Source organism: Populus alba, chromosome 12 (genome assembly GCF_005239225.2).
Source record: "Populus alba chromosome 12, ASM523922v2, whole genome shotgun sequence".
Taxonomy (NCBI): Eukaryota; Viridiplantae; Streptophyta; class Magnoliopsida; order Malpighiales; family Salicaceae; genus Populus; species Populus alba.
Genome location: NC_133295.1, coordinates 7,484,459 through 7,556,547, shown reverse-complemented (window position 1 = coordinate 7,556,547; position 72,089 = coordinate 7,484,459). Strand labels below are relative to the sequence as shown.

General features: G+C 34.0%; 2 protein-coding genes and 1 non-coding gene across 3 annotated transcripts; 2 read left to right on the top strand and 1 right to left on the bottom strand.

Moving 5' to 3' along the window:
- Positions 1–20,647: 20,647 nt before the first annotated feature.
- Positions 20,648–32,754, top strand: LOC118049038 (uncharacterized). The gene is made up of 13 exons (XM_035058892.2): positions 20,648–20,806; positions 20,952–21,376; positions 21,451–21,697; positions 22,367–22,479; positions 22,670–22,749; positions 23,104–23,245; positions 23,380–23,460; positions 24,249–24,353; positions 30,950–31,132; positions 31,534–31,626; positions 31,886–32,025; positions 32,107–32,173; positions 32,451–32,754. Exons 2-13 carry the CDS (start codon positions 20,984–20,986, stop codon positions 32,568–32,570), a joined length of 1,764 nt encoding a protein of 587 aa, XP_034914783.1. The 5' UTR covers positions 20,648–20,806; positions 20,952–20,983; the 3' UTR covers positions 32,571–32,754.
- Positions 32,755–55,897: 23,143 nt separating this feature from the next.
- LOC118049084 (small nucleolar RNA R71) lies at positions 55,898–56,006 on the bottom strand. The gene has a single exon (XR_004687610.1). It is a non-coding gene; the product is annotated as a small nucleolar RNA R71 (small nucleolar RNA).
- Positions 56,007–64,098: 8,092 nt separating this feature from the next.
- On the top strand, positions 64,099–67,661 carry LOC140956229 (uncharacterized). The gene is made up of 2 exons (XM_073412919.1): positions 64,099–64,977; positions 65,090–67,661. Exons 1-2 carry the CDS (start codon positions 64,117–64,119, stop codon positions 65,105–65,107), a joined length of 879 nt encoding a protein of 292 aa, XP_073269020.1. The 5' UTR covers positions 64,099–64,116; the 3' UTR covers positions 65,108–67,661.
- Positions 67,662–72,089: the final 4,428 nt, after the last annotated feature.

The window sequence follows — 72,089 nt, the reverse complement described above, 5'->3', positions numbered from 1 at the left end:
GAACATGAGTGATGTCATTCAAGCTCATTTTAGACATATTCAAAGGAACAGAGTCAAGGCCTAATTTTGTTTTACTAACTATATAGGCCTAACGCTTATTTTAGAAACAATCAATTTTACTTGTCTCATAATTTTAAGGATTTAACATGCTTTTTTAAAACAATATTATAACAAGATAATGTATTTTGTTGTGATATCGTCAAAATTAAATTAAAGCTTATTTTGTCGACAAGTTTCATTTTCTAAGGGATTTATATGAAAGTTTTTTAGAATGACTTAAATCAATATGTCTTATTTTTTACGAATTATATTGAATTAAAATTAAAATATATATAACATATAAATTGTAAACAAATATATATATATATATATATATATATATATATATATAAACATTTATAAATCACTTAATGGCTATTAAAGGAAAAAATTATGAGAAGGTATATAACAATGGTAACCTTGTACTTGAAAGGATACGATAAGAATGACATTGTTCTTTTTTTAAACATATATAAACCCTTTATCTGGAATTTCTAAAACAAATGCAATAATAGGATTTCAAGTATCCTTTAATACTATGTGACAACTTTATTTTTAATTCTTCTCTCAAATTTGATGAGTTCTAGTCGATAAGGTGTGACGAAGTTTATTGGATCTCAATATCCTATGACTCATCTAAGGCTTTATTATACCAAAATGATCAAGCTATTTCATGGTAATAAATTGTTGACGCATTACTTCTTTGAAAGCTTGGAAAAACTTACTCTTAATTGATGCATGAATCTTGATATAACCAAGAAGTAATTTGGTTGAAACTTTTATCAAACACTACGAGCTAGATCTAGAAATAGCAATAACCTTACAAAGTAGGGAGAAAAGAACAATGAAACTATATATAAAAAAATGTGCTCAAAGATGACAAGGATCTACCTTTCAAGTTAATCCCCCTTTATTTGAACTCTTAATTAATGCATGGATCTTGATATAACCAGGAAGTAATTTGGTTGAAACTTTTATCAAACTACAAGCTAGATTGATGCAAACCTTGTAATCACGTGGTCACGCAACCCACAATCAAGATTGAGATCTGATCCTAGAAAGCCGAAATAGGTTTGATAGGAGTGTGACACAATGGAAACCTGTCCCAAGGCACCAACACTATTGGAATGAGTAGAATGACGCCACGAAGCCAGTTAATCTTCGATAAGTCAGATTCAGTTCGTTCAAGAACTGAAGAATGCAAGAATCACTCTCACACGTTAAAACTGAAAAATTCAGAATAATAATCATCAAAGCTCCGAAATTTTGGCTTACATGAGTTTAAATAGTTCTTGAAAAATTAACCCTAATGGACCCCTTATGTGGACTTATATGAGGTTCGCTCAAAATTGGCCCAAAACCCTAAACTGAAAAGCCCATAACCTGATCCAAACAAGCCTTGGACCCTAGCTTAAAACAAAGTTTATAAGCCCAAACGTTAAAGAAAATAATAAAAATAACTAATATGTCATTAAATACCACCAGCCCTTCTTTCCTTGTGTAGCTAGGATGAATAAGGAATCCTTATAAGAAAAGGATTCTAAAACATTAATGAATCACTGCCACACTTGTAGATTATATTGCAGCTCATTAAAGATCCTTGTGGAACTAGGAAATTTCCAAAACCAGCTACCACATCTTTGTAGGAAAAGAATCATAACTAAATAGGAAGTCCACAAGCCAAATGGAAGTAAATAATAAAATTCGTACAGCCTCCGTTGACCAGTATTGTGGTTCCTTCCTGAACTCCGATTGACCTGAATGTTTAACCCAAGGTAGTAGAACATGTTTGGAGAGTCCACATAAAATATTAGCCCGATCCAACGGTCGCATTGAGAATTATGATTGTTGCCGTGAACCTGGACTGTTGCGCTTTTTACGCCAAAATTTGAATCTGACCTTACTTGGGTTGTATCATAGGGCTGAACCGTATCATTCCCTCCCTCTTCAAGAAGATTCGCCCTCGAATCTTGAATAGGATTAATAGCGACTTTATTAGCCTCTTGTTTAAGCCTTCGGAATCCCCTTATTGCTAACACCTTTCTCCAATAACACTGTATATAAATAGTGACTGAAAAAAATTTCAAATAAGCACGCCGTACTAACCACTTGCGTACATACTTTTGAATGATAACCACAACGAATCTCCTTCATCTTTCATCCTTTTGGCGTTGTACCTCTTTTTCCCATGAAGCTTGAAGATCATAGAATAATCTTCTACACTTATCAACTTCTCATTCTAAAACCCCCAAACCATGACTTAGTTTTTCGCATCGTTGATCTACAATCCTCCTTGGTTCCCTCATCTTACAATTATCAACCTCTCATCTTAGTTCTTCTTATTAACAATTATCAACCACTTGTGGATGTTCATCATATAGTACCTTAACCACTTAGACTCATCCACATACCTTTCCGTAAATGGTATAAGAAAAATGTTAGATGTGAGTATCACGTTGGAGTCATAGGACTATCTATAAATCATTCTCAAAGGTTTAAGAAACAAATAAACAATTTGATTAAACATAGGTGACACGACCAAAAGATTGATGTCTTCTTCCAAATACAAGAGTGTCGAGGTTGAGTTTTACTTGGTGCCTCATAAGTACCTGTGGTGTCCTAATTTTGAGCATTTTTTGGCTAGTAAGTCTAGGTACTCCATTGCTTCATTAGGGTCTTTATCTTTAAAAGTTCCATTGCACATCAATTCAATTATTTGCATATCTTTTAGTGTTAACCCTTCATAAAAATGTGAAACCAATCTCCATGTTTCAAAACTATGATGAGGGCAAGTATTAAACAAGTCTCGATACCTATCCTAACATTGGCAAAATGTTTCTCCTGGCTTTTGAGTGAAAATAATGATTTGTCTATTGAAAGAGTTTGTTCGGTGAGAAAAAAAAAACTTCTTTAAAAATTGTTGTTGCTTTTAATCCCATGCACGAATAGATCCTAGTCTCAAATTTTATAGCCATATTTTAGCTTTATCTTTTAATGAAAAAGGAAAAAACTTTAATCTAATGGTGTTTATGCTACAATTTGAGTCATTATAGGTGTTACAGACCTCCTCAAATTCCTTTAAAAGCAAGTATGGATTTTCTAGGTCTAAGCCATGAAAAGAAGGTGAAAGTTGAATAATGCCTAGCTTAAAATTAAAATGAGATGCATCAGGAGGGAAAACTATGCATGAGGGTGCACTTGTTCTTGTGGGATCTATATGGTCTTTAAGTGTTCTCATACGGTTATTCTCATTATTCTCATTATGAAGCGATTGATTATCTTTTTCGGCCATATTTTCTGAAAATGATGAGAATACCTTACAAAGTCTACCACTTAATGTACGTGACCAAACTCTCATACACGTGTAAGAGGAGAGTAAAGGAAGAAAAGAAAAAAGAAGAACAAGAAACAAAACAAAACAAAAGAAATAAAAGTTAGATAAAATGAAAAGTGAAAAGAGAAAATAAAATAAATATTATAATTTATACAAGAATTTACCTCTTGGCAACGGCGCCAAAAACTTGACATGACCAAAAGATTGATGTCTTCTCCCAAGTGCAGGAGTGTCAAAGTAATAAATAACTCGGTAAGACCAGGGTCGAACCATAGGGAGGTTAACCATATAAATTATATATAACAATAACACAACAACAATAATAACAACAAAACAACAACAACAATAATAGTAGTAATAGTAATACTAGTAATAATAATAGTAGTAGTGATAATAATAATAATAATAGTAATAATAGTAATAGTAATAATAAAGAGGACTTTGAGATATAAGATTAATTTGATGATTAAACAATAATAAAAACAAATGTCAAGGTTATAGGATCCACTAATGGTACTTTAAATAAGTATAGTATAAACTCTTATTACTCAACTAGAAACTACACACAAAGGAGGTTCCAATCGGATTATAAATTGTTAACATGATTACATTAATTATCTTATTTAAGTAATACCAATACTTGTAAATATTATTAGGTATTCATGGTGATAGCTTATGTTAACAACAAATCAAGTTCCTTTCATAGCACAGGTGTTGGTTATACCATACGATTGAGCTATGAAAGTGCCAAGCATATATTGTACAAAGGGTTGTTCAACACAAATCTAGATTAACCATTTAACAAGCAAGGTATTAAGAGTGAGCAAGATAATAAATATAAAACATGTTAGTATCAAGCATTAAAGTCCATGTTGAGTTTATACTATACTTATTCTTACAGCATTAGTGTAACCTTTTCACCTTGACATAATAGATTTAGCTAAACATAATGAAAGAAAGAAACATAAAAAAACAAGATAAGAATATAATTATATAAGTAAAGGAAAGGAAATGAAAAGCATAAGCAAGAGTTTAATATAACATAAAATAAAACTTAAACATTACAAAATACAAAGAAAGAGAGCAAGAGCATGATCTTAATCTAAACACCAAGATACCTAAATGCACGGCAAATGCCTCCTTTAATAGGCCAAAATTTGGAACATTAATTTGATGACTGATTATTGAGTAGGTGGCCAACTCTTGACTTGGTGAAAATCCTTATCTTCTTGTCTGAATAAAACGTCATTGCTAACATCAGAACTGGAACCACCTATACTCATAAAAGTTATAGTAAATTGTCTTATCTTTCTAGGAAAAAAATTGAGGTCATTTGGACTTATAGAACTCGAGATATGGGCTGAACACTAAACAGTGTCTAGGCTGCACGACAGATTCAGACTTCTTCGTTGTTGCTATAATTTGGACTTGAAAACGGCATTTTAAAATCTTGGACTCCACATGAAAGTTATAAGCCTATGTGTTACCAAATCTGTCCAAAAAATTGAGATCATTTTGACATCTAGAACTCAAGATATGACCCAATTACCGAACAATGTTCCAGTTTGGACTGCACCAACATCTCTTTTCTAAGTTTGGCCCTCTCTTTGTCCTTTCAATTTCAATACTTAAACTCATCAATCAATCCTTTTATTTATGTGATAGGCCTGCATTTAAGATGAACATTTACCATAAATTAAAGGTATCTTATATTATTGGGTATGTTATTATAAAGCATGCTTTAGTTAAGGAGTTATTGATACTTCAAGTGCAAAATGATGATATAAAACCTTGATAAAAATGCATTTTTAAGTATTAATCATCATACAGTCTTATTCTAATGAGGGAGGTAAAAAAAGCAAATTACATTTTGTTTGTAAAACATGGCCAGCTTTCACGCCTAAGCTTGCATCACCTCTAATAGCATTTAAAAAGTTTAACTTGCAATAGTTGGATTGCTTAGTGTTAAGGTCCTTACTACTGGCACAATGGTTATTAGGATGTAGAGGACTAACAGATGCAGAAGACACACTTTGCAAGGTTGATTTGTCCTATAAAATACAAAATCTAAATATGACAATACTGGCTATAATAAGGCAGCTGGTATTTTTCCTACTTTGACTTTAAAGGAATGGACTGCTTACTTACCAAGTTGTTGTTCTGAATATTTATTTTATTGGACATTAACCATACAACTAGTATTAATTGCTTGCCCTTGACTTGCCCCATCTTACCTAAAAGGCACCTTAGTTCCTCTATCTTCATCTAGCTCAACAATACTTCCAAAACTCATCAACTAAACAAGAACTTCAATAGCATTGTTGGCCATGCAACATCTTTTATAGTTGTATTCTCAGGTTGTGTCCAGTCTAAAGCTGACCATCCTTCTTTATGTGAATTGCTTGTTTGTGAAGAATATGAGGGTGGATTGATGGGTCACTTTGGGGTTGTGAAAATTTTGGATGTATTGCATGAGTATTTTTATTGGCCAAAGATAAAAAAAAAAAAAGGGATGTGCAACAAATATGTGAACTATGCATTGCTTGTAGAAAGTCAAAATCTAAAGTATAATCGCATGGACTGTATACACTGTTATTTGTGCCTACTAAACCTTAGGTAGATATCTCTTTGGATAATAATTCTGAATTTTTTTGTTTTAACATATGAGAAAGATTCATGTGTTCTTTAGTTCTTGAATGAATTGAATCTAACTTATCGAAGATTAACTAGCTTTGTGGCGTCATTCGACTTCATTCTAATAGTGTTAGTACCTTGGGACATGTTTTCATTATGTCACACTCCTATCAGACCTCTTTCGAGTTTTCAGGATAAAAAAACTCTCAATCTTGATTGAGGGTTATATGACCACTTGATCATGAGGTCCGCATCAGTTGGTATCAGAGCTAGACTCCAATAATAAGTCATATCTTTCTAAAATTTTTGTTTTCCTAGTGTTTCATTAAGATTTTGGTGTTTGGGTCAATCTTCTTCTTCTTCTTCTTTATGTCTGCAGCATACTAGTTAAAAATATTAATGTTTTGTTTTGTTATTGTCTCTAACATATCAGTAGCATAAAAATCAAAAATAAGAAGAAGAAAGAGACATTGTTCAAAACTTGTTGCAATTATTCTGTAAAAACATAACTCATAAAGAACCCTAAGCAAGATACCCCATAATTAATTGACATTTCATATATTAACTATTGGAGGTGAGATCGTACTATATATGAAATTTTGGCTTATTTCGATATAGTTTTCTTGAGGTTTCACTTTAGGGTGTAATTTTGTCGTAAACTGATAATATACGGGTTTTGATACCTTGACATAAGGTAACGACCTATAAACTGAGAGCTGTAGTTTGTTGGATATCAGGATAATACTACATATTTAATTTAAGGTTATTCTGATATCTTTAGGTCTTGTTTCAATTCTGGTGCTTTAAAATTATGTAACAAGTCATATTTGCGTTAAGTTCCAAAATGTGTTTGTCTACTGATTGTTTTGACCAAATTAGTTTGTTTTTTGTTATATTGGGGTTATTTAGGAGTCAAATAAGTGTCTTTATTAGTTTTCATTTTTGTTTTATTTCGCGTCTTTGTTTCGTCCACAATTTGTTCGAATTTGCATTGATACTCACAAAATCATAGTTGTAGTTTCATTTTGCTTGTTTTCAGTATATTTATTAATTCTTGAGTTTATATTCATAATTTGAATATGTTGCAAAGACCTCTGACTTTGATTAGTTGGATTTTTAGTTTCGAAAAAACCAAAAGAAAATAAGTTGTAAGGTTAAAAGCATAATGAGTTTATTGGAGTGAAAAACCTAATTTTGAGTGAAACACGAGCGACATGATGAATTATACACACACACACACACACCACTAACCAATTTTCTAGGTATAATCATGTTAGAACAAAATAAAATACCACCCCTTCCCGAGAGTGATGTAAAGTTCCAAATTCAAGCCACAATGAAGATGATAGAGAAGGTGAATTTTGTGATGGGGAATGTGTGTGATAGGCTTGAGAAGGTGGAAAAACATGATAGTAAGCTAATACAGGTACCCAAGACATGAGGAAGGTTGGGGTTGATCTGAAATCAAACAATGGTAGTAGGGCTAAAAAGCAAAGATAGGTTGATTAGAGGAGATTCAATAAGTAAGGAAAAGAAGCAGAGGTTACGAGTTTTAAATATTTATGATCATAATGCTTATATGAGATTAGATAAAAAGCACGAGGCTAAACGAATTGCAAAGATTTATAAAGAAACAAATAAAGAACTTAAATAACGGAGAGCTTCAGTTTTGTGCCAAAAGGATGGAAAACAAAATAGGGCAGCAATGGTAATCATTCAAAAATATATACGCAAATGGATGGTAAAACGTATTTTTTTGAAATTATTAGCGACTACTACTTTCATACAATGTTGTTGGACGCAAGTGCGTGCAAGAAAAGAATTCCAAAGGCTTTAACAATAAGCTAAGAAATTTTCCATTAAACTTGTTGGTGATTTAAGGATGAATTATTTTTAAGAGAAAGGAAATGATACGATCTAGGCAAGGTCAGATTCAAATTGTGGCGTAAAATTTCTTATTGTTCAATTTTAAGCTATTGAGCATAACTCCAAATCAAACTATTGGATCGAGCTGAACTTTAGTAGAAGATTCCAAAGGTATTTGTTTATGTTGGGGTAAACTTTCATGTAACGACCCGGCTTTTTCAAGGCCAAAATCAATGGAATTTTTTTTATTGTTTAGTTTCTGGATTTTTTCACCATATCCTTCTTCATGTTTATCATTATGTTCTGTTCATTAACAAGGCACAATCTTTGTAGGATAACATAAATTATCCATAACATTATATTTCCATATTCATAAGTTTACATTACATCATATTGACATACTCATAAATTCAAATTCCTGTTCTAGTCTAGTTATCATCACGAGTTCATACAAGAGTGCTAAACAACAAGTTACACAACCAGAACTTTCATTATCTCGACATCATGTAATTTCACAACATAACATCCTCATAAGATGAATACCTCATATGTATATACATACACATCATATCCACATGTTCGCACATTCACATTTGTGTTCCATTTCAATTTCTTCATTACTAGTCTTTACAAAAGGGGTCGAATGACTAATTGAGTGATTAACATGTTTGTTCATACATAACTCACATTACCCATCACACACAAATATATAGTTCTTTTCAAAATATATGAGCTGCGAAGTAGATTTCCTTACACACCATGTTTGTATGTTGTCTCTGTTACAACATAAGATAATTTCAAGCATTATAGACAATTTAAAAACATAATATAGCAATATTAATGTTACATTTCATTCAAGGACCAAAATAGCGTAATTCTTTCATTTCTCCTTACTTATGTAAATACCACCGTTAATAATTCATCAATTATTGAGGCTAATTACAATACTCAAACCCAATCAATTATCTCGAATATCGTTAGTAGAACTATCGGTATTCTTTATTTAAAGCATAACAATTGTAGTTCTTTCATATACTTAGTATATACAAAACATAGTATACATGAACGCATCATTTCTTAAAACTAACTATAACTCTTAAATCTGACTATCCTCTTAGGATGCCATTAGTCGAACCAATCGTTTATTCATCCCGATCATTCACTTAGGATGTTATTAGCCGAAGCTAGTCATTTAGTCATCCCGGTCATCCATTTAGGATGCCATTAGCCGAAGCTACTCATTTATTCATCCTAGTAATCCATTACATTCGGATGCCATTAGCTGAATTTAATCAATCATTTGTCCCGGTCATCCCATCGAATGCCATTAGTCGAAGCTAATCAGTTATTTATCCCGGTCATCCATTCAGATGCCATTAGCCGAAGCTATTCAACAATTTATATCAGTCATCCATTCGGATGCCATCAGTCAAAGCTAATCATTTGTTCATCTCGGTCATCCACTCTATTTGAATGTCATTAGCCGAAGCTAATCAATCATTTATCTCGATCATCCCTTCGGATGCCCTTAGTCAAAGCTAATCAATGATTTATCTCGGTTATCCATTTGGATGCTATTAGTCGAAGCTAATCATTCATTTGTCCCAGTCATCTCATTAGATGCAATTAGCCGAAGCTAATCAATGATTTATCTCGGTCATCCATTTGGATGCCACTAGCCGAAGCTAATCAATCATTTGTTCATGTCATCTATTCGGATGCCATTAGCCAAAGCTAATCATTTTTTCATCTCGATCATCCGCTTTGGATGCCATTAGTCGTAGCTAATCATTTGCTCATCCCGGTCATCCGCTTAGGGTGCCATTAGCTGAAGCTAATCATTAACCAAACAAACATTCTAGAGGTGGTTTATGAAATCACTTTAACATGGCAATATCCTTAAAATTTCCCATTCAAACAATTTATAACAATTCGACATTTCTTGTAACGTAATAACAGACCCTTCGTGATACTCATACATGCATTCCGTAATAACTTAACATTCAGTAAACACGATAATAGATCCTTTGTAAAACACAAACAAACATTCCATAACAATTTAACATTCAGTATAACACAACAATACACCCTTCATATTACTCGTCCAACCATTCATGACAATTAATGTTCAATATAATACAACAATAAATCTCTTGTAATACTCATACAACCATTCATCACAATTACATTCAATGTAATAAAACAGTAGATCCTTTGGAATTCTCATACAACCATTTGTCACAATTACATTCAATAAAATACAATAGTAAATTCTTCGTAATACTTATACAACCATTCATTAGCAGCCCAAATTCATAATAGCCCAATCAACATCTCATAGTCGGTTTATCATTCATCACAACACAATAATATATCCACCTCAAATAGGACATTTTAGAATATTAACATTTTCATCATTATTTCAACATTCATCAAGAACCTGATCGACATTGCATAGTTGTCTCGACAATCATCAAGAATTCAATCACACACTTCATCGTTGTTTCATCATTCAATAAGGATTTAATAAAATATCATCATAAGTAAATCATTTTAAAACATAAACTTCATATGAGAAAAAGGTGGAAACCACCTACATGTTCCAGGGTTGTCCTTGTCCTGATGATGGTCTGATCCTGGCCGCATCACCTAAGACATCAATGGCCACAAATCATTATATTTGCATCCTTAAATCACATTCATCACTATACTTACTTCAAGAATGCATATGCTCATGTTCAAGTGCTCCACATTTTACACCATCATACAATGAAATTGCTACAAGAATCTAAATCATTTCTGATTAGGGAATCTATTGTAGAAAATCAATAGCGAAAACTAGTTCACTATTAGCCGCACAATTCGGCAGCAAAAACTGGTTTGTTGCAGGCCGCACAATTCGGCAACGAATGCAACTTCACTGTAGCCAACACACTTTTGACAGTGAATGCTAATTCGCTACAAACAACTCAATTTCATCAGTGAATCACAAATTCACTGCAGACAACTCAGTTTCAACATCAAAACACAAATTCGTTGTAGACAACACACTTTGGGCAGCGAATGCTGATTCGCTACAAACAACACAATTTCGGCAACGAACACGAATTCACAACAGCAACGAACGTGAATTCACAATAGACAACACACTTTCGACAGCGAACATCAATTTGCTGCAGACAATACAATTTCAGCAGCAAACATGAATTTGTTACAGCACAATTTCAGCAATGAATGTTGACTGCGACCAATATAATTTTGGCAGCGAATGCTGATCCTCTACAAACAACAAAAAATTTCAGTAACGAATGTTGATTCGCTACAAACAACACAATTTTGGCAAGGAATACAGATTCGCTGCAAACAACACAATTTCAGCAGTAAATGTTGATTTTCTACAAACTACATAAATTTGGCTGAGAATGCCGATTCGCTGTAGACAATACAAAATTTTGGTAGAGAATGCTGATTCGCTGTGAATAACATAATTTCAGCAGCGAATGCGGATTCGCTGCAGATAACACACTTTCGGCAGTGAACATCAGTTCGCTGCGAACAACACACTTTTGACAATGAATATTGATTCGTTGTGGAGAACATAAATTTAGTAATGAACACCTGATGCGCTATAGACAACACAAATTCGGTAGCGAACACCTATTTCATTGCGGACAACACAAAATCAGCAGCAAAAACCTCGTTGCAGACAACACAGTTTGCGGCAGCGAACACTAATTTATTGCAGACAACACAAGTTCATTTAACAAGGTTTTATGAATTCATTTATTCCATGTTTTCACTTACGTTATGGTAATACATCAACACCGCCACTAGAAATTTCATAATTCACAAGTATTCATTTTTTGTCATGGACTTAATTCCCTTAAGGTGTTCGTCACAATGAATTCTCTCATTGTTCCCTCAATCCTTATGGCCGAACATTGCTGCCTAGTACACTTAGTTACACATGCAAATCATCATATTTCTCGCAAGTATAATCACAATCACAATTCACAATTCATTCTCTTAATTCACAATTACACATGTTCATTCATCAAACAATCAAAACCGAAGCATTATATGGTATGGTTCATGTTTCAACTGCATCATGCTTTCAAGGTTCATTAATAATATAATTTGCACTTAACACCATTCTATCACCTTTCCATATAATTTCATCAATCAAATATGTAGAATTTGCATCATCAACACAAGTATGATTCTATTTTTGATTCAAAAATGTTCCTAGAAGTCTCACAAGATCATCATCCATGCATTTTGTCACTCTAATTCACATTTTGTCCAACCCTCACATGTTCGGCCCTCCCCTAGGTTCATGCATTCAAAATCGTTCATGTTTCTTGAGTAAGGGTCTATGTATGTGTTCATTCATCTTTTGTTCTACTTAAGTTTGTCCATTTAGTCAAGATTCCTAGAGTTAAGGTGCAAGAGCACCACCCCTTCTATTTTTTAGTTTTCTTCCTTTTCCCTTTTGTCTGAAATCTAGGGTAACAACAAGCTAAGAGAAGGATATTGGTATTACCTCATGTTTTTAGACAGTTTTTGAGGAGGTCTTAGTGGTATGGTTCTTCCCTCAAGTCTCAGTTTTCTGCTTGGAAGAGGGATGTGTGTGTTGTAGTCATGACTGCTGCCGATTCTAGAGGAAGGTCCAAGCTTCAGCTTCCACCATGTTTTTTGTCACTTCTCCTCCCCTCTAGCTCTCTTGTCACACAGCACCCTAGGAGATCTAAATGCAACTGGTCAATTTTAGTCTTATTGATTAGTACTTAAAAGTGCATGTTTATCAAGGTTTTATATCATCATTTTGCACTTGAAGTATCAATAACTCCTTAACTAAAGCATGTTTTATAATAACAAGTTTGATACTATAAGATACCTTAATTTATGGTAAATGCTCATTTTAAATGCAGGCCTATCACATAAATAAAAGGAGTGATTGATGAGTTTAAGTATTGAAAGTGAAAGGACAAAGAGATGGCCAAACTTAGAAAAGAGATGCCGGTGCAGTCCAAACCAGAAGATTTCTCGGTAATTGGATCATATCTGAAGCTCTAGATCTCGGATTTAGGTCCATTTTATATGGATGGAAAGGTAAGACAAAGGCCTACAACTTTCATAAGGAGCCCAAGATTTAAAAAGGCCGTTTTGAAGTCCAAACTGAAGGAACAACGAAGAAGTCCGAAGCTGTCCTGCAGCCCAGACACTATTTAGTGTTCGGCCCATATCTTGAGTTCTAGAAGTCCAAATAACCTCATCTTTTTTTTGTTGGAAAGCTGAGATAATTTCCTAAAACATTCCTGAGGATTCTGGGCAAATTATGATGTTAGCAATGACGTCTTGTTCAGACAAGAAGATAAGGATTGTCACCAAGTCAAGATGTGGCCACCCACTCATCAATTAATTAACAAATCAATAGTTCCAAATTTTGGCCTATAAAAGGAGGCACGTACCATGTATTGATGCATCTTGGTTTCCAGATCAAGATCATGCTCTTGCTTTCTCTCTTTGTATTGCTTATGTTTTGCTTTCATTAATATCAAGTTTATGCACTTCATTTCCTTTCCTTTACGTAATTAACTTCTTTCTCATTTATGTTCTTATCTTGTTCATTTATGTTTCTTTCTTTCATTATGTTTAGCTAAGTTAATTATGTCAAGGTGAAAAGGGTACGCTAATGGTGTAAGAATAAGTATAATATAAACTTAACATGGACCTTAACGTTGGATACTAACATGTTTTATATTTGTTATCTTGTTCACTTTTATTACTTTGCTTGTTAAATGGTTAATCTAGATTTATGTTGTATAACACTTGGTACAACAAATACTTGGTACTTTCATAGCCCATACTGTATGGTATAACCGACACCTGAGCTATGAAAGGAACTTGATTTGTTGTTAACATAAGTTATAATCATGAATGCCTGCCAACATTTACAAGTATTAGCTTTACTTGAATAAGATAACTAATGTAATCATGTTAACAATTTATAATCTGATTGGAACCTCCTTTATGTGTGGTTTCTAATTGAGTAATAAGAGTTTATACTATACTTGTTTGAAGTACCATTAGTGGATCCTCTAACCTTGACATTTATTTTTATCGTTGTTTAATCCTTACACTAATCTTCCATCTCAAAGTTCTCATTAATTTCTTCATCTTCTTCTATTATTATTATTATTATTATTATTATTTACGTTCTGTTATATATATCTTTGATCTTTTCATAAACTCAGTATATAGGCTGGAAACCTGTGACCCGATCTTTTAGATCATTCTCAGGTATAACAACGCCACGTACTGAGTATTATTGTTATTGTTATTGTTGTTGTTGTTGTTGTTGTTGTTGTTGTTGTTGTTGTTGTTGTTGTCTTGTTATTTATAATTTATACAATTAACCTCTCTGTGGTTCAACCCCGGTCTTGCCGGGTTATTTATTAGTTCGACACTCCTACACTTGGGAGAAGACATCAATCTTTTGGTCGTGTCACTTCTCTTTGGGGGAGAGGGTTGTTCCTAATAGAGTTACAACTAGATCTTGGGGAGAGGAAGAAGGCAAGAGCATGCAACCTGTTTTGGAAAAAGTGCCCCCTTCTCTCTTCTTACTACATTTATACCCCTCTTAAATGCAAAGGGGTGTCTAGAGAGTTGGATAAGGTTGTTCCCATCCCTCTTTTAGGTTATCTTGGGCTGATTTCTATTCCCATTCTTTCCTAGAATAGGCTAGTCCAACTCTATTTTTTGTTAGGTTTTACATTGTCGTTGTCGATTCATAAATTGATAATAAAAACTATCATTGCCGATTAAAAAATCAGCATCAAAACCTCTTCGCTATCAATTCAGAAATTGACAGCCAAAAACTGAGTCACTATGAATCAAAAATCAGCAGCAAAAAACTTTGTCACTGCCGATTCATAAATTGACAAAAAGACTATGGCGTTGTCGAATCAAAAATCGACAACCAAAAACTTTGCCAATGTCAATTCATAAATCGACAGAAAGACTGTGGCGGTGTTGATTCAGAATAGGCAGCTAATTATATCGCTGTCGATTCAAAATTCGGCAGCTAAAAACTTTGCAACTGCCAATTCAGAAATCGACAAACAAATTATGGCGTTACTGGTTCAGAAATCTGTAGCTACTTGTGCCACTTCCGAATTAGAAATCGACAGCCAAAAACTATGTTACTGCCAATTCAAAAATCGACAACGATGGTGGAGTCATTTCGGCTTTACTTCTTTTTTTATGTTTACATTTCAGGTACATCAAAGTTCAAAAAGGACTTGCGATATAAATAAGAACAAGCTGTATGAATTTTGTTATTTACTTTATTTTGACTTGTGAACTTTCTATTTGGCAATGATCATTTTTCTACAAGGATGTGACAGCTTGTTTTTGGAATTTTCTAGTTCTAAAATGATATTTAATGGGTTGCAACATAATTTCCAAGTGGCAAGGATTTATTAATGTTTAAAAATCCTTTTCTTATAAGGATTTCTTATCCATCCTAGATACACAAAGAAAGAAGGGTTGGTGCCTGGTGGTGTTTAATGACATTGGTTTCCATGATCATTAGGTATATAAAGACTTAGGACTTGTGGGTTTTATTTTTAATTTTTTGTTAGTTATAGCCAAAGGCTTGTTTGGGCTTAATTAATTCTTTGTTTTCAGTTAGGATCCATGTATTATTTGTATCAAGGTTTGGGTTTAGTAGTAAAGGCTTTTGGTTAATTTTATAAGTGGGTCAATTCAAGCCACAAGGGTAGATCCATTAGGGTTAGTTTTTCAGAACTATTTAAACACATGTAAAGCTAAATTTCGACAACCATTGAGGAATAATACTTCTGAATTTTTCAATTTTAACATGTGAGAGAGATTCTTGCATTCTTTGGTTCTTACATGAACTGAATTTGACTTATCAAACATTAACTGGCTTTATGGTGTCATTTGACTTCATTCCAATAATGCTGGTGCCTTGGGACATGTTTTCATTATGTCACACTTCGATCAATTTTTTTTTTGCTTTTCGAGATCAAATCTCAATCTTGATTGTGGGTTGCATGACCATGTGATCACAAGGTTTGCATCAGTTGGTATCAGAGCTAGGCTTCGATAATAAGTCATATCTTTTTGAATTTTTTGTTTTCCTAGTGTTTCGTTAAGATTTTAGTGTTTGGGTCAATCTTCTTCTTCTTCTTCTTCTTTGTGTCTACGACATACTAGTTAAAAAAATTTAATAATAAGCAAGACACCTCAGAATTTATTGAAATTTCATATATTTACTACTGGTGTGACATCGCACTATATATGAAATTTGGGCTTACTTCGATATTGTTTTCTTGAGGTTTCAATTTGAGGTTTAATTCTGCCGCAAACTGAAAATATATGGGTTTCCATACCTACACATAAGATAACGATCTAGTGCTAATCCCTTGAGACAAGTTTTCATTGTATCACACTCCTATCAAACCTATTTCAACTTTTTAGGATCAGATCTCAATCTTGATTTTGAGTTGCGTGACTGCGTGGTTACTAGAAGGTTTGCATCATGATAAATTTGGTTTTTTGCTTCATGTAATCATTGGGTTGTGATACGGTTCAGCCCTGTGATACGACCCAAGTAAGGTCATATTCGGATTTTGGCGTAAAAAGCGCAACAGTCCAGGTTTACGGCAACAATCATAATTCTCAATCCGACCATTGGATCGGGCTAATATTTTATGTGGACTCTCCAAACATATCTTACTACCTTGGGTTAAACATTCAGGTCAATCGGAGTTCAAAAAGGAACCGCAATGCTGGTCAACGGAGGCTATACGGATTTTGTTATTTACTTCCACTTGACTTGTGGACTTTCTATTTGGTTAGGATTCTTTTCCTACAAGAATGTGGCAGCTGGTTTTCCTGTAATGAGCTGCAATATAATCTACAAGTGTGGCGGTGATTCATTAATGTTTCAGAATCCTTTTCTTATAAGGATTCCTTATTCATCCTAGCTACACAAGGAAAGAAGGGCGGGTGGTATTTAATGACATAGTAGTTATTTTTATTATTTTCTTTCACGTTTGGGCTTAATTAAAACTTTGTTTTGAGCTAGGATCCAAGGTTTGTTTGGATCAGGTTATGGGCTTTTCAGTTTAGGGTTTTGGGCCAATTTTGAGTGGACCTCATATAAGTCCACATAAGGGGTCCATTAGGGTTAACTTTTCAAGAACTATTTAAACTCATGTAGGCCAAAATTTTGGCAGCTTTGATGAATATTGTTATGAATTTTTCAGTTTTTACGTGTGAGAGTGATTCTTGCATTCTTCAGTTCTTGAACGAACTGAATCTGACTTATCGAAGATTAACTGGCTTCGTGGCGCCATTCTGCTCATTCCAATAGTGTTGGTGCCTTGGGGCAGGTTTCCATTGTGTCACACTCATATCAGACCTATTTCGGCTTTCCAGGATCAGATCTCAATCTTGATTATGGGTTGCGTGACCACGTGATCACGAGGTTCGTATTAGGTTGGGTACTTTGCAATTTGATTTTAGCTTTCTTAAGTTGTTTCTATGCTATTTGTGGGTTCAAAAATTTTTATCCTTCGAATTTAGTTTTCATTAAAAGTCATGTTATTTATATATATAAAAAATACTCGTTTTCTAAAATAAAAAATGTTTTGATAAAAATAAAATTTTAATCTAAAGAAATATATTTATTTCTATAATTTAAAATATTATAATTCTTAAAAGTACTTATTCTAAAATTTATATAATTAAATAAAAATAGGTTTGATAAATCACTTAGCCATAAGGTACGGGTACAAGCTATTAATTATTATTCGCAAAACAATAAAATAGATGGTGCTTTTATTAGTTATCCTCAAAATGCATTATCCACTTTAATTGTGCTATTTTTTTTAAAAAAAACAATCTTTGTTTATTTATTTCTATAATTTAAAATATTATAATTCTTAAAAATACTTATTCTAAAATTTATATAATTAAATAAAACAGGTTTGATAAATCACTTAGCCATAAAACACGAGTACAAGCTATTAATTATTATTAGAAAAACAATAAAATAGATGGTGCTTTTATTGGTTATCCTCACAATGCATTATCCACTTTAATTGTGCTATTTTTTTTTTTAAAAAAAAAAACAATATTTGTTTTTCTTTAATTTCAACTTTATCTCTTAATAACATTTGATTTTTGGGAGATTGTACTTCATGATTTGCTTTAATTAATTGAAATTATTCTAGTTTCATGACCCAAGTCGCGGATTTGGTGGGTTAACCTAGTTGACTTGAGTTTTTTTTTCTTTTTTTTATTAATTTTTTTTTAAAATTTTATCCTCCAACATTTTATAATTGAGAATTACACTTTATGAATATTTTTTTTGGTTTAGTTTTTTTCTATAAGGTATCCCAGTCCCTTGACTTGAGTTATGAGTTTGGTGGGTTAACCCTAGTTTACTCAGGTGATTTTTTTAGTCTTTTTGTAAATTGTTTGTTTTTTTTATTTTATTTCAACATTGGGTTGATTAGAAATTGTGCTTTTATAATTTGTTTGAATCTGCTTTCAATAAGGTTATCTTGGTCTTATGACCTAGGTCGTGAGTTTGTTGGTTAACCTGAGTTGACTCAAGTTATTTTTTAGTTTGTTTTTTATGAGGTTATTCTGATTTCATGACTCGCATCACAAAGTTGACATGTTAACCCAAATTGAAGTAGTTTATTTATTGTGTCATTTTTTAATTGTTTTTTTTTTTTCAATTTCATCCTTCAACACTAGGTTTGATTAAGAATTAAGTTTTATAATTTTTTTATTTGCTTTTCATGGTGTTATCCCATCTCATGATATGGGTTGTTGGTTTGACAAGTTAACTTAAGTTGACTCGGGTCGTTTTTTTGGGTCCCTTTTTTAAATGATTTTTTTTTTAATTTTATCTTTTAATATTGGGGTGATTAAAAATTAGATCTTATAATTTATTTTAATTTGTTTTATGTGGGATTATCATGGTCTCATGACCATGGTTATAGATTTGGCAAGTTGACTTGGGTTGATCTAAGTTGATCAAATTTATTATTGTCTCAATATTTTCAAAAAATATTGTTTTAAAATATTTTTTATTGAGTCAAACTATGCTTTTACTGATCGTTTAGGTTGTCTTTGGACTCGCCAAGCTGACCAGGTCATATTGAGTCAACCTCCATATAGTTATAAAAGATTTTTGCAAAAAACTATTAGTAATGCTTGAACAATTTTTTTACATTTTAAAAAATTTGTTCCGACCTGCAACGTAGTGCAACCAATAGCAAAAATATAAAAAGGTGTGAGGGATTCATTATGCAAATTGAATTATGGATCTCCTCACAAAACACTATAGACTCAATGTTTGTAGTGTTTTTTTTTATCCTTTTATTTATTTATTTATTTTGCCCTTATGAAACCAAACTATAGGCTAATTTAGGTTAATTTGTTAGGAAAAAGCGGAGGAAATATATGACTTTTCGAGCTTTGGATGAATTGTTCATTATAGTCATTATACTTTCCAAATTATAAATATTGTGTTCCTCCAATTTTCAAAATCTCAAAAACAAAATCAATTTTAATCTAAAACTTCATTTTCCTTATTTTAAATCCTTAGTTTAAGAGAGGAGAGAGATAAAATCAATATTGATATCTATTCATGCCTTCAAAATGGTCAATCTTGGTATCAACGAGTTTTGTATGATAAAGGAAGTTCCACTTAGGGATTTTTCTCACCTTTAAATTGCCTAAAAAACACGTATAAAGCTCGATTTGATTTTTATATGGCTTTTTAGGTTTTTAAGGTTATTGATGAGTTTATCAATGTGTCTAAAATGTTTTTTTTAGATGTTTTGGGTCAAAAACAGGTTGAAAAATAGGTTTCTAAGTAAAAAAACCATCAACCTTGATCTTTTAGACACCACAATGGCCAAAATCTAAGGAAAGTCAAACGACATGTTGTTGAACTTTTTTTTTAAAAAAAACATTTAGGTTCGATGACATATTAATAGTTAAAAAATAAAGGCCCATTCGTGCGAGCATACCCTTGCAAGCTTGTGTGCATGCTCTTTCCAAATGGGTTATGTGCGCTGAACCCTTTTTTTTAATTGATACTTTTTTAAACATGTATGTTTTTTAAAATAATTTTTTAATTTATATTTAAATTAATCCTCTTTGATTTTTTATTTTGTTTATTTTTTTTAAATAACATTTTTTTAATTATTTTCTATATATTTGATTTTTAAAGAAATTATTATAATTATTTTTTTTAAGTTTTATATAAATGAACTATATTTTTAAAAATAAAAAAAATATTTTTTTTTGATAATATTTCTAATAAGTGTAACCTTGTGTAATATTTTTTCTGTTTAATTTTATTTAAACAATTTCAAGTGTTTGTATATTAAACACAACTAGATAAATAACTTGTGTTACAAGGTCAAATATTATATACACATGCCTCTTGATTTTTTGAATTTTATCTTTAGTTATTATTAGTAATTTTATTTATTTATTAACATAAATATTTTTAAATTTATTTAATTACAAATATGTATAAAATTTTGTAATTTATACTTGAAAACTTTTTATAAAAAAAACACATAAAAAAATCTATATATTTTTTTTTTTGTTAGAAAAAAAATATGCGGTAGAATAGGAATCAAATAGATAGATAAAATCTAAATAAACAAACAGTAGTAATTACTGCTTGGAAAAAAAGAAGAAGAAACTAATACTACTAAAAAAACTACCTCAAACGAATTGCTTTGTATCTCTCTCTGCCATAAGCATAAACACTAACAAAAAAAATTAAGTCTATCCATTTAACAGATCCACCATCCCATCCCATCCCATCCCATCGAAGAAGAAACCTTCGTCTCTCCATTTCTAACGGTACCACCACCAAAACCATTATATTCATTTCTTTTCTTTAATTAGATTCAGATCCTTTATATTCTTTTCTTTTCTTTTCTTTAATTAGATTCAGATCTTTCATTAATTATTATTCATTAATAACTAGCTCTAATTGTAATTTTAGAATTTTGCAATTGCAACAAGATCTCTAGCAAGATGGCGACGATCGACGAGCCTCTATACCCGATCGCCGTTCTAATCGACGAGTTAAAAAACGAGGACATTCAGCTCCGATTGAACTCAATTCGTCGCCTTTCTACCATCGCTCGTGCCCTCGGCGAGGAGCGAACTCGCAAGGAATTAATTCCTTTCCTAAGCGAGAATAACGACGACGACGACGAAGTGCTTCTCGCTATGGCTGATGAATTAGGAGTTTTTATTCCCTATGTTGGCGGTGTTGAGTATGCCAATGTGCTGCTTCCTCCTCTCGAGACGCTTTGCACCGTCGAGGAAACTTGTGTTAGAGATAAATCAGTCGAGTCTTTGTGTAGAATCGGAACACAGATGATAGAGCAAGACTTAGTCGACCATTTTATTCCGCTCGTCAAGGTTTGGATTTTGCTGATAATTTTGTTTGTTTTTTTACTGATACGTATTGACGGGATGTGATCTTTGCTGTTCAGAGATTGGCAGCGGGTGAATGGTTTACTGCACGGGTTTCGTCATGTGGTTTGTTTCATATTGCTTATCCCAGTGCTCCAGAGACTTTAAAGACTGAATTACGAGCCCTATACAGTCAGCTTTGTCAAGATGATATGCCCATGGTTCGTAGATCTGCTGCCACTAATCTAGGAAAGTTTGCTGCTACTGTTGAGCCTGTTCATTTGAAGACTGATATCATGTCTATATTTGAGGATTTGACTCAGGATGGTATGAACATACTTCCATTTTTTACTCTAATCAAGTTCTATGTTTGTGTTAACTAGTTGATTTTGCTTTCATTATTGTGTTGGCTGATTTTGATTCTGACTAGGGAATATGCATTTAAGCATTTAAAACTAAGTAATGCATTTCAGGTTTTGGAATAAAACTATTCCAGGAAATGAATTCTTTTGCTTTTGATTCCATTTTGTGCCTCTTGATGTGTGTTTTGTAGAACATTAAAGTGCAATAACGAAATTGAATTCCAGCTTTTATCTTTATCAATTTTGTTTTCTACATTCTGTCTTCTATATATTTATGAACATTTGCTTTTTCTAAATGGTCTAGGATAAAGTGCCTCCCAATTGTGTTTTTGTTAGCTTGAAAATCCATAAAATCTTGGTTAACCTATCCGATAGGCCATGTCATTAATTGTTGTTATTCTTTGTAAATTTTGTACTTCTCTAAGTCCTTTCTCTCTTCATCTTTTTAAAAATACAGCAAAACCTAGGAAACTTTAATTGATTAGAAATCATAAACTGGTTCTGACCTGTACTCTTTTCTTCTGAATAGAAATGAAACCTTTTATGTTTATCCAATTTCATAATTGGCATCAGTATTCTCTTTCTTTGTTATGGAGTGCAAATATAACCATGTCTCCGTTTGTCTTTGTTTCAGATCAAGATTCTGTTCGATTATTGGCTGTTGAGGGTTGTGCAGCTCTTGGAAAATTGCTGGAACCCCAAGATTGTGTGGCGCATATCCTTCCAGTCATAGTTAATTTCTCACAGGTATAACATAGTTCAGCTTTTCTAATTGTTAGTTTCTTTGTATTGTGGCTATCCATGATCCAAGCTTTTAACAATGCGTGGACAAAAATGTATCTTCTGTTTTATATTGTCATCTCATGACTAAATGGAAAACTTGGTTCATGGTTTTTGTTTTGACCATTATGCATGATCCAAATATTTTCTCAAGTAGGATAAGTCTTGGCGTGTTCGCTACATGGTTGCAAATCAATTGTATGAGCTCTGTGAAGCTGTTGGTCCTGAGCCTACCAGGTAATCACTTTAAAACCTTGGATTAGCTGTTACTTGTTTGAAATGGATTAATCAATTGTATGAGCTTTGTGAAGCTGTTGTCCTGAGCCTACCAGGCAATCACTTTAAAACCTTAGATTAGCTGTTACTTGTTTGAAATGGATTGCATGTCCTGCAATCTAGTTGCTTCTTTTTTCTCCTTCATCCAAAATCAATGTCAAAGGTTAAGTTGTTATGATTCAATAATGTAGGAAAATGCTCTTAAATGCTTATTACTATATATATATATATATATATATATATATATAGATCCTTTAATAGTTAATGGACCTGTTCCTTGGATTTAAGTTCATATATTTGACTTTGATATTTCAGGTCTGACCTGGTTCCTGCATATGTTCGGCTACTTCGTGATAATGAAGCTGAAGTACGTATAGCTGCAGCAGGAAAAGTAACTAAGTTTTGCAGGATTTTGAATCCAGAACTTGCAATTCAGCATATTCTTCCTTGTGTAAAAGTATACACACGCGAAATAATTCAATTTTATTATTGCAAAATTATTTTTTTAATCATATAGCTTTCTTCTGGTATTTTTACAGTTTAAATAGCACTTGCTTTTGGTAGCTATAATTTGTTCTCTGTCTTCTGTAGGATTTATCCACAGATTCATCCCAACATGTTCGTTCTGCTTTGGCTTCTGTTATAATGGGAATGGCTCCTGTTTTGGGGAAGGTAAGTGTCATGTCGTTCATTATTACATAAGCAGCAAGAAGGAAAGTGGAGTTCATTTATTTGTTCATACATTTCTATTGAAGTAGAGTTTGGTGCAGCGCATAAACTTATGTGATGTTTATCAGAAACAGTTGCAGATAAAATGTGAAGATCTTTTCCTGGAAACTGCTTAATTTTAGTATTCTGTCAAAATGGGAATGTCATGTTTTGTTGCTGATGATTTTGCTAACATACATGAGTTGTTTTTTCCTTATCACCTTATCTGTCGATCTAGTTAAAATTTGAACTTGAGTATGAGCTGCTAGTATGGCTTTTTGCAAGTGGATAATGCAAGAGCATTGATTGTATCATTATTACAGTATCTTTGTAGCTTGTAGATTTCTGTCATTCTTATAGTACCATTGGTTATGTCATTTTATTTGTACTCTTACCACCTTACTGATGATTTTGCTAACGTACATGAGTTGTTTTTTTCATACAACTTTATCTGCTGATCTAGTTAAAATTTGAACTAGAGCATGAGCTAGCATGGCTTTTTGCAAGTGGATAATGCAAGAACATTGATTATGTCATTATTATAGTAGCCTTTTTAGCTTTTAGATTTCTTTGTTATTTGTATTCTTGGTTTTCTATTTATCCTGGATGACATTGATCCTTGAGTTTTTGCTGCTTTGCCATTGGCTTTCAGAAGTTTTTTCACTATTACTGCAATCTATGGTATTTGTTCCTCAAAGAAGCATGCTTGTATCTTTCACTGTACTTAACACGGTTTCTGCTGATGGTGCTAGGATGCAACAATTGAGCAGCTGCTTCCAATTTTCCTCTCTCTCTTGAAAGATGAATTTCCTGATGTTAGATTGAATATTATCAGCAAACTTGATCAAGTCAATCAGGTTTGTTGAAGCTGTTAAAATTGATTCCATAACTTCATTTGCTTAGACAATTCTTCATGCATGCTATTGTTCTGTGAGAGATCTTGAAACAATTTATTGCATCACATAATGAGAATTAGTAGTGTGATTTTATTACCACTCATTCGTAAAAATGAACTACAAAATGCTTCTAAACTTTACCATATTGAACCTAGAATTAGGAGATTATTATGAGGACTAATCTAACTGAAATAGTTTCGTTTATGATTAGTACTTCCTTGAAGCATTAAATGACACATAATTAGGGTTGAGTTACCCCACTAGTAATGCAGGGTAGCCTGGACAATGTGGGGGCCTTTTAAGAGAGTTTTCATTAGGACTATATAATGTGTGCAAAACATACAACCATGAAGGAGCATCCAGGCTCAAATAATAAATAACACATTGCTTGATAATTTAATCAAATGAGGCAAATAATACAGATGAATGATTGATTCCCCGTGCAAGAAACCTATAGCAACCACCTTGTAGGATGCCTTTGGGTTATGTTTATCTTCCTAGTTAGCATAATCAGTTCCCTTACTTTTAGAATCTCATAGACTAGTTTATAGATGTAGTTTCCTTCAAAACTAGGTGGTGATTGCCATATTCTTATTGACCGCCTAAATGTCCTGATGCAAACCTCTTGATCGTGTGGTCAAGTAACCTTCAATGAAGATGATACTTTCCCAAGAAAACTGAAAATCAGGTTTGAGAAGTGTGATGCAATGGAAACCTGTTTCAAGGCACCAACACTATTGGAATTGAATCAAATGACGTCACAAGGTTAGTTATACCTTGCCAAGTCAGATTTATAACTCTAATGGATCCTCATATGTGGGGCTGATTTGAGCCCATTTACAAAATTGACCCAAATACGTAATAATAAACCAAAGACTAAAAAGAAAATAATCAAAATAATAAAAATCCAAAATTAATATTCTAAATATGCTAGAATCATATTTGATCTAAATGTGGACTTAATTCTGAAGTCTTCTTGCTTTGTCGTGCTTGGTTTCCTTGTTTTACATGAACAATTAATGAAGAAAATCTCCCTCTTATATACCTACCAATTTAGTTTCCTTTCTAGACTAGGTGAATCATTAATTAATCCTTCATAACTTAGGAAATCAGATCTGACAGCCTCCCTAGCATCCTTTGTTGATTAGGAAACTTCCTCCTTTGTTGATAAATATTCTCCAAATAATAGGGAAAATAATGAATGAAATTTCTTTGAATTTTAGGAGAATATTTTTCTGATTTATGGGCCTTGTAGAATTAGGAAATCAACCCTAAACAAATCTGATTCGACCCCAACATCTTAATTAACCTAAGCCAACTTTGGATCCCATGTGGCCCAAACCCATTTTCATTAATAGGGACCAAATCAGACCCAAAATACACTCCAAATAAACTTCCTTTGCAGCCCAAAAACATCCCATGCATAGCTTGTCTTGATCTGGTCGAATTACCCACCAAAAGAATTAGGCTGAACCCATCATCTATAAGAACCTCAATCTGACCGAATGCATCCCTAGGTAAAGACCCATCATGAAAAACCCAAGGCGGAACCATATACTGAACTATATCAACAACCAATCTTAAATACATAACTAAATGCTGGCTATAAGGAATCCAAGGCTGAACCTGAATTGTTTCATGTCCCCTATGACAAAATGAATGCAGTTGCTTTCTTATTACTAGATTGATGATTTGTTCATTATTGGACACTGGGCAAATCATTAAAAATGTCTACTGCAAAGCATTTGCATATATTTTTTGAGAACTTGCTAATTGTTAAGAGGACTGAAATTGGTTTTGGTTTGAATGCCTCTCAATGGAGGTTTGCCTCCCTATTTATAACCTAATTATTATAATTACATGCATGATTTTCTCTATCAAATCATTCAAAATCCCTAACATTGCTCCACCAACCACATAAATCCCTAACATTGCTCAACCAACCATAAAGATCCTGTAAATATAAACTATTGCTATATATAAAATATTGGCTAATCTGGTAACCCCCCCTCTCAAATTGATGCTGGTCGATCAAGAAGCATCAATTTGTCAATCATGAATTTATGGCGGTGATGAGAGAAAGCCTTGGTAAAGATGTCAGCATTTTGATGTTTGGTGGAAATGTGAGGAAGAGTAATTTCTTGACAAACAAGTGATTCACGAATGGAATGACAATCCACCTCAATATGGCAACAATTTGAATAACATTGGTGTTATCAGCATAAAGAGGAGTGAGAGTAAGCTGTGGAACACCAAGTTCACCTAATAGCCCTCGAAGCCATGTAATTTCAGAACAAGCAGATGACATGGCTCTATATTCAGACTCGGTAGATGACTTTGAGAAACATGCTTGCTTTTTACTCTTCTAAGAAATAATAGTACTACCAAGAAACATGCACCAACCCGAAACAAAACGAGGAGTATTTGGAAAACTAGCAAAATCAGCATCACTTTAGGCCTCCAATTGTAAAAAAAGTCCCTAAAGAAAAGAACAAACCACAACTAGGCATTCCTTTAAGATATCAAAGGAGATGACGAACATCGGCTAAGCGGGTTTGGCAAGGAGCTTGCATAAACTGACTGACCTGCTATACAACAAATGAGATATCAGGCTGGGTAATAGTCAAATAATTCAAACTTCCTACCAGCTTCCGATACATGGAGGGATCAAGCAAGAGATCACCATTCTCATGATGTAGCTTCAAGTTGACCCCCATAGGTGTAAGAACTTAGTTAGTGTCTGAAAGACCAACTAAGGAAAGAAGCTCCTGGGTATAATTATGGTGATGCAAAAGTATGGCAGTCGGACAATGTTGGGCCTCAAGACCAAGAAAATACTGTAGTGAACCTAGATCTTTCATATGAAAGGAAGATTTGAGTTGCTGCTGAAGCTGCTCAATTGACTGGGAATCAGATCCTGTAATCATAATATCATTGACATATATAAGAAGTAGAATGATCCCAATATCAGTCTTGCGAAAGAAGAGAGTAGTTACACTGGCTATGCGTGGAGGTGAAATCCAAAAGAGTAGCAAGAAATTTCTCAAACCATGCTCGCGGGGCTTGCTTCAAACCATATAAAGGTCGCTTTAAGTGACAAACCTTAGTAGAAGAGGAAGAAAACAAGCCAGGAGGATTCATGCAAATCTCTTCTTCCAGATCACAATGTTGAAAAGCATTCTTCACATTCATCTGACGAAGCGACCATCCTTTCAAGACAGCAAATGTTTCCTCATAATCTAGGCCATATTGTTGTTGATTTCCTAGTGCCGCCAGACGAGCTTTATATTGGCCAAGAGATCCATCAGCACCCATCTTAATGGTGTTTACCCATTTGCATCCAATAGGTTTCACCTTAGAGGGACAAGGAATGATGTCCCAAGTATGATTATCCTGAAGAGCTCGAAATTCATCTTGCATAACTTGTTGCCAACACTCTTGAGTAAAGGCCTCATAATAAGATTTAGACACATAAATAGTATCAATAGTGGCCTGAAGAGTAGAATGTGAGAAGCCATACCTATCTGGAGGTTGTGAAACCGAAGTTGACTGTCGAGGCTCTTGTAAAACAGGATCAGATGTTGGTTTAGGAGTAGAAAGAAGTGGTGGGCGACTTCGTTGATAAACAATTCCTGGCTTAAAACGATCAACATTAGTAGACACATCAAAAGAAGGAAGCAAAGCCGAAGAAGAAACATAATCTACATGAGACGGAAAGAAATACTGATTTTCAAAGAAAACCACATTTCATGAAATGCAAATCTTGTTATTATTCGCGTCATTACATACAAATCCTTTATGAGAATTACTATAGCCAAGAAAAGCACATTGAACAGCCTGAGCAACAAGCTTGTGATGTTCGATGGGAGGTAAGTGAACAAAGCAAATACAACAAAAAACATTAAGAGAATAATAGTCAGGAGGGACTCTAAACAAACAAAAATATGGAGAATCAAGAATCAAGGTTTGAGAAGGCTGACGATTAATCAAATAAACATCTGTAGATAAAGCTTCTACCCAAAATCAAGGATGTACAAAAGATTCAAGCAATAAGGTACGAACAACCTCTAAAAAGATGTTGATTCTTACGCTTGGTGATTCCATTCTGTTGAGGAGTGCAAGGACACGAACGTTGTGAGATAATACCCTTTTGTTGTAGGAAGGATTGAAAGTCACGAGACATGTATTCTCCTCCAAAAACAGAACGTATGATCTTAATTTTGGTAGAAAATTGTATCTCTACAAGAGCAACAAATGTTTGGAAAATAGGAAACACATCAGCTTTAGAATGAAGGAAATAGACCTAGGTGAAGTGACTAGTCATCAATAAATGTTACAAAATATCTATACTGTGCATGAGAAAGAACATGACTCACACCCCAAACATCAGTATGAATAATTTCAAAATAGACAGAAGCCTGACTTCCTTGCATTGGAAATGATAAGGATTTGCTTTTACCAACTTTACAAGAAGCACAATCAAAAGACAAATGGGAGGAAAATTCATGTATATTATTCAAATAGCCACTTTTAACAAGATGCTTCAAAATAACAGAATTAGGATGTCCTAATTTCTTATGCCAAAGATGACTAGTATTGGTAATAGAAGAACAACCCAAAGATACTAAACGAGGTATAGAAAAAGACAGAAGAGGAAAAAGACGTCCCACTTTAGGTCCCGTTGCTACTACTTGTCCTGATACTTGATCCTGCACACGACAACCATGATGGTCAAAATGAAGGGAATAATCATTTTCTACCAATTGGCCAACAGAGATTAAATTGGCAGATAAGTCAGGAGACACAAAAACAATGGTAAAGGCAGATCCTATATTGCCAATGGCAGTAAGAGGAATAATATGACCACCAACTATTTGAATATTTTGCTCACCATCATACTTACGAACACCCCGTAGTGCTTTGGAATTGCCAGTCGTGATTGGAAGCTGCAAAGTCAATTAACCAAGGAGAGGGGAGTAGCTTTGTCTTACCTTGAAGTCCAATAGCAGAAACTATAATTTGTTGGACATGCTTTGGTGTAAGAGTAGAATAAGACCTCGGGATAGCTGGTTGATTTAGAGGCGTGGTGACAAGGTTGGATTGGTCAGCAGTATACAAGGCATAGGCAGATCGATTCTGAGGTCGTATGCGACAGTCCTTAATAATGTGACCTTCCTTTTTGCAGTAATTGCAGAACTTCTTACTGCAGTTCTTTGCTATTTGCCCAAACTCCTTGCAACTATAGCATTGTGGCAGGGATTTGAATCTTCCTTTTCCTTGAGCTGCATAGGCCATGTTGAATATCTCTTGACCGTGTCTGGGGCAATGCCATGTTGTGAGGCAAGACATTGTTCCTCATGCAGAAGCTCTCCTAGGCACACATCCAAGGTTGGAACAGGTTTGCGGTTAATCAACCCAACGCGTACACTCAAATTCTGGGTGAAGCTTCATTAAGAATTGGTCTCGTTGGCTCTCGGAATGGACCACTTGTATTGTCCCCGACGCTTCCTTTGGAACCTTAGATTGCACCAACCCAGAATAATCACTCCATAAGTGTAGGAAACCTGAATAATACTGCTCAATTGACTGATTCCCTTGGCAGTATTTTCCAATGTCCAACTTTGAAACTTTTGAGTAGAGTTATCTTGATGATATATTCGCTGAAGTGAATCCCACATTTCCTTGGCAGTATTGAAGGAACGAAGATTGTTGATCATATGAGGTTCAATAGAACTCAACAACCATGAAACAACCTTGGCATCCTTGCTTTCCCAATAACCCAGTTTTACGGGATCAGTTGGAACCGTATAGGATCCATCCAAATGATTCCATAATTCTTTTCCTTTAATAAACATCCAAAGCTGAAATTCCCAAAAAGAGTAATCCTTGCCATTCATGCGAACAATGGAAGTTCTTTCTTCTGACATGACTAAGAAAACACAACAGGCTAAAAAAAAAATAATAGACAAGATTAATGAAAACACTAATGCCACAAAGCAAGATGCCGATACAATTCAGCCCAAGCCAAAGAATATCCCAAACTGAAAAAATGAACTGAATCAGCCTACAAACCAAGATGAGAATTTCTCACAACTCTAGAAATTTAAGCTAGGTGCTCTGATACCATGTTAAGAAGACTGAGATTGGTTTTGTTTTGAATGCCTCTCTTTAAATAGTTAGAATTCTCCCTATTTACCTAATTATTATAATTACATGCATGATTTTTTCTATCAAATCATTCAAAATCCCTAACATTGCTCCACCAATCACATAAATCCCTAACATTGCTCTATCAACCACAAAGATCTGTAAATATAAACTATTGCTATATATAAAATATTGCCTAATCTGGTAACACTAATTAGCATAACTGAACTGGAAACCAAAATTGTGTCCCAAATATGTGGATTAAGAAAGCAGCTTTAAAGTCTATTCCTATCAATTCTGATTTGACCTAGTCGTAAACCTCACATAGACCTGCAATTCATACCTGCATTTTTTTTCTCCTTTTCAAGGTACTTTAGCCTGATTTTTTTATTGTTTGAATTCCTTTTCAGGTGATTGGAATTGATTTGCTTTCCCAATCTCTATTGCCAGCAATTGTGGAGCTTGCAGAGGATAGACATTGGAGAGTTCGGCTTGCAATTATAGAATACATACCATTGCTGGCAAGTCAGTTGGGAGTAGGGTTTTTCGATGATAAGCTTGGTGCTCTGTGCATGCAATGGTTGAAAGATAAGGTTTGTCGAGCTCCGTGATTTTGAATTGAGGCCTATCCTGGTCTTTGCTTGTATATGAAGTAATGCTGGAGACCACCTCACTTTTCATTATCAGCAAATGGTTCCCAGATGCTTGGTTACCTCGTTTAAGTATTTGATGCTGAGATTACAAAATCATCAAACCCTTGAAGTTTATCTCATAATGAAATATGATCAAGAATGTGATTCCTTCTACTTCTATCTTTTTTTTAGCCCATTTTCCTCACTCCCTCTATTTAATCATATGCATAATGCGTGGTCTGTTTAGTGGAAGAAGGTATCTTATCATTTGATTTATGGCTTTTCTTTATAATTTTCAAGCATAGTGTTCTTATTTATTATTGCAATATGCTTTTAACTAACTATACTGGCTATCTTTATAGGTTTACTCAATTCGTGATGCAGCTGCTAACAATGTGAAGCGCCTTGCTGAAGAATTTGGCCCAGATTGGGCAATGCAGCACATAGTTCCTCAGGTTTGCCAGTTGTCATACTATTTATCACCACGCCTTCATTTCTCTTTCTTGAGTAAAAATGTTATATGATATGAGCAAAGCGTATCTATGGAGAAATATGAGGCTAATACTTTGGACTTTTTGGTAGTGGAAACAGCATAGGGAAAGAACAAGAAAAGCACATTGGCCAGCATATATAGATTGGGACTTCTATCCCCCCCCACCCCCAACCCGAACTCTCCCAAGTCAGTTGACCTACTGTTTTGACTTTGGCTGACAGGTTTTGGACCTGATTAACAACCCACACTATCTGTATCGGATGACCATTTTACATGCAGTTTCTCTACTCTCTCCTGTAATGGGGTCGGAAATTACCTGTTCCCAGCTTCTTCCGATTGTCATCAATGCATCAAAAGACAGGTGAATTAGTTGCTTGCATAAGCTTAATTTGTTTGATTTGTTTGCTATAACTTGGATTGAGCAGAGAGTTGCATGTCACAGGGTACCCAACATCAAATTTAATGTGGCTAAGGTGTTGCAATCACTTATTCCTATAGTTGATCAGTCTGTAAGTACAATAGTTGACATTTCTACTTTGTTTCTGAAAACATTATTGCTCATCATTTCAAAAGATTTAATTATTACATTTCACTTCGTGATATTTATGGAAGTACTAAATTCTCTAATAAAATACATACATAATTTACCTTAAACCAGATTAGTATGTTCAAGGTAAGGTAAAGAGAAATCATTCTATTATTCTAGTCAGGCTCCCTGTTCAACTCTTTTATTTTTACTCTGCTTGCCGTATCAGAAGGTATTAACAATGTTCTCTAACAATGCAGGTGGTGGAGAAGACAATTCGTCCATGTTTGGTTGAGCTAAGTGAGGACCCAGATGTTGATGTAAGATTCTTTGCTACTCAAGCACTACAGTCAAGTGATCATGTCATGATGTCTACCTAGATCGATGTTTTAATTAGGCCTTTTTTTTAACATTCTTGTTTCCCTTCCCCCTTTTGATTCAGTTCAATTAACTAACAGATTTGTGTAATGTGTTAGCTAAGGTGCTATAGTTTGTTCCTGTGAAATGATTCGTTCTTTTGAACGATTGCATGTCTATTTATCAGAAATGTCTTGAAACGGATAAGCATCTTGTATAATTATGTTCCAAGGCTTTTTCTGTTGTTGTAGTTTTACAAAATCATGCAATGGTTCGACTATTTAACTTCTCCATAAATATTGTACATCAAATTTACTCAATTGCAATGGAGTTAGATTGGATATATGGATCTCGCATGGCCGTAGGTATGAGAAATTCTTGTCATTACTATTTTTAACGAACTTGGACACGAGAAGTTTGTGGGAACTTGAAGCTCTTTTAAAAACTCTGAAGCAAAGCTAACCTAGCTAAATAATTCCTTGACTTAAATGAATTCATAAATAATAAGCAAGAGGTTATTGTAAACAAGCAATGTTTGAGCCTAATTTGGGCATCCCAAAACTTTCAGTTGCAAGAGAGAAACTAGGGTTTTAATTATGAATGTCGAAAAGCTGTATAAAACATACAAGTGTTAAAATAAAAAGCTAAATTAACCTAGCTAATTAATCTCATATTAAATAAAACTCTTAAATCTAATTAGAAAATAAATTTTTAAACAACAAGGAATACAATTAATACTTAAAAAAAAAAACAATTTATATGTAAAATTTGGACATAAAATGATCGCGGTTGCAAAAGAAAAACAAGTTGCAAATTCTAAAATTACAATTGAAATTGGAAGAGAAAATTCTTATTTGATAAATTATAAAATTCAAAAAGCCTTGTGCACATGGCATATAAAAAATTTAAGCAAGAATTTAAATTGATCTTTTTAATAAATTCTTAATTAAATAAAATCATGAAATTTAATTAGAAAATGAATTTGTTAATAATAAGGAAAATAATAAATATTATGAAAAAAAACTTCTAAGTATAATTTGGGCATGTAAACGATCATAGTTGTAAGCAAAATTAGTTTGGATTTGTTTGAAAGATTAGTTTAGATTTCTATTTAAACTCTTTTATGTGCAATATGTATAAAGCTTTTTGACTGTTATAGCTCAAATATTACTAAATTATAGAGAGAATTTTTATTTAATAAATTATAAATGTCAACAAGGCTTCCACAAATAGCATAAAAGAATATTTAAGTAGGAAGCTAAACTAACCCTACTAATAATTTTCTGGTTAAATAAAATTCCCAAACCTAATTAGGAAATAAATCCATAAATAATAAGCATACTAATAAGCATACATGGACAAACAATGTTTAAGCCTAGTTTGGGCATGTAAACTCTCAGTTGTAAAGATAAACTAGGGTTTATGAGTTATAAGAGATAAACTAGGGTTTCACAAACCCTGGAATCATAGTTAAATTGTAGAGATATAAATTTTACTTGATAAATTATGAGTGTCAAAAAGCCATAATCATGGAGGATATAAAAGTGCTAAAATAGGGAGCTAAACTCACCTAGATAATAAATCCCGAATTAGATAAAATTTTGAAACCTAATTAAAAAATGAATCAATAAGCAACAAGGAATACAAATAGTACTTACAAAAAGAAAAACACAAATTTTTTATGCCTAATTTGAGCATGAAAATGATCTCAGATGTAAAAGAAAAAAACACGTGTTTTACAAGCTCTAAAACTACAACAAAAACAGAAAGAGAGAATTCTTATTTGATAAATTATGAATGTAAAAAAGCCTTACACATATAGCACATAAATTTTTTTAAATATAAATCTAAACTGATCTTTCTAATAAATCCTTGATTAAATAAAATTATGAATCTATATAGGAAATGAATCCGTTAATAACAAGGAAGATAAGGAATATTGTGAAACAAAACTTCCAAGCTTAATTTGGACATGGAAAAGCTCAAAGTTGTAAGAAAGAAACTAGAGTTTCACAAACTCTAAAATTATTTCCAAACTATATATATAGAGAATTCTTATTTGATAAATTATAAATTTCAATTTACGCAAATAGCATACAAAAGTGTTTAACCAGGAAGCTAAACTAACCTAGCTAATAATTCCAAGTTAAATAAAATCCTCAAACCTAATTAGAAAATGAATCCATAAATAATAAGCAAAATAAAAAATACGGTGAACAAACAACGTTTAAGCCTAGTTTGGGCATGTAAACTTTCATTCGTAAGAGAGAAACTATGGTCTTGCAAACCCTAAAATTATAGCTAAATTGTAGAGATGTAATTCTTATTTGATAAGTTATGAATGTTAAAAAGTCGTATGCATATACTATATAAAAAATGTTCAAATAGAACACAAAATGACATAGCTAATAAATCCCACAATAAATAAAATTCCCAATCCTAATTAGAAAATGAATCCGTAAATAACAAGGAATACAAAGAATAATTCAAAAATAATAAATTATGTGTCTAAATTGGGCATGAAAGTGATCTTAATTGAAAGAGAGAAATAAGGGTTTTGCAAACCCTAAATTACATCTGAAATGGAGAGAGAATTTTTATTTGATAAATTATGTGTTAAAAAGCCTTACACATATAACATATAAAAGTGTTTAAATAGGACTCTAAATCAGCCTATCTAATAAATCTTTGATTAAATAAAATTCTGAAGCCTAATTAGAAAATGAATCTATCAACATCAGGGAAAATAAAGAATAATGTGAAACAAAAACTTTCAACCCTAATTTGAGCATGGAAATGATTATAGTAGTAAGAGAGAAATTAGGATTTCATAAACCTTAAAATTATTTCTAATATATAGAGAGATAATTCTTATTTGATAAATTATAAATGTCAATAAGATTTACACAAATAGCATACAAAAGTGTTTAAAAATGGGAAGATAAATTGACCTAGCTAATAATTCTTAGATTAATTAAAATCCTCAAACCTAATTAGAAAATGAATCAATAAAATAACAATCAAAATAAATAATATTGTGAACAAACAACGTTTGAGCCTATTCTAGGCATTAAAACTCTTTGTTGTAAGACATAAATCAAATTTATGCAAACCACCCTTAAATTATTATTAAACCATCGAAATAGAATTCTTATTTGATAACTTATGAATGTTAAAATCTCTTATGCATATAGCATATAAAAGTGTTAAAATAAGAAGCTAATCTAACTTAGCTATTAAATCCCATATCAAATAAAATTTCCAATCCTAATTAGGAAATGAATATGCAAACAATAAGAAATACAAATAATACTTTGGAAAAACAATTTATGTGCTTAAATTGGGCATGAAAACAATCTCAATTATAAGAGATAAATGAGGGTTTTGCAAACCTTAAATTAGGGTTAAAATGAAGAGAGAATTCTTATTTGATAAATTATGAATGTCAAAAAGCCTTACACATATTTAATAAATCATTTTATTTTATATCATGAACACATTTTGGGACGTGATCCACGACTGGGTGACCACTCACAAGAGTTAAACCACAAGGGAGAGTCCGTCAACTCGAAGTTCCTAGTTGATCACACACTTACATGTGGGTTGAGAAATGCAAGTGGTAGGATTCGAACCATGGATGTCTTCTCTTTCTAGTTGACTTATTACCACTTGATTATTGTTAGTTGAACTACTACCACACTTGCTAATAAATAGTTGATTAAATAAAATTTTGAAACCGAATTGGGAAATGAATATGTTAATAACATGAAAAATAAGGAACTTTTTAAAATGAAAGCTTTTGAGCCTAATTTGGACATGAAAATTGTCAAACATGTGCAGTGTCGTGGCGATATTCCACTTCATCAGATAGGTTTGAGGTAATCAGGAAAATGGGGCAGACAAGAAATTCTTCTCTTTTATCAGTGGAAAGCGGAAAAGGGAGTTGCCACCTAATATTTTGGTCACTAGAAACCCTAATTGATCTTAGAGATTGGGTATGGGACTGGTTGCGTAAATGGAAGATATTAACACCCCAAATATGCCCTATAAGATAAGCTGCATTGTTTGATTGTCTGATAAAAAACTAAGGTATTGTCGCCTCTTTTAATTGTTGGTCTGTCTAGGGTTTAAGAAACGTTCTTATCGGTAAGGAGAACCTTATCTTATTAGGTAAAAAAAACTAACCACTCTATGCTAACAAAAGAAAAACCTTTTTAATATCGGGAATACATTTTACGTGTAAAATTCATAATCCCAGTTATTAAAAGAAAACAAATCTTTTTTTTTGAATTTTTAAAATATTGGCATAGTTCTCATGGCTCTAATAAACTTGTTATTAAAGCCAAAATGCATCATAAAACATATTTTTGATTTTTTTTATATAAAAAACAATATGATTTTTTTTAATCTTTAAGAAACTTGGCCGTGTGCATGAAAACAAAATATTTTTTTTGTTTATAATTTTTTGCAATGTTTTGACGAAAGCTAGGTATTTTAAAACCGAATTTGTATCTTTACGGTATAAAAATACAAACCAATATTAAGCAAAATTGATAAAACAAATATGCAGGAAAATCACAAAATTTTTCAAAAGGAATTTTTTTGGAAATTTTTGGACAAGGCCAGATCGGGCCCAACAATTTTGGTCTGGTTCGGCGTTGCTCGACCCATTAAACAGTAAAGAACTCTCCACTGTTCACATGCTATGTGAACAGTGGTGGACGTGGCTGGAGAAGAAGAAGAAGAAGAAGAAGGAAGTTGACCTGGTGGCTCATGGTGATGCCGGTGGCTGTTCTCGATGGTGTTGCTATTGGTGGATAGGGTGGCAGACAGGTTAACCGCGTGCTACGACGACTGGAACAAGAGAGAGAGAGAGAGAGAGAGAGAGAGAGAGAGAGGATGGCAAAAATCGAGTGCCGGAGGGTGGTTTTTTGGCCAATTTTGGACCCAAATTTCTCCACCTCTAGACCATAAAAATCAAATCTATTTATAGGTGATGGAAGAGGGTCACTTTGTCTCTTCTGGTATTGAATCTCGGCCATTGGTTTTACCTAAAAGAATCCTAACCATTGGTTCAAAGTAGCAATGATGAACTGTCAGTTTTGTTCATGAAAGTGGATGGTTAGGTTGGCCACTTTGGGCCGGTGCCACTACCTCTATAGCCTCGGTTAGCCCGAATTTCTTACATTGTAATGTAGTCAAGTGATAGGGAATCGTTTGCATGCAAGTTTCATCTAATTTGGGGAAGAAACGAGGCGACAAACACTTTGGGAAGAAGGCCACTCAACCAGCCTCGCTTAAGAAGAAGATGAACAATATTTTTTCTACAAATAATGCTTTAGTCCTTTAATTTGTGATTTATCTCTAATTACACCCATGATTGGCCTCAAACTTTTAATTTTGTTCAATTTTACCGCTGACGAACTACAATTTAAACCCCAGATTTCAATGCCTTTTTCTAGTTTGATCCTTGGTTTTACATTTATTTAATCAAGTCCCCAATTGGCTATTAAACTTCAATATTTATGCAATTAAGCTTATGATTTGACCAAATCAACTCTTAAAAATTGTAATTAAAGCCCAAATTGACTTAAAAATCAAATTTTCTTGCAATCAAACCCTCTATAAATTCAAATAAACCTCCAATAAAATTTAATTGAGTCTATAAATATTTGTTTTTGGACCTTTCTTCTTCAAATTAAATCTTCTTTGTCAATAGGGCTTTTCATTAGTAAAAAATATACTATGAAATTTTAATTTTTGTATTTTTGAACCTCCTCAACCAATTTCTTACCATTTTTTGGGCACTATGGCATCCTCTTCTCACTGTTATTATTTTTTAATTTTTTTTTCCAAATATTTTTTTTATTATTTTTGGAAGAGAAAAAGTGAATTTGGGGAATAACCTCAAAATGAGTTATGACAATTGCCTCTTTACAATGCTTACGATAGAAAGTCTCGTAAGAGATTTTAGATAGTAAGGTTTGTAAAGAAGAAAATGAAAAAGATAACGGATTCACCATATCAAGAAATGATGCATTGTTTTGAAAGTATTTGAGGGCTAGAAAGCACACTCAGCGAAAAATAGAAAGGTTTTTCTGGTGAAATTCAAAGATTTTTGAAATGGTTAAATTTTCATGAGTGATCTACCTAGAGAAAAAAACAAGTTGGTTTCATTATAATCGGTGACCTACCTAAAAGAAAAAAAAAAATACAAGAATGGTGTCATTGTAATGGTTAATCTACTCAGGTGGAAGAATGATCTCATTGTAATGGGTGACCTACCTAGGTAAAAACAACATGGAGAATGGTCTCATTGTAATGGGTGACTTACCTAGGTGGAAAAAAAAAGGTGGTCTCATTGTAATGAGTGACCTACTCAGATGGAAGAATGATCTCATTGTAATGGGTGACCTACCCAAGTGGAAAAAAGAAAAAGTGATCGTATTATAATAGGTGACCTACCTAGGTGGAAGAATGATCTCATTGTAATGGGTGACCTACACAGGTAAAAATAAAATACGGAGAATGGTCTCATTGTAATGGGTGACCTACCCAGGTAAAAATAAAATGCAGAGAATGGTCTCATTGTAATGGGTGACCTACCTAGAAAAAAAATGATGGTCTCATTATAATGGGTAACCTATCCAAGTGGAAAAAAAGAAAGAGTGGTCTCATTGTAATGGGTGACCTACCCAAAGGGAGGAATGGTCTTATTGTAATGGGTGACCTACCCAGAAACAATAATGGTCTCATTATAATGCGTGATCTATCCAAGTGGAAAAAGGGAAGAGTTTCGAAGAGACGACAAGATAGGGTTCAAAGGCATACTTGAAATGAGGCGGGGTTAGGAAACACACCATTTGAAAGATAAGGGCTCAAATGCACTTGAAAATAGGCAAGGTTAGAAAACACATTACTCGAGAGATGAGGCTTAAATGTGCATTTGAAGGTAGGGTCAGAAAATGCACTACCCGAGAAGTGAGCTTAAAGGTGTACTCAAAAAGAGATGAGGGCTCAAAGGCACACTAAAAGGAGGTAGGGTTAGAAAATACACTACCTAAGAGATGAGGGCTCAAACGCAATTGCGAGCTTAAAGGCACCCTTGAAAAGAGGCGAGGGCTTAAAGGTGCACTAAAAGGAGGCAGGGTTAGAAAACACACTACCTAAGAGATAAGGGTTAAGAGGCGCACTTGAAAGGAGGTAGGGTTGGAAAATGCACTACCCAAAAGATGAGGGCTCAAACACACTTGAAAGTAGGTAGGGCTAGAAAATGCACTACCCGAGAAGTGATAGCTCAAAGGCGCTCTCGAAAAGAGGTGAGGGCTCAAAGGCACACTGAAAGAAGGTGGGGTTAGAAAACACACTACCTAAGAGATGAGGGTTCAGAGGCGCACTCAAAAGGAGGTAGGGTTGAATAATGCACTACCCAAGAGATGAGGGCTCAAAGACACACTCAAAAGGATATAGAGTTAGAAAATGTATTACCCGAGAAGCAAGAGCTCAAAGGTGTCCTAAAAAAGTTTAAGTCTTCCCTTTCTCAAAAGTTTAAGTCTTGGTAGTAAACTTCAATGGCATTTTTGCTCTTACTTACTTGAGTCATATCTTGTGATCTTGACCTCTAGGAAGGACTTGATTTCATTATGCTTCTTTGTCCTGACCTTTATCTCAAAGGTCACCAACTCTACCCTACATTTTGTTTTCTTAAAAAGGGAATCATGGAGCTAGCCCTATCATGTGTTTTTGGGTTGCCCCCTAGCTTGATCATGCCCCCAAGTGTTCAATTGGGTTTTCTTTGAGTATGAGGCCATGTGAAGGAAGATTTGTCTTTTTACAAGGAGTTGTTTTCATGCAAGAATTTTTTTTTTTGAATCTTAAAGCTATTCCAGACACAGAAATCATTTTGACATTGGTTTAAAGCAAACTTTTTCTGAAGAAATTCAAGTGATTTCCATGGACAGTTTTTCATAAGTGATGAAAGAATCTTTATTTTGCTTTTGGTGAAAATGTGCAGTGATGTTTTGTTGGTAAAAAATAGTTCAAGATTCAATTCGAGGGTTTCAAAGAACTAGTCTTCAAAGCATTCATTTTATTTGCATGAATAATAAAGCTTGTTTCGTGTGGGAAAGAATTGCATACCAATTCAGATTGCTTGCCCTTGATTAGAAAGGGCTTGATTAGGCACGTAACATAGGCTTTGGCTATTTGTTATGGACAAAAGGATATTTATAGGCCCAAAAGGTGTTTAAGTAATTTCAAGACTAAGGATCACTAGTGCTTGTTTCCTGACCTTTTTTCATTTTAATTTATTTTCAAAATGGTTTATTGTTCCCCCAGTGTTGGGTTGGGACTTCTTGTTTGTTTTTTTCCTTCACTTGGTTGAGCATCATCATATTAGTTATTTTGGAAAGCTCAAATCTTTTGGACCTTTTGGATTTTTCTTCATGCCCCTTAGTTTTTTTTTGGGCACCTTTGATCATTGATAATTTTCTTTCATGCACCCCAGTGTTGTTTAGGCACTGTTAATCGTCGAGGTTTTTAATAAATTTCTTACACTTGCCCCTAGTTATCTCAAGAGAAGTATTGGGCTCAAATGGGGACTACAAAAGGTCTATTTTAGCCTTGTGAAAGGATTGCCAAATAAGGCCTTTCCTCATTTCAAATGTATGCACTTAGGATCAGTAAGCCTTACCTTTATACGAATATGTAAAATGGTTTCTCATTGAAGCTCAACTTTAAAGTTTTGGGTTGTCCTTCAGGTTTTCTAGGTGTTTGGTTACCTTTCTAAGGAATTACTTGAATTTCCAGAACTTGTTTGTTTGGACAAACACCACTATAATTTCTATCTTGTACTAAAACTTTGAATTCCCAAAAATACTTGTGAACATGTGAGATCATGCATGGTTTTGGAAGAAAAGGGAAACACACCAAAGGATTCTTGGTGTAGTTGTTTCGTGAGTAAAGGTTGTGCTCGATGTATTATTTGCATGAAACAACAACAAAAAATAAAGGCATGTCATAAACATAGAAAAATACATGATCTTATTAACTAAAAAGACTCATTTGACAGAGAAAGTCTTGTGGTATCATGAGTCAAGTTACCAACAAGACTAAAACAAGTTGAAACTAAAGCATTATAGGCATGATAAAGAGGTATTTTTTTTTTACATAATAGGAATCGGGCTCCATTCTCCAAATCTGGAAAAAATTCCCCTTTGGTCAGCCTCTCCACAAAGCTTTTGCTGAAAGGTTGGATTGTGTTAAGGCTATTAACCATATTCACTCATTATTTCTTCGAACTGAGCTGGTGTTGGGGTTTGAAAAAAAATGATAGGTTGGTTGGAAGGAACTTCACCAAAGGTATTTCCTAGTGTTTGCTCGAGTAAGCTAGTGAGGACAACCATGGTTATCTTTAGAGACTTTAACTCTTCTTGAAAATGGACATCACGGTGAGCCCGCTCTTCATCTTCCATGTTTCTTGCTCGGAGTCGGGTATTGTAGACTCTTTGGGGACCTGTATTTCAACCTCGTATGTATGTATGGTATTTACAATGGACGTATGTGTACGGATACAAATGTATGTACATGCACATTGGGTATGGATGGTGAGAACCCATGCAAGATGACTATTTAGGGAGCCCATACTCAAAAGAAAGGTTCTAGGCCATTACATGATGGGTAGACTTTTTATCTGGTCTCAAAATGGTCTTATATCTGCCCAGTGATGATCTTTATAAAGACAGTATGGGGGCGTTATGAGAAATGATTAAAGCATGTATGTGCACCATTACCAAGCAGACACTCAGATATGAGTTGAGTGTTTCACGTATATGAACCTTGATCAATAGTTATAGGGTAGATCACTAATTCCCCTCCTAACTTAGAAGCTTGTGTGTGCTTCTAAAAAATTAAAGTATGTGATGCCTGTGGCAATTCTATACAATGCATGAACAAATATGTATAGAATTTAAAGCGCATAATAAAATAAATAAAGGAAATTCATATTAACAGTAAATATGCGAACCAAAACAATAAAACACAATGATCAGACAAAAATAAAGCTTAGTCCATAAGGTCCCTAGTGGAGTCGCCATTCTATCGCATGTGTGCAGCATTGCGGCGAGATTCCACTTCATCAGGTAGGTTTGAGGTAATCGGAAAAATGGAGCAGACAATGAATTCTTTTCTTTTATCAATGGAAAGCGAGAAAGGGAGTCGCTACCTATTTTTTTGGTCACTAGGAACCCTAACTAGTCTTAAAGATCGGGTACAGGGACTAGTTGCGTAAAGGGAAGGTATTAGCATCCCAAATATGCCCCACCTAAGGTAAGCTGCATTGTTTGATTGTCTCATAAAAAAAAGGTATAATCGTGTTTTCTAATTTTTAGTCTGTTTAGAGTTTAAAAAAAGTTCTCATCGGTAAAGAAATTCTTATCTTATCAGGTAAAAAAAACTAATCGTTCTATGTTAAGAAAAGAAATACCTTTTTAATAACGAGAATACATTTTACATGTAAAATTCATAATCCTAGATATTAAAAGAAAACATTTTTTTTTTGAAATTTTTGAAATATTAGCCTAATTTTCATGGCCTTAATAAACTTGTTATTAAAGCCAAAATGCATGCCAAAACATATTTGAATATTTGTGTTTTTTGTATGAAAAAAATGATATGATTTTTTTTTTAATCTTTGAGAGATTTGACCACATGCATGAAAACAAAATATTTTTTTTTGTTTTATAATTTTTTGCAATGTTTTTGACAAAAACCTTATATTTTAATACCAAATTTGTATATTTATGGTATAAAAATAGAAACCAATATTAAGCAAAATTGATAAAAAAAAAAATATGCAGGAAAATCACAAAAATTTTTTAAAGGAATTTTTTTGGAAATTTTTGGACTAGGCCGGACCCAACCCAATAATTTTTGTCTGGGTCAGCACTGCCCAGCTTAGTGAACAGTGGAGAACTCTCCACTGTTCACACATAAAAGTGGAGGACGCAGCTGGAGAAGAAGATGAAGAAGAAGGAAGCTGACCTGGTGGCTCACGATGATGCTGGTGGCTGTTCTCAGTGGTGTTGCTATTGGTGGATAGGGTGGCGGATGGGCTAATGGTAGCGTGTTACGACGGCTAGAACGAGAGAGAGAGAGAGAGAGAGAGGATGACAAAATTGGGTGTTGGAGGGTGGTTTCTTGGCCGATTTTGAACCCAAATTTCTACACCTCTAGACCGTGAAAATCAAATCTATTTATAGGCAATGGAAGAGGGACACTTTGTCTTTTCTGGAACCAAATCTCAACCCTTGGTTTTACCTGAAAGAATCTCAACCATTGGTTCAAAGTAGCAATGATGAACTATTAGTTTTGTGCATGAAAATGGATGGTCAGGTTGGCTAGTTTGGGGCGGTGCCATCTCCTCTGCAACCTCGATCAACCTGAACTTCTTACACTATCATGTAGTCAAGTGTCGGTGGATCGTTTACGTGCAAGTTTCATCTAATTTGAGGAAGAAACAAGGCAACGAACGCCTTGGGAAAGAGGCCACTCAACCAGTCTTGCTGAAGAAGAAGATGAACAATATTTTTTTTGCCAATTACGCTTTAGTCCTTTAATTTGTGATTTATCTCTAATTACACCCATGATTGGCCTCAAACTTTTAATTTTGTTCAATTTCACCCTTAACAAACTTCAATTCAAACCCCAGATTTCAGCATGATAGGTCCCAATCAAGCTATAACTATGTAATGCAGAATTTATTCTACTTCGGGTGAGAATTAACCTCAAGAATTGTATTTGAATGATAATAAGTTGCCCTTTTCTGATTTCCCAAAGGGTCTTTTTATACAGGAAAGAAACTAACAAACATTTCTAATTCTAGGATCGTATCCCTCAGAATCAGGACACTACCTTCTACTGGCAATCAGCCACTTCGGCATTATTGAAAGTCAAATAACTAATAGACCTATTCTTAAGCACATAGACCTATTCTTAAGCACGCATGCTTTGTGGGCATGACTAACAAGTTAGACCATGTCCTTGGTCACAGGTCCATGCGTGACAACAAACAATTAATCGAAATACTTTGGGTTTTTTACTGCTACCCTTGCAGATCTTCGTGGTTCACTTCGTGGCTCATCAATACTCCCCCCTGTGACACAAACCTTGTCCTCAAGGTTGAAATTCATGAACTTGTCGCGTAATTCCTGAGTGTTTTCCCATGTAGCATCATCACGTGAAAGCCGCTTCCATTGGATTAAACTCTCCTCAATAAATTTGGATCCATGTTTTACCCAGCGAGTATCTAACACACACTTCGGTTCCAGGAGCAATTCCCCATCATCTGCTACTGGAGGCAGGTCAATGTGAGTGGTAATGTGATCTCCCACCGTTTTCTTTAAAAGAGATACATGAAAAACGGGGTGGCTGCGAGAGCTGGGGGGGAGATGGAGTTTGTAAGCAACATTTCCAATCTTTTCTTCCACGATATAAGGCCCATAAAATCTGCTGGCAAGTTTTTGATAAGCTCGCTTAAATACAGACTGCTGACGATAGGGATGTAGTTTGAGAAATACCCTGTCACCAGCCTGGAACTCAACATCTCTGCGTTTGGCATCAGCCTGTTGTTTCATACGATTATTTGCAGCATGAAGATTGCTTTTAAGTTGCTGAAGCAGAGCATCTTGCAAAGCTAAGTTCTTGTCAACTTCGTGTACTGGACAAAATCCTTCATGGTACTGAGGAATCGTTGGTGGTGGTCTCCCATAGAGAGCCTGGAATGGGGTCATACCTGATGAGGCATGATAGGTGGTGTTGTACCAAAATTCAACCTAAGGTAGAAATGAATACCACTTACGGGGTTGTTGGTAAGTAAAGCAACGTAAATATTGCTCAATGCAGCGATTAACGACCTCCGTTTGTCCGTCAGTTTGCGGATGGTAAGCTGAACTCATCTTCAATTTGGTGCCGGACAATTTAAAAAATTCTTGCCAAAAATGACTGATAAACACGGGGTCCCGATCACTCACAATAGACTGAGGCATGCCATGGAGCTTGACAACGCCAGTAATTAAAATTTCAGCCACCATTTTAGCAGTATATGGGTGCGCCATAGCCATGAAATGAGCTGATTTACTCAATTTGTCAACAACAACCAGAATTGTAGTTTTGCTAGCTGAGGGGGGAAGACCAACAATAAAATCCATCGTAATGTCATCCTAAACTTGACACGGAATTGGAAGAGGTTGCAAAAGACCAGCCGGGGATAGTGTGTCATTTTTAGTGCATTGGCAGATTTCACATGCTGCCACATACGTCTTCACTGCTTGGAACATGGAGGGCCAATAGAATTGTTGTGCCAACCGTTTGTAGGTACGTAAGACACCAGAATAGCCACCACTGGGAGAGTCATGGAATTCATGGAGCAACTGGGAAATGATTTGTGAATGTGGTGGCACCACCACCCGATTCTTGTAGTAGACCAACCCATTACGCCAGTTGTAGGGAGCCCCGGGATTTGCAGTAGCCTTGTTGCTGATTGTCAACATGTAGGGGTTGCCGCGGGCCTCATCTTTGATTGCGTCCTATAAAGAAGTGTGAGAGACAGATAAAGTATCCAGGCGTGGACTGCCCAGCACCCGTGAGAGAGCATCAGCTGCATTGTTATCCCAACCCGGTCTATAAATTATCTCATAATCATAACCAAGCAATTTTGTTACCCATTTTTGTTGCTCAGGTGTCACTATACGTTGATCCAACCAATATTTGAGGCTGCGCTGGTCGGTTTGAATGAAGAACTTCCTTCCCAGCAGAAACGGTCGCCATGTTTGAATGGCATGAATGATGGCCAGCATTTCTTTAGCATACACCGACCATGATTGTTTGGTAATACCCAATGCGCGGCTCATGAATGCGATAGGCTGCCGTTGTTGACTCAAAACAACCCCGATGCCAGTACCAGACGCGTCTGACTCAATGGTGAAAGGTTCATTGAAATTGGGCATCGCAAGTGTGGGTGTTGTTGTCATGCAGTTTTGAGTTCTTGAAATGCTTTTTCAGCTGCATCAGCCCACCCGAACAAATTAACCTCAAGCTATAACTATGTAATGCATAATTTATTCTACTTCGGGTGAGAATTAACCTCAAGAATTGTATTTGAATGATAATAAGTTGCCCTTTTCTGATTTCCCAAAGGGTCTTTTTATACAGGAAAAAAACTAACAAACATTCCTAATTCTAGGATCGTATCCCTCAGAATCAGGACACTACCTTCTACTGGCAATCAGCCACTTCGGCATTATTGAAAGTCAAATAATTAATAGACCTATTCTTAAGCACATAGACCTATTCTTAAGCACGCATGCTTTGTGGGCATGACTAACAAGTTAGACCATGTCCTTGGTCACAAGTCCATGCGTGACAACAAACAATTAATCGAAATACTTTGGGTTTTTTACTGCTACCCTTGCAGATCTTCGTGGTTCACTTCGTGGCTCATCACAACACCTTTTTCTAGTATGGTCCTTGGTTTTGCATTTATGCAATTAAGCTCCTGATTTGACCAAATTAAATCTTAAAATTTGTAATTTGACCCCCAACCTTTAATTCCTTCAAATTAAAGCCCAAATTGATTTAAAAATCAAATTTTCTTGCAATCAAACCCTCTATAAATTCAATTAAACTTCCAATAAAATTTAATTAAGTTTATAAATATTTGTTTTTGGATCTTTCTTCTTCAAATTTATTTTTTTTGTCAACATGGCCCTTTATCATTAAAAAATATACTGTTAAATTTTAATCTTTGTATTTTTAAACCTCCACAATGAATTTCTAACCATTATTTTAGGCACTCTAACATCCTCTTCTCACTGTTATTATTTTTTGAATTTGTTTTACTCCGAATTTTTTTTTAATTTTTTGAAGAGAAAAAGTGAATTTTGAGAATAACCAAAAAATGAGTTAAGAAAAACTATCACCATCTATTTTGGCCCCACCACCAAAAAAAAAATGATGTTCAAGAAATTTTCTAGCCCAAAAATGATTTCATTAAAAGTGGAAAAAAACATTGTTTTCTTGTCAAACCAAAGTTGCCAAGTTGAAACCCATCTTTTCATATCAAAATTAAGTTTTCAATCAAAATTAGCTTAAAAAGATTTTTTTGCAGTCAAATCCAGGGCTCCTTGATCAAAATTGGCTCGTTCTGTTGTCAAAAGGGAGTTTACCATGTCGAAATGAGAAAAAAAATTGCTATGGTCAAATGTGTAATTTAACTGTCAAAACATTTTGCTGTGGTCAAAATATTTTCCGGGAGCAAACTTGATTTTTGGCGGTCAAAACTTGTCTTTTAACACTGGTTTTAAATTTGCATGTGTGTGTATAATAGTAATTAATGCATAAAAAATGCATGTAATTACTGCGGCGGTGCTCTCGCCTGTAAATGGGCCACTGCGCAGGACGCCCACCTTGCACACAGGGTGAGGATGATCGAACTTTAAAGAAAATTTTGAAACACCGTGCCAGTTTTTCTCCTTTTCGCTCACCCTATCAAAACAACTAAAAAAGGGTACAAAAAAAAAATTGAATCTGAGCCGTTGTTTTAGGAAGAGAAATATGATCATTTAGATTAAAACCATCAAGAAGTCTCGGCCCTTGATCTGAAAGCCTAGAGTAAAACGTTCATATCTGATCAAACCCCAACCTGATCTCAACTGGATATTCCAGAAGGATATTGAATATCATCCGTTGGTTTAAACAACATGATTTAGGGTCAATCATACCTCATCATAATCAAGAGAACCCATAGCCGTTGGATCAGACTTCTAATATATCAGCCGTTAGATCAAAGAGGGCTCAAATGGACTCGCCCGTACAATATCATTTTTCATAAGACCATCAGATAAAATTATCAATATGAAGCAATCAAAATCATCTTCAGAAAAGATCTCACAGATCTACCATAGACTTGCGACATGTAATCATAGCCTAAGAAATCATGGCCATATCAATTTAAATGAGATTTGATTGTTATCGTTGGATCAGACCTAAAGTGATCAGAACCGAAATCTCAAGGTAAGCTCACCAGGTCTACTTTAGGCTCGCCGCATAGTATCCCACTTCTTGTCCCATATATTCCTCGTTGCTGATAACCAGCTGTTTCTTCGCAGTACAACCACCCATCACGGCGCCCCCACCACATAAATGAGAGCCTCCTCACGACGACCAAGACCCTTCCTGCCATTTTAACCATAGCTGTTGGTAAATCGCGTTCCTTTAAAATTTATTTTTTTTTTTATATATTTTTAGATTGTTTTGATGTGTTAATGTTAAAAATAAATTTTTTTAAAAAAATATTATTTTAATATATTTTTAAATAAAAAACACTTTAAATCATCACTGCTATCACAGTTCCAAATAGGCTCAAAAAAGAAAAGAAACTGAACAGCCAAACTGAGACTTCATCGTCGCCAATATATCCCCTGGTTGGCAGTGAGGCACACAACAACTAGGGATGGAAGAGGTTGAGATCTACCTCCCTGGCTGGTTAGATCGTCATCATCTCGTCAGAGTCACTATAGCATCAACAATAGGGGCGCAGTGTGAACAGTGAACTACATTGTCGAACAAGAATGTAATTTCTCGGTCTTGCAAGGGGTAGAATGTTAATTTTTTGAACCCAAAATTTATTTTCTTTTAATTAAAAATAATTACTTTTGCATGTATATTTATGAATATTTGGCTTATTGAAGTGTACGATGCATTGGCACACTAAACTTGAGGGATTTGAGATCATTGGGTAATTGTTTAGGAGAAAATACAGATGAAATCAATCTTTTGCAATGAAATGAGGAGGACGAGATTGTGATTTGATTTTTGAGTATCATCCAAGACTACTGTTGGTCTTGATGATTGACCAAATCATGACTCGATGAATGATGAATTGATTATGGTTTTTGTGACTGATTACCTGATAAACTATTGTCATACATGATTATCTTTTGATTGCCTCATTGCTGACGGGGCATGATGCATCTTTATGAAATGTTTATTAAATTGATGTGATTGCATGATTGATAATTCAATTAATTGTTGCCATGTGTGATTGTATGAAAATCCATTGATTAATTGTGTATGATATTTGACCATTAATTATTTTGTTATATAAAATCTTGAATTTTTGCATTGTGATTGTGAATGTGTGATTTAAATTTTGATACTAGAGGATTTGATGAATACTCATTAGCACTAGCTGTACGAGTCAATTGCTCAATTTTTTTGGGCTGATCATTTACATGTTATGAGTTTAAGGATTGTTGATTTATTTGAAAACTTGTGTTTTCTTATCAGTTCACCCAATAAGCAATTTATTTAACTGATTTATTTTCAAAAACTTGTATTTAACTAGTTCACCCAATGAGAGGTTTGTTTGACTAGATAATTTTAAAATTTGAATTTTTTTATTGGTTTAGCCAATAAGCAGTTTGTTTGACTGATTCTTTTTAAAAACTTGTGTTTAACTAGTTCACCTAGTAAGCAGTTTGTTTGAGTAGTTAGTTTGAAAATTTGTGTTTTCTAATCAGTTCACCCAATAAGTAGTTTATTTGACCGATTCCTTTTGGAAACTTGTGTTTAACTAGTTTACCTAATGAGCGGTTTATTTGACCAGTTAATTTAAAAACTTGTGTTTTCTAATCGATTCACCTAATGAGTGGTTTATTTGACCGATTTCTTTTCAAAAACTTGTGTTTAGTTGGTTCACCCAAAGAGCAATTTGTTTAACTAGTTAATTTGAAAACTTGTGTTTTCTTTTCAATTCACCCAATGAGTGGTTTATTTGATCGAATCGTTTTTAAAACTTGTGTTAATTAGTTCACCGAATGAGTAATTTGTTTGACTAGTTAATTTAAAAACTCATGTTTTTTTATTGGTTCACCTAATTAGTAGTTTGTTTGAGTGATTTCTTTTGAAAACTAAGTGTTTAACTAGTTCACCCAAATAAACGGTTTGTTTGACCAGTTAATTTGAAAACTTGTGTTTTCTAATTGGTTCACTTAATGAACAATTTTTTTGACTAACTCCATTTGAAAACTTGTGTTTAATTAGTTCACTCAACCCAATAAGCGGTTTGTTTGACTGATTCCTTTTGAAAACTTGTGTTTAATTGGTTCACCCAATAAGCATTTTGTTTGACCAATTAATATATAACCTTGTGTTTTCTAATCAATTCACCTAATGAGTTGTTTGTTTGACTAATTCCTTTAGAACACCTATGTTTAATTGATTTGCCCATAAGCAACTTGTTTTGATCAATTAATTCAAAAAACTTATGCCCTAATCAGTTCACCCATAAACAATTTGTTTTAATTGATCCTTCTTTAAACCTTATGTTGATTCATCCTTAGTTTTTTGACCTCTTAAAAAACATATTTTCCTTATTGTATTTTAACATATGTATTTTCTTTTCATGGGATGTGTGTGTGTGTGTGTTGTCTAATCCATGAAGGATGGTTGGCTGATGATGATACTATTTTGTGTGAAGTCTGTGTCCATTTCCATCAGGTTTTGATGTTTTTCCTCATGTTTGAAACCTGGTAAAAATAAAGAATTCCATCCTTTGCATCAATAATTGGAATCTTATTTACTTTATTGCATGTGCTATTGAGTCCCGAGGCCACCATCTTTCCAAGAAAGGGGTTTCTATGTATTTCATCTTTTTTTTTTTGTTATGTTTTACCATTTTTCTTTGATGAATATTTAAACTAGAAACTTTTTTAATGATTGATGTGTGTAATGCAGCTAGCCTCAGACTTAAGTTCATTATGTAACCAACCATCCCTCATTTCATAGCCTCAAACTTAACTTTTTTATGATTGATGTGTGTAATGCAGCTACCCTAGATGTTTGAGGAGTATTGTTGATCAAGTTCATTTTCCTTCCATATAACCAACCACTTGCCCATACTTTAAAAGACCAGTCAAAAGGTTCTTAAGACCATTAACCCTAGGTGATGACTTTTATACAAGATTATATGATGCAGGATCATCATTTATCTCATTTATAGGGAGACCCTTATCCAGCTCACTACCATCCACCGAGGAGCATGAGAACGCGGGAGTGGGGTAGCTCGCGCCCAACAACAGAAAGAATCATAGGTGTAAAAGAGAAACTAGGGTTTCACAAACTCTAAAAGTTACTACTAATGTAACGACCCGGCCTTGTCAAGGTCAAAATTGATGGAATTTTTTTTTAATCATCTTGTTTCTAAATGTTTTTCACCACATCATTCTTTAGATTTATCATTGCATTTTGTTCATTATCAAGGCACAATCTATGTAGGATAATGTAAATCAACATTCTTATGAAACGAATTCTCAATACACGTGCCCATAATATGATATTTCCATACTTATAGGTTTACATTACATCATATTGACATACTTATAAATTCACATTCTTGTTCTAGTCTCATTAACATTACGAGATTATACAAGAATGTCGAACAACAAGTTACATAACTAGTACTTTCATTATCCTGACCTCATGTAATTTCACAACACGACATCCTCATTTGATGAATAGCTTATATGTATATCCATACACATCATATCAACTTGTTCACACATTCACATCCATGTTCCATTTCAATCTTCATTACTAGTCTTTACAAAAGGGGTCGGATGACTAATTTAGTGATTAACACATTTGTTCATATAGAACTTATATCACTTATAACATGTAAATATATAATTCTTTTCAAAATGTGTGAGTTGCGAAACGGATTTCCCTACACACCATGTTGGTATGATGTCCCTATTACAACACAAGATAATTTCAAGCATTATAGGCAATTTAAAGAAACATAATAAAACAATATTACTGTAACATTTCATTCATGGATCAAAAGAGCGTAATTTTATTATTTTGTCCTTATGTAAATACCATCATTAATAATTCATCAATTACCAAAGCTAATTACAGTACTCAAACTCGATCATTCATCTTAAATACCATTAACCAAACTAATTTTTTTCTCTGTTTAGAGCATAACAATCATAGCTCTTTCATATACTTAGTATCTACAAAACATAGTATACATGAACGCATCAATTCTTGAAATTAACTCCTAAATCTTAAATCCGACTATCCTCTTAGGATGCCATTAGCCGAAGCCAATCATTTATTCATCTCAGTCATCCACTTAGGATGTTATTAGCCGAACCTAGTTATTTATTCATCTTGGTCATCCATTTAGAGTGCTATTAGCTGAAGCTAATCATTTACTCATCCTGATCATCCATTTAGGGTGCCAATAGCCTAAGTTAATCATTTGTTCATCTCGGTCATCCACTTAGGATGCCATTAGCCGAAACTAATCAATTATTTGTCCTAGTCATCCCTTTAGATGCCATTAGCTGAAGCTAATCATTTAGAGTGCTATTAGCTGAAGCTAATCATTTACTCATCCTGGTCATCCATTTAGGGTGCCAATAGCCTAAGTTAATCATTTGTTCATCTCGGTCATCCACTTAGGATGCCATTAGCCGAAGCTAATCAATTATTTGTCCTAGTCATCCCTTTAGATGCCATTAGCCGAAGCTAATTAATCATTTGTGATGGTCATCCATTCTGATGCCACTAGCCGAAGCTAATCAATCATTTGTCCTTGTCATCCCTTCGAATGCCATTAACCGAAGATCATTATCAACCAATCAAATGTTCCAGAGGTGGTTTATAAACTCATTACAACATGGTAATATCCTTTGAATTGCTTATTCAAACAATTCATAACAACTTGACATTCACTGCAACATAATAGCAAACCCTTCGTGATACTTGATTAGTACTTAAAGGTGCATATTTATCAAGGTTTTATATCATCATTTTGCACTTAAAGTATCAATAACTCCTTAACTAAAGCATGTTTTATAATAACAAGTCTAATACTATAAAATGCCCTAATATATGGTAAATGTTCATCTTAAATGCAAGTCTATCACATAAATCAAAGGATTGATTGATGAATTCAACTACTGAAATTTGTGAAGATAAAGAGAGGGTGCAACTTAGAAAAGAGATATTGGTGCAGTCCAAACTAGAACACTATTCGGTAATGGAGTCATATCTTAAGTTCTAGATGTCCAAATGACCTCAAAGTTTTACACAGATTCAGTAAGACATAGGCCTAAAACTTTCATGTTTTCATCAAGATCTAAGAAAGCCATTTTCAAGTCCAAATTATATCAACAACGGAGAAGTTCGAATCTGTCCTGCAGCCCGAACACTGTTCAGTGTTTGGCCCATATCTGGAGTTCTAGAAGTCCAAATAACCTCCATTTTTTTTCCTGAAAAGCTGAGTCAATTTCCTACAACTTTCATGTTTTCCAGTGGACCCAGTTCGAATGGTAGCATTTTTGTTTTATTCAGACAAGAAGATAAGGATTTTCACCAAGTCAAAAGTTGGCCACCCACTCAACAATTAGTCATCAAATCAATAATTCCGAATTTGGGCCTATAAAAGGAGGCATTTGCCATGCATTTGGGGGCTTGGGTTGTTCAGATCAAGTTCATGCTCTTTATTTATCTCTTTATATTTTTTTTTGTAATTTTTAAGTTTTGCTTTCATTAATATCTTGTTTATGTTTTTCATTTCCTTTCCTTTACTTAGTTAACTTGTATTTTCTTTATGTTCTTGTTTTGTTTATTTATATTTCTCTTCTTCATTATGTTTAGCTAAGTTTATTATGTCAAGGTGAAAAGGTTACACTAATGGTGTAAGAATAAGTATAGTGTAAACTCAATATGGACCTTAATGTTTAATATTAACATGTCTTATCTTTTTATCTTACTAATTCTTAATACCTTGCTTGTTAAATGGTTAATCTAGATTTGTGTTGTATAATACTTGGTACAACAAATGCTTGGCACTCTCATAGCCCAACCGTATGGTATTACCTACACCTGGGCTATGAAAGGAACTTGATTTGTTTTTAATATCAGTTAACATCATGAATTCCTGACAATATTTAAAAGTTTGGTGTTATGTAAATAAGATAATTAATATGATCATGTTAATAATTTATAATGAGCTATTAATGACAAATCATCCGATTGGAACCTCCTCCGTGTGTGGTTTCCAAATTGAGTAATAAGAGGTTATACTATACTAGTTTGAAATACCATTAGTGGATCCTCTAACCTTGACATTTTTTTTTATCATTGTTTAATCCTTACATTAATCTTCCATCTCAAAGTTCTCATTAATTTCTTCTTCCTCTATTATTATTATTATTATTATTATTATTATTACTTTATTATTATTATTATTATTACTATTATTATTATTATTATTATTATTATTATTATTATTATTTACATTCTGTTTATATTATATAATATATCTCTTTGATCTTTTCATAAACTCAGTATATAGGCTGAAATCCCGTGACCCAATTTTTTAGATCATTCTTAGGTATAACAACGCCACGTACTGAATATTATTATTATTATTATTATTACTACTACTATTACTATTACTATTACTACTATTATTACTATTACTATTACTATTACTATTATTGTTGTTGTTGTTGTTGTTGTTGTTGTCTTGTTATTTATAATTTATACAATTAACCTCTCTGTGGTTCGACCCCGGTCTTGCCGGGTTATTTATTACTTTGACACTCCTGCACTTGGGAGAAGACATCAATCTTTTGGTCGTGTCAAGTTTTTGGCGCTGTTGCCGGGGAGGTAAATTCTTATACAAATTATAGTATTTATTTTGTTTTCTCTTTTCACTTTTCTTGTATCTAACTTTGTTTCTTTTATTTTGTTTTTTTTCTTTTGTTTTCTTCTTCCTTTTATTCTCTTTCTACACGTGCATGAGTGTTTGGTCACTTACATTAAGTGGTAGACTTTGTAGGGTATCCTCATCATTTTTCAGAAAATATTACCGAAGAAGATAACCAGTCACTTCATAATGAGAATAATGAGAATAACCGTGTTAGGACACTTAGAGACCACATGAATCCCGCAAGAACAAGTGCACCCTCATGCATAGTTTTCCCTCCTGATGCATCCCATTTTAATTTTAAGCCAGGCATTATTCAACTTTTACCTTCTTTTCATGGCTTAGATCAAGAAAATCCATACTTGCATTTGAGAGAATTTGAAGAAGTTTGTAACACCTATAATGACTTAAATTGTAGCATGAATACCATTAGATTAAAGCTTTTTCCTTTTTCATTAAAAGATAAAGCTAAAACATGGCTATAAAATCTTAGGTCAGGATCCATTCGTGCTTGGGATGAAATGCAACAACAATTTTTAAAGAAGTTTTTTCCATCTCACAAAACCAACTCTTTCAAAAGACAAATCACCACTTTCACTCAAAAACCAGGTGAAACATTTTACGAATGTTGGGATAGGTATCGAGACTTGCTTAATACTTGCCCTCATCATGGTTTTGAAACATGGAGATTGGTTTCACAATTTTATGAAGGATTAGCACCTCAAGATAGGCAAATGTTTCAATTGATGCGCAATGGAACTTTTGAAGATAAAGACCCTAATGAAGCAATGGAGTACCTAGACTTGCTAGCTGAAAATATGCAAAATTGGGACACTACATGCACTTATGAGGCACTAAGTAAAACCCAACCTCATACATCTAATGGAGGTATGTATAAGCTTAGGGAAGATCATGACCTCCAAGCCAAGTTTACATCTTTAGCTAGAAAAGTTGAGGCACTAGAATTGAAAACGAGTGGTCAATTAAAATCTCTTCAAGACATTGTGTGTCAAATCTATGAAACAAATGAACATGCAACCAATGATTGTCCAACTTTGCCTTCTTTCAAGGAATGCCTCCATGAACAAGCCCATGCTTTAAACAGTTTCCGAAGGCCTAATCATAACCCATACTCGCAAACATACAACCTTGGTTGGAGAAATCACCTGAATTTCAGTTGGAAGAATGATAACAAGAATGCACAAACTTCACAGCCACCATTTCAAGCACACCATAATTTCCAAATTTCTCATGGATATGCACCTTCTTATGCACCACCTCCTAAAAGAAATCTTGAGGAAACATTGCATGCATTCATTGAAAAGCAAGAGACAATCAACACTCAACTTATTTAAAGCATGATAAATTTTAAAGATGCTCTTGCAAAATTCACATCTGCTCTCAGTTTTCAAGAGAAAGGTAAGTTTCCATCTCAACCATAGCAAAATCCAAAGGGGAATACAATGCAAATGCAAGTAGTTCCAGAAGCCAACACATGGATCAAGTCAAATCAGTCATCACTCTTCACAGTGGTAAGGTTATTGAAAAACTCACTCTTGAACCTTGTGAGAAAGATGATGAGTCAATCGCTGAGGGTAAGGAAGGGGTTGAATTTGAACATTGTAAAGAAAAGACTGATTCTCCGCCAGCACTTCCATTTCCTCATGCCATGACCAAACAAAGGAAAGTCAATCACAATTCTGAAATCCTTGAAACTTTCAAACAGGTAATGATCAATGTACCTTTGTTGGATGCTATTAAACAGGTACCTTCCTATGCTAAAATTTTGAAAGATCTATGCATTGTGAAGAGAAAACTGAATGTGAAAAAGAAAGCCTTTTTAGCTGAACAAGTAAATGCCATTCTTCAAAACAATAATGCTTTGAAATATAAAGACCCTGGGTGTCCTACAATTTCTTGCTTTATTAGAGAACATAAAATTGAAAGAGCTTTACTTGATCTTGGAGCTAGTGTGAATTTACTTCCATATTCAGTTTTTCAAAGTCTCAATCTAGGTGAGTTAAAACCAACTTCTATAACTCTTTTACTTGCTGATAGATCTGTAAAAGTTCCTAGAGGAATAATTGAAGATGTGTTAGTATAAGTCGATAAATTCATTTATCTTGTGGATTTTATTGTCTTAGACACGCAACCTGTTGAAGCATGTAATTCATTCCCTGTTATTTTAGGACGTCCGTTTCTTGCAACTTCTAATGCATTGATTAATTATAGGAATGGACTTATGAAGTTATCTTTTGGAAACATGACATTAGAGATGAATATTTTCAACATTTGCAAGCAGCCTAGAGATGATAATGATTTACAAAAAGTAGATCATATTGAAGAATTAGTTCATGATCAACTTGAATCTACTTTGAGTAACATTAAGTTGGATGAATCTGAAGATTTGCAAATGATTTATTCTCAAGAAGAAATCACGGATGAAAAAGGCACCAAAAATATTGATGTCGATCTTTTGTCAAGAGTGACAACAGATTTGACATCTGACATCCCACCAATCGATGATTACTCTCCTGACGAATCCATACTTTCTCTTAGTTCAATGCCTTGGTTTGCTAAAAATATCAATTTTCTTGCTTCATGAGATTTGCCAGCTCACTAGAGTACTAAAGACAAATGAAAGTTTTTGAATGAAGTGAAGAACTTTTATTGGGATGACCCTAACTTATTCAAATATTGTCTTGATCAAAAATTTCAAAGATGCATTCCTGACAATGAGGTAAGGAGTGTCATTAAACTTTGTCATTCTAAAGCATGTGGGAGTCAATTCTTATCAAGAAAGATGACTGTAAAAATCTTACAAAATGAATTTTATTGGCCCACCATGTTCAAAGACACGCATGCATTCTACAAAACTTGTGAAAATTGTCAAAAAGTTGATACTAGTAAAAACGTTTTGCTTTATAATTCTCGACTCCATTTATTTCTTGAAAAAATAAGACCATGATAGAGCGATCCATTTATTTTGAAACATGTGTATCCTTATAGGGCCCTTGATATTGAGTATTAAAAAAATGATAATGTTTTGAAGGTATTTGAACATCGTTTGAAAGCTTATTTTGGTGAGTTTTCTAGTGAAAATGAATCCATTGGTTTGAATGATCTTGTAGATAAAGGTTGATTATTTTGTTTTTCTCACATTTTCTTTGTGTTTGTTTTTGGTGTGACTTTTGTTTTGCTAGTTTCTCTCACCCCAGTCAAATGGCAGATAATGGTACTCCGTGACTCTTAAGTCGGTTCTTTCAGTTTCCCATGATAACTGATATCTGTGTATATATTTGTGCAATTCTTTGCCCTTTCTCATTTCTTTGAATCTCTCCCCCAATTCTCATTTGAAAATGGACACCACTCTTGAAAAATTAAAAAAGTATTTTCCCGCTCTGCCTCAGAATGCGATTACAAAAATTTACCGTGCTAGGTGTGAAAGATTGAGGTTGTTAATGAACCATGGAATTCTTGAAGATATTCGTTGGCTGATTGAAACAAAGGTCCAATTATCAGGTGAGTTCTCCAATTCTTTCATTTCACACATGCCTGGAACAGGTAAAAACACTTTTGCAAAGAAACGTCGTGCAAAACGACTGAAAGTCTGTCATAGATGTGCCAGATGGACTTGTAATGCGACATGTCGCTCTTTAGGAATCGTATCTGTAAACCATGAAGATAAAATACAATTCATTAAGGATGGCCTGAGTAAGGGGTCTTTAGATAATCTTCTATTGACTCTGGAGACGCACCCTAGTGGAGATGTGCATCGTGCAATTTATGATTTATGGCCACAATTCCATAAAGAACATGCTCGACTTAGTCTTGGGAATCTGACTAAAAAAGACCCTGTTTACCAGTTTTTAAGAAAACTGGATGGGAAGCCTATCCCCGACCCATAGAGGGCGCCTTAAGCCGTTCTTGGACGTAAAACCAAGGAAAGATGTGAGCCACAATCATAACTACCTGTACATACACATGATTTTTCAAAATAAATAAATAAATAAATAAAGAGAGAGAGAGTGTGAGACTACAACTAGCCTACATATAGGTGGTGTGATTGCATTTTCAATTTCTCATCTATAAATATTTGCGTCTTTTGGTTTTATTATTGTGCTTTGTTGTTTCTTATATTTGTTTAAGTGTGTTTCAGGTTTGTTAGTGTTTGCTATTTCAGGTGATGTCTTCTATACTCTATCTTTCTACCTTAAGACATTGAGGACAATATCTCATTTTGGTTGGGGGGAAAGGGTAGTAGTTGATATTTTAAAAAAAAAAAAAAAACCGTGTTATCTATTTCATAAACTATTTGCAAAACTGTTGTTACTAGGATGGCAGAGTAAAAGAAGTTCTTTTGTTAAAGTGACTCTTGAGACACATCTTAGTAAACATTCTTAACAAGGTCTATCAGAATACTTCTTGAAATATTCAGGTTTGCAAACTCTCGTATTATCAGCACTTAATTATGCTCATATGCTCATTTAACAAGTATTCTTAAATCTTCATTTACACACACACACTTTAACATATGATTCTGGGTTGCACATTGGATTATTACATTATTTATGTTCTTTTGTTAAAGGTAACAACTAAGGGAAAGGGATAATACATAATTTGCAAAAAAAAAAAAAAAAAAAAAACAATGATAATAAAAAGATAGATAAGTTTGGTTTCGTAGCCACCCTAACCTAAGCAATTAAGCTCGAAGGGGTGTTTTAACACTTAATACCCTAAAGTCAATTGACTTGGGAGCTATTGACCCAACGCTTGTTACATGGGTTGAGGAGAAAAGCTTAAGGGAATCAAACATTGCACTATCTACGTATCAGTATCTGCAACCCGAGTTGCTAAGCTCGTAGGGGTGTCCCAACACCTAATGCCCTAAGACCAATTGGTATGGGAGTCATTAGCCTAAAACTCGTTACATGGGTTAAAGATACATTGTGTTTCAAGTTGTATGTGTATATAAATAAATAAATAAAAAGAAAAAAAAAATAATCCCAACCTAAGGTGATGTAACCATATTATTCGATAGTTTCACCCGCATTTAACTAGTGTTTTGCATATGTTATTTATATAAAATGCCTTGATATTCTTTGTTTTATGTTTTGAAGGCATTTTTGGATGAAAGATGCAAAAAGGAGTAAATTGGAGGTAATTGGCAGATTTGACGTTCAGTCGGTATTTTGTGCAGAGCGTGAGTTCCAGAGATCGAAATGAAGTGATTCCAGTGGCATTAAAAAGCTAACATCCATACCTTTTTGGAAATGTAATGCAAGAAAAATAAAAAGAGAAAGAGCATGGAAATCACATCCTTCAAAGTCAAATCTCGCAGTCTGCCAATGTTGACCTTTGCCCATTCAAAATTCAATATCTGGAGCTTCAGAAGTCCAATTGATGCAAACTCAATTTTGTTGGATTCCTTACTCAAAGATCTATAAACGATCCAAATTTCAGCCAAAAACGATGTCATATGAGGGATATATGATTTTTCAAAGATGACAGCTAAATTCTGCCAGCAAGCAGGTTGCGTGAAGAAACGAATCCAAATTTCATCTAGAAGCATCCAAACCGACCAGCAATTTAGCTCCTCTAGTAAATATTCTAGAAGGTCAAGGAAGGCAGCCACCAACCTCAAGGCAGCCACCAACCTCATGGCAGCCACCAACCTCAACCCAGCAGCCAGCAGCCAGCAGCCAGCAGCCTTCACACTACCACCATCTATTGATGTTCACACTTGAGCTTTGATATTTTCTTACTTACAATTTGTGTATAAATAGAGGGTGAGTAGAAGAAGAAGAAAAAAGAAGAAGAAGAAGGAAGAAACACAAACTCTCCTCTCTACAAATCAGAAATTATGTATTCTTTCATCTTTAGGAGTAGTTGTTCAATAGATATGCAAGGCTAAGCTCGTTTTCTTGGTTGCAAGGACACAACAAACCTTCGGATTTCAAGAACCGTGAGATTTATTCTTCCTTTTATTTTCAGTTTATGTTATGAATGAGTATGATTGTTTTTCCTATGCATATTTTCTTATGATTGTTTATCTTAATTGCTAGAGCGGACTCTAAGTTATTATTGTGAACAATCTATTGCTAAGTTTGATATCAAAACCGGAGTTGTGGTATATAAACTTGTGAAGCAACTAAGCTTGATAATTGTAGCGGAACTACGTTATTAAACTTAGGGAGAACATTCGATCATAGCAACACAAATTGACAACTTGTTTGTTAAGATTAATGAATTTATCTAGATCTTAAGGCTGCCATTGGATTAAATCATTAGTGCGGACACTGTGATTGTTTGTTGGTTAGGGCTAGTTATACGGCGGATCCGTTAATTAACCAATATTAAGAAAAGATAAAATTCATAATATAAACTGGAGTTTCGTTTCAAGGATCGGTTCTAATTTCCGTTGGTGGATGTGTGCTTGCAACCAAGGTTTGTTTTCTTGATATATTTCAGTTTCAATTGATTTTGTTTGCTAGTTTAATTTCTGCCATAGTTTAAATCATTTCAAATCAATCCCCCCCAATTACATAACGTACAACATAAAAATCTAACTTCAAACTTCCTCGTGGGATCGACCCCTTGCTTGCTCTATACTATCTTGTGTGTTTTAAGCTAGGGTAATTAATTTGTGCGACCGCGACATCGCAACAAATTTTGGCGCCGTTGCCGGGGAGGTAATTTTAGTTGATTCTTGTGCTTGTACTGTTATTTTTAGTTTCTGTGATTGTTATTTACATTTCTGAAAAAAAAAAAAAAAAAAAAACAGAATTTTTGCTTGCGGTGTTACTGTTCACTTGCCGCAGCGGTACTGTTGAAGACAGAATTGTTTGTGGAATTAGGTTTCTAACCTTCGTTTTCTGAAGTGAAATGACGTTCTGAACAAGACTAGTGGTATACCACTAGCCCCACCCTATCGAGGCCAAATTCCACTGTGTTCTAAGGTTTTAGGTAGTTTTAGTTTTCTAGCATAGGATTTTCATATAATTTGCATTTTTTTTTTTCTCTTGTGTGGTTGCTTCCTTTTGAGTTTTCTTAGCAATTGATGCCAGTAACCCGTTCTACTAATCAGAGTCTAGTGCAGGTTGATCTTGAAATAGAAAGCACTTTACGCAAGTTAAGAAAGGAAGTTCACCTCAACACCATGGCGGTTGCACGACAACAAACACTCAAGGAGCTTGCTGCTCCTAACGTGGAGAATCAACCATTGTGCATAAACATAGACAATAATGTAAACTTTGAGCTCAAATCTGGTTTTATACATTTGTTACCAACATTCAATGGTCTTGCAGGAGAAGATCCTCATACTCATCTCAAGGAGTTCCATATGGTTTGTGTTGGCATGAAACCGAATGGAGTTGATGAAGAACAAGTTAAGTTGAAAGCTTTCCCTTTCTCTTTAAAAGGGGCAGCAAAGGCATGGCTTTTCTCTATTCTCCCAGGATCTATTAGAACTTGGAACGCCATGAAGAAGATTTTCCTTGAGAAGTATTTCCCAGCATCTCGAGTTGCCAACATAAGGAAAGAAATATGTGGGATTCGGCAATCTCATGGAGAGACACTTTCAGAGTATTGGGAAAGATTTGAGCAATTGTGTATTCAATGCCCTCATCATCAAATACCCGATCAGCTACTCATTCAATATTTCTATGAAGGATTGATGCCTACTGACCGTAGTATCATTGATGCTGCAAGTGGAGGCGCATTGGTAGATAAGACACCTGAGGCTGCACGCCAATTGATCTCAAACATGGCAGCCAACTCAAAACAATTTGGCACTCGTGGAGACTTCTCCAACAAACGAGTAAATGAGGTAAGTATTTCTAACCTTGAAAATAAAGTTAATGATCTTACTTCTCTTGTGCGTTCTTTGGCTTGTGGAAATGTGCAGCAGGTGAAAGTTTGTAGCATATGCTCCTCACAAGGACATGCTTCGAATATGTGCCCAACAATGCAAGAAGATTACATTGAACAAGCTCATGCAATTGATGGAGCATTCAACGGACAACCTCAGCGTAAGTATGATCCTTTTTCCCACACGTACAATCCTGGATGGAGAGATCATCCTAACCTACGATATGGGAACCAACCTCAACAAGGCAATCAAGGCCAACAATTCCATCCCAATGGATTTCAACCCCAACAGAATTATCAAGCCAGACAATCGTCATCCAATGATGATCTTCGTGAGATGATGAAAACTTTGGCTTCTAATACTGTTACTTTGCAACAAAATGTCATGTCTTTTCAACAGGAAACAAGGTCAAGTATTCACAACTTGGAAAAGCAAATGGGGCAAGTAGCTTCAAGTGTGGGAAAATTGGAAGCACAAATGAATGGAAAATTGCCCTCCCAAGCATTGAATCCAATAGAGCATGTTAGTGCGATCATGTTGCGAAGTGGGAAAGAAATTGAAGAGAAAAGGTCAAAACAAATTGAGATGGAGGAAGAAGAAGAGATAGAAACTGAATTGAGTACAAAGAAGATACATCATCCTTCTCCTCCACAAACTGAAACAAAGACCAACACTCCAAAGGTAACTCCTCACTCAATGAATTCCAGTTTTACAACAATTCCACCCTTTCCCGTGAGTTCTTCTAGGTCAAAGAAAGAGGACAAGGAAAAAGAGATTCTAGAGGTTTTTAAGAAAGTAGAACTCAACATTCCTTTGCTTGATGCTATCAAGCAAATTCCCAAGTATGCCAAATTCTTGAAGGAGTTGTGTACTACCAAGAGAGCTTTCAAAACTGAAAGGTCATGAAACGGTAAGTATGGGTGAAGTTGTATCTGCTGTTGTTCAAAAGAATCTGCCTTTGAAACAAAAAGACCCAGGTGCGTTTACTATCCCATGTGTTATTGGTAATGCTAGTTTTAAAAGAGCTTTATGCGATTTAGGTGCATCCATTAGTGTTATGCCTAAACATGTTTATGATTCTCTTAGTCTAGAGCCTTTGAATAAAACTAGTATTGTAATGCAACTTGCGGATCGTAGTTTTGTTTACCCACTTGGTGTGATAGAAGATGTCCTAGTCAAGATTGATAGTTTGGTTATTCCATGTGACTTTTATGTTCTTGATATGGAACATGATTCTTGTGATTCATCAACCAGCACTCCTATATTGTTTGGGAGACCATTCTTGAAAACTGCCAACACAAAGATTGATTGTGGTAAGGATACCTTGTCTATGGAGGTAGGAGATGAAAAAATTGAATTTAATTTTCATGATGCAATGGCATATCCTTATAGCAATGTTTATTCTATCACATGTTATGACCAAGTTGGTAAGTGTGTGCAGCCAGTTTGTGATTTTGATGATGAGTATGGATTAAGCATGGCTTTGAGCAATGACTATGATTTTACCAAGATAGAAGAGATGGAAAGGCATATATGTGTTCCCCAAAACATGCATGAATCAACATTGGATTTGCAAGCTTTGCAAATTGTCCTTCATGATGCAGGAGTCATTTACCCCATCACGGATAGTGAATGGGTGGCGCCTATCCTTTTGGTGCCTAAAAAGATTGGAATTACGGTGGAAGAGATTCAAAATGATGCTTACGAGAATGCAAGGATTTACAAAGAAAAGACTAAGAATCTTCATGACCGAATGCTTACAAGAAAGGAGTTTCATGTTGGAGACAAAGTCCTTCTTTATCATTCGCGTTTGAAACTTTTTCCTAGAAAGTTAAGCTCTCGTTGGATTGGACCATTTGTTGTTTCTAATGTTTTTCCTTATGGTGCAGTTGAAATTACAAGTTTAGAAACGAACAACATACTCAAAGTCAATGGGCATCGTTTGAAACCTTTCTATGAAGGTTGGACGGCAGAACTCACCGCTTCTGTAGAGTTAATTGAACCAATCTATGAAGAATGAGCATGCAATATGTCGAGCCAATGACATAAAACAAAAGCGCTTACTGGGAGGCAACCCAGCACAAAAAAAAAAAAAAATCAGATTTGCTTTCTTTTTCCTTATCTTTTATTTTTCGTATTTTACTTTATCTTTGTCATTCTCTTATGTTCCTTTGCTTTTATTTCAACATTGAGGACAATGTTGTGTTTTAAGTGTGGGGGTATTGAGAGAATTTTGGTTTTCTTATTTTAATTTTCTTTGTTGTTCTTAAAAAAAAAAAAAAAACACACATTTTGATCTTTTTAACTCCTATTGGTTTTTTGAGAATATGAGTATTATGTATGAGAATTAATTGAGATAGATGAAGATATAAATCAAATGAAGGAGTATGCATGCAAATTTTAAGGTTTAATTGGTTTAGGGATTGACTTTGAGAATATGCCATGTTGACTTTATAGTGTTATACAAATGCAAGCTTTTGAGCCTTCAAAATTATATTCTTTGAGTGTGCATTCTTTCAATGATAAGTATCTCTAGAACTTGCTTCATATCTTATTGAGATTATATCCCATTACAAATATACATGAAGATGATAAAGGCATTAGGAATTTTAACCCCTCAAGCCAAAAAGCCAACCTAAAGCATATTATCCTTAGTGAACCCGTTTTGAGCTTGGTTATCTTTTTTTGCTTTATCCATGTATAAGCCTTAACTTTATATATGTTTTTCTTTTCCCTGGCCAAGGATTAGTAGAGCATATACTTGTAATATTTCATGGAATTATGGTTGGAAATTATATGAAAACAAAGAAGTGATGCTTGATGAAAAAATGGGCAAAGTTGCCGAAGAAAAAAAAAAAGAAAAAAGAAAAAAAAAGTATTCCTTTATGTTCTTAAGGTTTTATGTTGAAAGAGCTTGAAATCAAAAGGAGTTAAACATTTGTGATTAAAGATGAAAAATTTATGTGCTTTAATGGAATTATATTGTTTGAAGTATTATTTTTCAAAATGCTCTACTTTCTTTGGTTTGAACCTTTCCTTTTACTTTCTTTTACCTCACCTTAACCTCAGCCCTATTACAACCGGAAAATAAGACCTTTTGATTCATATAATACTTGTAATAAGTTGCTAATGGAGATGAGATTGAAAAGCAAGCTTATGGTAGAACATACTCTTTGATTGAATTTGAGAGATTTAAACACATAAACCCTAAACACATGAGTGTTGGAGTGTATATCAATGAGAGGACCTATCACTTTGGCATGGCATAGATTTCATTTAAATCCAGACGATTGATTGAGTTTTGAAGTTTGCATGTAAATAAATTCATGAGAATTATATTATTTATCCTTCATGATTGTATTCTTGTTTATAATGCTTGTACTCTTAGACATTGATGGGAGATTAAGAAATTGATCATAGTTATTTTTAATTTAATTTAATTTATCCTTTCTCGAGGACGAGCAAGAGCTAAGTGTGGGGGTATTTGATGTAACCATATTATTCGATAGTTTCACCCGCATTTAACTAGTGTTTTGCATATGTTATTTATATAAAATGCCTTGATATTCTTTGTTTTATGTTTTGAAGGCATTTTTGGATGAAAGATGCAAAAAGGAGTAAATTGGAGGTAATTGGCAGATTTGACGTTCAGTCGGTATTTTGTGCAGAGCGTGAGTTCCAGAGATCGAAATGAAGTGATTCCAGTGGCATTAAAAAGCTAACATCCATACCTTTTTGGAAATGTAATGCAAGAAAAATAAAAAGAGAAAGATCATGGAAATCACATCCTTCAAAGTCAAATCTCGCAGTCTGCCAATGTTGACCTTTGCCCATTCAAAATTCAATATCTGGAGCTTCAGAAGTCCAATTGATGCAAACTCAATTTTGTTGGATTCCTTACTCAAAGATCTATAAACGATCCAAATTTCAGCCAAAAACGATGTCATATGAGGGATATATGATTTTTCAAAGATGACAGCTAAATTCTGCCAGCAAGCAGGTTGCGTGAAGAAACGAATCCAAATTTCATCTAGAAGCATCCAAACCGACCAGCAATTTAGCTCCTCTAGTAAATATTCTAGAAGGTCAAGGAAGGCAGCCACCAACCTCAAGGCAGCCACCAACCTCATGGCAGCCACCAACCTCAACCCAGCAGCCAGCAGCCAGCAGCCAGCAGCCTTCACACTACCACCATCTATTGATGTTCACACTTGAGCTTTGATATTTTCTTACTTACAATTTGTGTATAAATAGAGGGTGAGTAGAAGAAGAAGAAAAAAGAAGAAGAAGAAGGAAGAAACACAAACTCTCCTCTCTACAAATCAGAAATTATGTATTCTTTCATCTTTAGGAGTAGTTGTTCAATAGATATGCAAGGCTAAGCTCGTTTTCTTGGTTGCAAGGACACAACAAACCTTCGGATTTCAAGAACCGTGAGATTTATTCTTCCTTTTATTTTCAGTTTATGTTATGAATGAGTATGATTGTTTTCCTATGCATATTTCTTATGATTGTTTATCTTAATTGCTAGAGCGGACTCTAAGTTATTATTGTGAACAATCTATTGCTAAGTTTGATATCAAAACCGGAGTTGTGGTATATAAACTTGTGAAGCAACTAAGCTTGATAATTGTAGCGGAACTACGTTATTAAACTTAGGGAGAACATTCGATCATAGCAACACAAATTGACAACTTGTTTGTTAAGATTAATGAATTTATCTAGATCTTAAGGCTGCCATTGGATTAAATCATTAGTGCGGACACTGTGATTGTTTGTTGGTTAGGGCTAGTTATACGGCGGATCCGTTAATTAACCAATATTAAGAAAAGATAAAATTCATAATATAAACTGGAGTTTCGTTTCAAGGATCGGTTCTAATTTCCGTTGGTGGATGTGTGCTTGCAACCAAGGTTTGTTTTCTTGATATATTTCAGTTTCAATTGATTTTGTTTGCTAGTTTAATTTCTGCCATAGTTTAAATCATTTCAAATCAATCCCCCCCAATTACATAACGTACAACATAAAAATCTAACTTCAAACTTCCTCGTGGGATCGACCCCTTGCTTGCTCTATACTATCTTGTGTGTTTTAAGCTAGGGTAATTAATTTGTGCGACCGCGACATCGCAACATAAGGAAGTTAGCCTTAAACATTAGAACAAAAATTTGTTTTTCTTCCAAGTCAAGCCCCATAACTATATGTTGATCTTTTGAGCACAAAAAAAAGGTTTATTAATATCTTGTTTAAGAGGTATTGAGCAGATATATGAATTTAATGAGAGCTTGTTTATCTGGATAAATTAAAGTAAGTTGAATGATGAATGCCTTGCTTTATGGAATTTGCAAATTGTTTTTTTATTTTAACGCTTTGATTACTAGGGACTAGTAATAAGTTGGTTGGGGGGTGTGATTAATACTTAAAAGTGCATATTTATCAAGGTTTTATATAATCATTTTGCACTTAAAGTATCAATAACTCCTTAACTAAAGCATGTTTTATAATAACAAGTCTAATACTATAAAATGCCCTAATATATGGTAAATGTTCATCTTAAATGCAAGTCTATCACATAAATCAAAGGATTGATTGATGAATTCAACTACTGAAATTTGTGAAGATAAAGAGAGGGTGAAACTTAGAAAAGAGATGTTGGTGCAGTCCAAACTAGAACATTGTTTGGTATTTAGGTCATATCTCGAGTTCTAGATGTCCAAAGGATCTCAAATTTTTACACAGATTCAGTAAGACATAGGCCTACAACTTTCATGTTTTCATCAAGATCTAAGAAGGCCATTTTCAAGTCCAAATTATAGCAACAACGGAGAAGTCCGAATCTATCCTGCAGCCCGAACACTGTTCAGTGTTTGGCCCATATCTGGAGTTCTAGAAGTCCAAATAACCTCCATTTTTTTTTCCTGGAAAGCTGAGTCAATTGCCTACAACTTTCATGTTTTCTAGTGGACCCAGTTCGGATGGTAGCATTTTTTTTTTTATTCAGACAAGAAGATAAGGATTTTCACCAAGTCAAAAGTTGGCCACCCACTCAACAATTAGTCATCAAATCAATAATTCCGAATTTTGGCCTATAAAAGGAGGCATTTGCCATGCATTTGGGGGCTTGGGTTGTTCAGATCAAGTTCATACTCTTTATTTCTCTCTTTATATTTTTTTTTGTAATTTTTAAGTTTTGCTTTCATTAATATCTTGTTTATGTTTTTCATTTCCTTTCCTTTACTTAGTTAACTTGTATTTTCTTTATGTTCTTGTTTTGTTTATTTATATTTCTCTTCTCATTATGTTTAGCTAAGTTTATTATGTCTAGCTAAGTTTATTATGTCAAGGTGAAAAGGTTACACTAATGGTGTAAGAATAAGTATAGTGTAAACTCAATATGGACCTTAATGTTTAATATTAACATGTCTTATCTTTTTATCTTACTAATTCTTAATACCTTGCTTGTTAAATGGTTAATCTAGATTTGTGTTGTATAATACTTGGTACAACAAATGCTTGGCACTCTCATAGCCCAACTGTATGGTATTACCTACACCTGAGCTATAAAAGGAACTTGATTTGTTGTTAACATCAGTTAACATCATGAATTCCTGACAATATTTAAAAGTTTGGTGTTATGTAAATAAGATAATTAATATGATCATGTTAATAATTTATAATGAGCTATTAATGACAAATCATCCGATTGGAACCTCCTCCGTGTGTGGTTTCCAAATTGAGTAATAAGAGTTTATACTATACTTGTTTGAAATACCATTAGTGGATCCTCTAACCTTGACATTTGTTTTTATCATTGTTTAATCCTTACATTAATCTTCCATCTCAAAGTTCTTATTAATTTCTTTTTCCTCTTTTTATTATTATTATTAGTGTTATTATTATTATTATTATTATTTACATTTTGTTTATATTATATAATATATCTCTTTAATCTTTTCATAAACTCAGTATATAGGCTGGAAACCTGTGACCCGATCTTTAGATCATTCTCAGGTATAACAACGCCACGTACTGAGTATTATTACTATTACTATTACTATTATTGTTATTGTTGTTGTTGTTGTTGTTGTTATTGTCTTGTTATTTATAATTTATACAATTAACCTCTCTGTGGTTCGACTTCGGTCTTGCCGGGTTATTTATTACTTCGACACTCCTGTACTTGGGAGAAGACATCAATCTTTTGGTTGTGTCAATAGTCGTATAGGCGTTCCGTAATAATTTAGCATTCACTAAACATGATAATAGATCCTTTATAATACACAAACAAAACATTCCATAACAGTTTAGGATTCAGTAACACAATAGTACACCCTTTATATTACTCATCCAACCATTCATGACAATTAATGTTCAATACAATACAACAATAGATCCCTCATAATACTCATACAACCATCTGTAATAATTAACATTTAGTATAATACAATGATAGATCTTTTGTAATACTTATACAACCATTCGTGACAATTTCATTCGATATAATACAACGGTAGATCCTTCATAATATTCATACAATCATTCCTCACAATCACATTTAATAAAATACAATAATAGATCCTTCATAATATTCATACAACTATTCATCACAATTATATTCAATAAGACACATCAGTAGATCCTTCGTAATACTCATACAATCGTTCGTCACATTTACATTCAATAAAATACAACAGTAGATCCTTTGTAATACTCATATTACCATTCATCAGCAAACCAAATTTATAATAGCCCAATGAACATCTTATAGTCAGTTTTATATTCATTGCAACACAATAATATATCCCCCTCTAACAGGTCATTTCAGAAACATTAACATTTCCATCATTGTTTTAACATTTAACAAGAACTCGATCGACATTTCGTAGTCGTTTCGACAATCATCAAGACTTCAATCAAACACTTCATTGTCGTTTCATCATTCAACAAGGATTTAATAAAATATCATTATAAGTAAATTATTTCAAAACATAAACATCATACGAGAAAAAGGTGCAAACCACCTACCTGTTCCTCCTGTGGGGTGTGCTTGCTCGCTCGAAGGTTCAATCATGGTCGCTCCACCTAACATGTCAATGGTCACAAATTAGCACATTTGCATTCTGAAATCACATTCATCACCATACCTATTTCAAGAATCCATATGTTCACATGCAAATGTTCCACATTTTACACAATCATACGTGAAATTGTTGTAAGCATTTAAGTCACCAGGGAGTCTATTGTAGAAAATCGGTAGCGGAAACTGGTTCGCTGTTGGTTGCACAATTTGGCAGCAAAACGGATTCACTGCAGGCACTTCAATTTTGACAACGAATGTGATTAGTACTTAAAAATGCATTTTTATCAAGGTTTTATATCATCATATGCACTTAAAGTATCATTAAATTTCCTAACTTGAGCATGTTTTATAAACAAGTTTGATAACATAAGATATCTTTAATATATGGTAAATCCTCATTTCAATTGCAGGCATGTTTCACAATTCATTGATTGATATGTTTAACTATTAAAATTGAGAAGACAAAGAGAGGGCTAAGCTTAGAGAAGAGATATTGGTTCATTTCAAACTGGAACACTATTTGGTTATTGACTCATAAATGGATCTGTAGCACTTGGATTTAGGTCTAGTTTATATTGATGGAAAGCTAAGACATAGGCCTAAAACTTTCATAAAGAGTCCAAGATTCAAAATGGCCGTTTTCAAGTTCAAATTGTAGTAACAAAAAAGAAGTCGAAATTTGTCTTGTAGCCCATACATTGCTTAGTGTTCAACCCATATCTCGAGTTCTAGAAGTCCAAATGAGCTCATTTTTGTTTTGTTGGAAAGCTGTGACAAATGCCTAGAACGCTCATTTTTGAACAATGAAG

Bases quoted from the DNA above. Each gene is read 5' to 3' on its own strand.
- LOC118049038 (XM_035058892.2), top strand. From the start codon at position 20,984: ATGGCGACGATCGACGAGCCTCTATACCCGATCGCCGTTCTAATCGAC. The intron at 21,698-22,366 runs GTATGAACATAC...TCTTTGTTTCAG, and splicing joins TGAGGATTTGACTCAGGATG to ATCAAGATTCTGTTCGATTA. The intron at 31,133-31,533 runs GTTTGTCGAGCT...CTATCTTTATAG, and splicing joins TGCAATGGTTGAAAGATAAG to GTTTACTCAATTCGTGATGC.
- LOC140956229 (XM_073412919.1), top strand. From the start codon at position 64,117: ATGGGTGAAGTTGTATCTGCTGTTGTTCAAAAGAATCTGCCTTTGAAA.